The sequence below is a fragment of the Aegilops tauschii genome, chromosome 4, assembly GCF_002575655.3.
Source record: "Aegilops tauschii subsp. strangulata cultivar AL8/78 chromosome 4, Aet v6.0, whole genome shotgun sequence".
Classification (NCBI taxonomy): domain Eukaryota; kingdom Viridiplantae; phylum Streptophyta; class Magnoliopsida; order Poales; family Poaceae; genus Aegilops; species Aegilops tauschii.
In genome coordinates this window covers 487,028,349-487,100,437 of record NC_053038.3, presented here as the reverse complement: position 1 = coordinate 487,100,437, position 72,089 = coordinate 487,028,349, and positions in this window count along the sequence as shown.

Here is a 72,089-nt window from a genome sequence, read left to right as displayed (position 1 = left end):
TGAGTTCGGGCATTTTCCGGAGTACCAGGGGGTTACCGGAACCCCCCGGGGGCTTAATGGGCCTACATGGGCTTTAGTGGAAGAGAGAGGAGGCGACCAAGAGGTGCGGCGCCCCCCAAGCCCAATCCGAATTGGGAGGGGGACCAGCCCCCCTTTCCTTCTTCTCCTCTTCCCCTTCCTTCCCCCTCCTATTAGGATTAGGAAAGGGGGGACCTACTCCTAGTAGGAGTAGGATTCCCCCCCTTGGGGCTTACCATGAGGCCATCCGGCCCCCTCCACCCCTCCTTTATATACGGGGGATGGGGGCACCCCATAGACACACAAGTTGACTGTTTAGCCATGTGCGGTGCCCCCCTCCACAGATTTCCACCTCGGTCATATCGTTGTAGTGCTTAGGCGAAGCCCTGTGTCGGTAACTTCATCATCACCGTCATCACGCCGTCGTGCTGACGAAACTCTCCCTCGACCTCAGCTGGATCAAGAGTTCGAGGGACATCACCGAGCTGAACGTGTGCAGATCGCGGAGGTGCCGTGCGTTGATGCGTCTCCTTCGTATCTATAATTTTTGATTGTTCCATGCCAAAATTCTACAACTTTCATATACTTTTGGCAACTTTTTATACTATTTTTGGGACTAACATATTGATCCAGTGCCCAGTGCCAGTTCCTGTTTGTTGCATGTTTTTTGTTTCGCAGAAAATCCATATCAAACGGAGTCCAAACAGGGTAAAAACTGACGCATATTTTTTGGGAATATATCTGATTTTTGGGAAGTGGAATCAACGCGAGACGATGCCCGAGGGGGCCACGAGGCAGGGGGCGCGCCCCTGACCCTCGTGGACACCCTGTAAGGCGGTAGGAGCCCTTCTTTCGCCGCAAGAAAGCTAATATCCGGATAAAAATCGTGTTCAAATTTCAATCCAATCGGAGTTACGGATCTCCGTGAATATAAAAAACGGTGAAAGGCCAGAATCTGGAGTGCAGAAACAGAAAGAGACAGAGAGACAGATCCAATCTCGGAGGTGCTCTTGCCCCTCCCACGCCATGGAGACCATGGACCAGATGGGAAACCCTTCTCCCATCTAGGGATAAGGTCAAGGAAGAAGAAGAAGGAGGGGGGATCTCTCCCCCTCGCTTCCGGTGGCACCGGAATGCCGCCGGGGCCATCATCGTCACCGCAATCTACACCAACAACTGTTGGGGATCGTAGCAGAATTTTAAAATTTCCTACGCATCACCAAGATCCATCTATGGAGTATACTAGCAAAGAGGGGAAAGGAGTGCATCTACATACCCTTGTAGATCGCGAGCGGAAGCGTTCAAGTGAACGGGGTTGATGGAGTCGTACTCGCCGTGATCCAAATCACCGATGACCGAGTGCCGAACGGATGGCACCTCCGCGTTCAACACACGTACGGAGCAGCGACGTCTCCTCCTTCTTGATCCAGCAAGGGGGAAGGAGAGGTTGATGGAGATCCAGCAGCACGACGGCGTGGTGGTGGAAGTAGCGGGGATCTCGGCAGGGCTTCACCAAGCATCTGCGAGAGGGAGAGGTGTTGCAGGGGGAGAGGGAGGCGCTAGGGGCTGTGGTACTGCTGCCCTCCCTCCCCCCACTATATATCGGCCCCCTGGGAGGGGGGGCGCCGGCCCTGGATCCCATCTACAAGGGGGGCGGCGGCCAGGGGGAAGCTTGCCCCCCAAGGCAAGTGGGCCCCCCCCACCCCTAGGGTTTCCAACCCTAGGCGCAGGGGGAGGCCCAAGGGGGGCGCCCCAGCCCACTAAGGGCTGGTTCCCTTCCCACTTCAGCCCATGGGGCCCTCCGGGATAGGTGGCCCCACCCGGTGGACCCCCGGGACCCTTCCGGTGGTCCCGGTACAATACCGATAACCCCCGAAACTTTCCCAGTGGGCAAAACTTGACTTCCTACATATAATTCTTCACCTCCGGACCATTCCGGAACTCCTCGTGACGTCCGGGATCTCATCCAGGACTCCGAACAACTTTCGGGTTTCCGCATACTCATATCTCTACAACCCTAGCATCACCGAACCTTAAGTGTGTAGACCCTACGGGTTCGGGAGACATGCAGACATGACCGAGACGCCTCTCCGGTCAATAACCAACAACGGGATCTGGATACCCATGTTGGCTCCCACATGTTCCACGATGATCTCATCGGATGAACCACGATGTCGAGGATTCAATCAATCCCGTATACAATTCCCTTTGTCAATCGGTATGTTACTTGCCCGAGATTCGATCGTCGATATCCCAATACCTTGTTCAATCTCGTTACCGGCAAGTCTCTTTACTCGTACCGTAATGCATGATCCCGTGGCTAACTCCTTAGTCACATTGAGCTCATTATGATGATGCATTACTGAGTGGGCCCAGAGATACCTCTCCGTCATATGGAGTGACAAATCCCAGTCTCGATCTGTGCCAACCCAACAGATACTTTCGGAGATACCCGTAGTGCACCTTTATAGTCACCCAGTTACGTTGTGACGTTTGGCACACCCAAAGCACTCCTACGGCACCCGGGAGTTGCACGATCTCATGGTCTAAGGAAAAGACACTTGACATTGGAAAAAGCTCTAGCAAACGAACTACACGATCTTTTGTGCTATGCTTAGGATTGGGTCTTGTCCATCACATCATTCTCCTAATGATGTGATCCCGTTATCAATGACATCCAATGTCCATAGTTAGGAAACCATGACTATCTGTTGATCAACGAGCTAGTCAACTAGAGGCTTACTAGGGACACGTTATGCTCTATGTATTCACACATGTATTACGATTTCCGGATAATACAATTATAGCATGAACAATAGACAATTATCATGAACAAAGAAATATAATAATAACCATTTATTATTGCCTCTAGGGCATATTTCCAACAGTCTCCCACTTGCACTAGAGTCAATAATCTAGTTACATTGTGATGAATCGAACACCCATAGCATTCTGGTGTTGATCATGTTTTGCTCTAGGGAGAGGTTTAGTCAACGGATCTGCTACATTCAGGTCCGTATGTACTTTACAAATATCTATGTCTCCATTCTGAACACTTTCACGAATGGAGTTGAAGTGACGCTTGATATGCCTGGTCTTCCTTTGAAACCTGGGCTCCTTGGCAAGGGCAATAGCTCCAGTGTTGTCACATAAGAGAGTCATCGGGCCCGACGCATTGGGAATCACCCCTAGGTCCGTAATGAACTCCTTTATCCAGACTGCTTCCTGTGCTGCCTCTGAGGCCGCCATGTACTCCGCTTCACATGTAGATCCCGCCACGACGCTTTGCTTGCAACTGCACCAGCTTACTGCCCCTCCATTCAAAATATACACGTATCCGGTTTGTGACTTCGAGTCATCCAGATCTGTGTCGAAGCTAGCGTCGACGTAACCCTTTACGACGAGCTCTTCGTCACCTCCATAAACGAGAAACATATCCTTAGTCCTCTTCAGGTACTTCAGGATATTCTTGACCGCTGTCCAGTGTTCCATGCCGGGATTACTTTGGTACCTTTCTACCAAACCTACGGCAAGGTTTACATCAGGTCTGGTACACAGCATGGCATACATAATAGACCCTATGGCCGAGGCATAAGGGATGACACTCATCTTTTCTCTATCTTCTGCCGTGGTCGGGCATTGAGCCGTGCTCAATTGCACACCTTGCAATACAGGCAAGAACCCCTTCTTGGACTGATCCATATTGAACTTCTTCAATATCTTGTCAAGGTACGTACTCTGTGAAAGACCAATGAGGCGTCTTGATCTATCTCTATAGATCTTGATGCCTAATATATAAGCAGCTTCTCCAAGGTCCTTCATTGAAAAACACTTATTCAAATAGGCCTTTATACTTTGCAAGAATTCTATATCATTTCCCATCAATAGTATGTCATCCACATATAATATGAGAAATGCTATAGAGCTCCCACTCACTTTCTTGTAAACACAGGCTTCTCCATAAGTCTGTGTAAACCCAAACGCGTTGATCATCTCATCAAAGCAAATGTTCCAACTCCGAGATGCTTGCACCAGCCCATAGATTGAGCGCTGGAGCTTGCATACTTTGTTAGCATTCTTAGGATCGACAAAACCTTCCGGCTGCATCATATACAATTCTTCCTTAAGGAAGCCGTTAAGGAATGCCGTTTTGACGTCCATTTGCCATATCTCATAATCATAGAATGCGGCAATTTCTAACATGATTCGGACGGACTTCAGCTTCGCTACGGGTGAGAAAGTCTCATCGTAGTCAACCCCTTGAACTTGTCGATAACCCTTAGCGACAATTCGAGCCTTATAGATGGTTACATTACCATCCGCGTCTGTCTTCTTCTTAAAGATCCATTTATTTTCTATGGCTCGCCGATCATCGGGCAAGTCAGTCAAAGTCCATACTTCGTTTTCATACATGGATCCTATCTCGGATTTCATGGCTTCTTGCCATTTGTCGGAATCCGGGCCCGCCATCGCTTCTTCATAGTTCGAAGGTTCACCGTTGTCTAACAACATGATTTCCAAGACAGGGTTGCCGTACCACTCTGGTGCGGAACGTGTCCTTGTGGACCTTTGAAGTTCAGCAGTAACTTGATCCGAAGCTTCATGATCATCATCATTAACTTCCTCCCCAGTCGGTGTAGGCACCACATGAATATCTTCCTGCACTGCGCTACTTTCCGGTTCGGAAGGGGTGACTATCACCTCATCAAGTTCCACTTTCCTCCCACTTACTTCCTTCGAGAGAAACTCTTTCTCCAGAAAGGACCCGTTCTTGGCAACGAAGATCTTGCCTTCGGATCTGAGGTAGAAGGTATACCCAATAGTTTCCTTAGGGTATCCTATGAAGACGCATTTCTCTGACTTGGGTTCGAGCTTTTCAGGTTGAAGTTTCTTGACATAAGCATCGCATCCCCAAACTTTTAGAAATGACAGCTTAGGTTTCTTCCCAAACCATAATTCATACGGTGTCGTCTCAACGGATTTCGATGGAGCCCTATTTAAAGTGAATGCGGCAGTCTCTAAAGCATAGCCCCAAAATGAGAGCGGTAGATCGGTAAGAGACATCATAGATCGCACCATATCCAATAGAGTGCGATTACGACGTTCGGACACACCATTTCGCTGAGGTGTTCCAGGCGGCGTGAGTTGTGAAACGATTCCACATTTCTTTAAGTGCGTACCAAATTCGTGACTTAAATATTCTCCACCACGATCTGATCGTAAGAACTTTATTTTCCTGTCACGTTGATTCTCAACCTCACTCTGAAATTCCTTGAACTTTTCAAAGGTTTCAGACTTGTGTTTCATTAGGTAGACATACCCATATCTACTTAAGTCATCAGTGAGAGTGAGAACATAACGATATCCTCCGCGAGCCTCAACACTCATTGGACCGCACACATCGGTATGTATGATTTCCAATAAATTGGTTGCTCGCTCCATTGTTCCGGAGAACGGAGTCTTGGTCATCTTACCCATGAGGCATGGTTCGCACGTGTCAAATGATTCGTAATCAAGAGACTCCAAAAGTCCATCTGCATGGAGCTTCTTCATGCGCTTGACACCAATGTGACCAAGGCGGCAGTGCCACAAGTATGCGGGACTATCGTTATCAACTTTACATCTTTTGGTATTCACACTATGAATATGTGTAACATCACGTTCGAGATTCATCAAGAATAAACCATTGACCAGCGGGGCATGACCATAAAACATATCTCTCATATAAATAGAACAACCATTATTCTTGGATTTAAATGAGTAGCCATCTCGAATTAAACGAGATCCAGATACAATGTTCATGCTCAAAGCTGGCACTAAATAACAATTATTGAGGTTTAAAACTAATCCCGTAGGTAAATGCAGAGGCAGCGTGCCGACGGCGATCACATCGACCTTGGAACCATTCCCGACGCGCATCGTCACCTCGTCCTTCGCCAGTCTCCGCTTATTCCGCAGCTCCTGTTTTGAGTTACAAATATGAGCAACCGCACCGATATCAAATACCCAGGAGCTACTACGAGTACTGGTAAGGTACACATCAATTACATGTATATCACATATACCTTTGGTGTTGCCGACCTTCTTGTCCGCTAAGTATTTGGGGCAGTTCCGCTTCCAGTGACCACTTCCCTTGCAATAAAAGCACTCAGTCTCAGGCTTGGGTCCATTCCTCGGCTTCTTCCCGGCAACTGGCTTACCAGGCGCGGCAACTCCCTTGCCGTCCTTCTTGAAGTTCTTCTTGCCCTTGCGTTTCTTGAACTTAGTGGTTTTATTCACCATCAACACTTGATGTTCCTTTTTGATCTCCACCTCCGCTGATTTCAGCATTGAATATACCTCAGGAATGGTCTTTTCCATCCCTTGCATATTGAAGTTCATCACAAAGCTCTTGTAGCTCGGTGGAAGCGACTGAAGGATTCTGTCAATGACCGCGTCATCCGGGAGATTAACTCCCAGCTGAGACAAGCGGTTGTGTAACCCAGACATTCTGAGTATGTGCTCACTAACAGAACTATTTTCCTCCATTTTACAGCTGAAGAACTTGTCGGAGACTTCATATCTCTCGACCCGGGCATGAGCTTGGAAAACCATTTTCAGCTCTTCGAACATCTCATATGCTCCATGTTTCTCAAAACGCTTTTGGAGCCCCGGTTCTAAGCTGTAAAGCATGCCGCATTGAACGAGGGAGTAATCATCAGCACGTGATTGCCAAGCGTTCATAACGTCTTGGTTCTCTGGGATGGGTGCTTCACCTAGCGGTGCTTCTAGGACATAATCTTTCTTGGCAGCTATGAGGATGATCCTCAGGTTCCGGACCCAGTCCGTATAGTTGCTGCCATCATCTTTCAGCTTGGTTTTCTCTAGGAACGCGTTGAAGTTGAGGAAAACATGGGCCATTTGATCTACAAGACATATTGTAAAGATTTTAGACTAAGTTCATGATAATTAAGTTCATCTAATCAAATTATTCAATGAACTCCCACTCAGATAGACATCCCTCTAGTCATCTAAGTGAAACATGATCCGAGTTAACTAGGCCGTGTCCGATCATCACGTGAGACGGACTAGTCAAGATCGGTGAACATCTCCATGTTGATCGTATCTTCTATACGACTCATGCTCGACCTTTCGGTCTTCCGTGTTCCGAGGCCATGTCTGTACATGCTAGGCTCGTCAAGTCAACCTAAGTGTATTGCGTGTGTTCCAAGGCCATGTCTGTACATGCTAGGCTCGTCAACACCCGTTGTATGCGAACGTTAGAATCTATCACACCCGATCATCACGTGGTGCTTCGAAACAACGAACCTTTGCAACGGTGCACAGTTAGGGGGAACACTTTCTTGAAATTATTATAAGGGATCATCTTACTTACTACCGTCGTTCTAAGCAAATAAGATGCAAAACATGATAAACATCACATGCAATCAAATAGTGACATGATATGGCCAATATCATTTTGCTCCTTTGATCTCCATCTTCGGGGCGCCATGATCATCTTCGTCACCGGCATGACACCATGATCTCCATCATCGTGTCTTCATGAAGTTGTCACGCCAACGATTACTTCTACTTCTATGGCTAACGCGTTTAGCAATAAAGTAAAGTAATTTACATGGCGTTATTCAATAACACGCAGGTCATACAAAATAATAAAGACAACTCCTATGGCTCCTGCCGGTAGTCATACTCATCGACATGCAAGTCGTGATTCCTATTACAAGAATATGACCAATCTCATACATCACATCTTCTGGCCATATCACATCACAAGGCACATGCTGCAAAAACAAGTTAGACGTCCTCTAATTGTTGTTGCAAGTTTTTTTTACGTGGCTTCTATAGGTTTCTAGCAAGAACGTTTCTTACCTACGTAAAACCACAACGTGATATGCCAATTTCTATTTACCCTTCATAAGGACCCTTTTCATCGAATCCGTTCCGACTAAAGTGGGAGAGACAGACACCCGCTAGCCACCTTATGCAACTAGTGCATGTCAGTCGGTGGAACCTGTCTCACGTAAGCGTACGTGTAAGGTCGGTCCGGGCCGCTTCATCCCACAATACCGCCGAAACAAGGTAAGACTAGTAGTGGCAAGAAAAATTGACAACATCTACGCCCACAACTGCTTTGTGTTCTACTCGTGCATAGTAACTACGCATAAACCTGGCTCTGATACCACTGTTGGGGATCGTAGCAGAATTTTAAAATTTCCTACGCATCACCAAGATCCATCTATGGAGTATACTAGCAACGAGGGGAAAGGAGTGCATCTACATACCCTTGTAGATCGCGAGCGGAAGCGTTCAAGTGAACGGGGTTGATGGAGTCGTACTCGCCGTGATCCAAATCACCGATGACCGAGTGCCGAACGGACGGCACCTCCGCGTTCAACACACGTACGGAGCAGCGAAGTCTCCTCCTTCTTGATCCAGCAAGGGGGAAGGAGAGGTTGATGGAGATCTAGCAGCACGACGGCGTGGTGGTGGAAGTAGCGGGGATCTCGGCAGGGCTTCGCCAAGCTTCTGCGAGAGGGAGAGGTGTTGCAGGGGGAGAGGGAGGCGCCAGGGGCTGTGGTACTGCTGCCCTCCCTCCCCCCCACTATATATAGGCCCCCTGGGAGGGGGGCGCCGGCCCTGGATCCCATCTACAAGGGGGGGCGGCGGCCAGGGGGGAAGCTTGCCCCCCAAGGCAAGTGGGGCGCCCCCCACCCCTAGGGTTTCCAACCCTAGGCGCAGGGGGAGGCCCAAGGGGGGCGCCCCAGCCCACTAAGGGCTGGTTCCCTTCCCACTTCAGCCCATGGGGCCCTCCGGGATAGGTGGCCCCACCCGGTGGACCCCCGGGACCCTTCCGGTGGTCCCGGTACAATACCGATAACCCCCCAAACTTTCCCGGTGGCCAAAACTGGACTTCCTACATATAATTCTTCACCTCCGGACCATTCCGGAACTCCTCGTGACGTCCGGGATCTCATCCGGGACTCTGAACAACTTTCGGGTTTCCGCATACTCATATCTCTACAACCCTAGCGTCACCGAACCTTAAGTGTGTAGACCCGACTGGTTCGGGAGACATGCAGACATGACCGAGACGCCTCTCCGGTCAATAACCAATAGCGGGATCTGGTTACCCATGTTGGCTCCCACATGTTCCACGATGATCTCATCGGATGAACCACGATGTCGAGGATTCAATCAATCTCGTATACAATTCCCTTTGTCAATCGGTATGTTACTTGCCCGAGATTCGATCGTCGGTATCCCAATACCTTGTTCAATCTCGTTACCAGCAAGTCTCTTTACTCGTACCGTAATGCATGATCCCGTGGCTAACTCCTTAGTCACATTGAGCTCATTATGATGATGCATTACCGAGTGGGCCCAGAGATACCTCTCCGTCATACGGAGTGACAAATCCCAGTCTCGATCCGTGCCAACCCAACAGATACTTTCGGAGATACCCGTAGTGCACCTTTATAGTCACCCAGTTACGTTGTGACGTTTGGCACACCCAAAGCACTCCTACGGCACCCGGGAGTTGCACGATCTCATGGTCTAAGGAAAAGATACTTGACATTGGAAAAAGCTCTAGCAAACGAACTACACGATCTTTTGTGCTATGCTTAGGATTGGGTCTTGTCCATCACATCATTCTCCTAATGATGTGATCCCGTTATCAATGACATCCAATGTCCATAGTCAGGAAACCATGACTATCTGTTGATCAACGAGCTAGTCAACTAGAGGCTTACTAGGGACACGTTATGGTCTATGTATTCACACATGTATTACGATTTCCGGATAATACAATTATAGCATGAACAATAGACAATTATCATGAACAAAGAAATATAATAATAACCATTTATTATTGCCTCTAGGGCATATTTCCAACAACAACTTCACCGCCGTCATCACCAACTCTTCCCCCCTCTATTCAGCGGTGTAACCCCTCTTTTACCCATTGTAATATGTACTTAAACATGGTGCTCAACGCTATATATGATTTCCCAATGATGTATGGCTATCCTATGATGTTTGAGTAGATCTGTTTTGTCTTATGGGTTAATTGATGATCGTGATTGGTTTGAGTTGCATGTTTTATTATTGGTGCTGTCCTATGGTGCTCTCCGTGTCGCGCAAGCGTGAGGGATCCCCGTTGTAGGGTTTGCAATATGTTCATGGTTTACTTATTGTCTGCGTTGTGTGAGTGACTGAAACACAAACATGGATAAGTAGGTCATGGCGTATGGGAATAAAGAGGACTTGATACTTTAATGCTATGGTTGGGTTTTACCTTAATGATCTTTAGTAGTTGCGGATGCTTGCTAGAGTTCCAATCATAAGTGCATATGATCCAAGAAGAGAAAGTACTGCGGATGCTTGCTAGAGTTCCAATCATAAGTGCATATGATCCAAGAAGAGAAAGTACTGCAATAGTGATTACCTGTCTAGTTATCGATTGCGTAGGGACAAATAACTTTCTCATGACAAAAAGATCTTTACTAAAACTAATTTAGTTGTGTCTTTATCTAAACAGCCCCTAGATTTTATTTACGTGCTCTTTATTATCTTGCAAACCTATCTAAAAACACCTACAAAGTACTTCTAGTTTCATGTTCTAGGTAAAGCGAACGTTAAGCGTGCGTAGAGTTGTATTGGTGCTCGATAGAACTTGAGGGAATATTTGTTATACCTTTAGCTCCTCGTTGGGTTCGACACTCTTACTTATCGAAAGAGGCTACAATTGATCCCTTATACTTGTGGGTTATCAAGACCTTTTTCTGGCGCCGTTGCCGGGGAGTTATAGCGTGGGGTGAATATTCTCGTGTGTGCTTGTTTTCTTTATCACTAAGTAATTTTATTTGCTGTTCTAAGTTGTTCTCTATCTTTAGTTATGGATATGGAACACGAAATACCAAAAAAATAGGTGTACTTGCTAGTCATGGAGATGGGGAACCTCCTAAAACCCTCGATGTTGGTTATGTGAAAAATATTATGCACTACTTTAATAATCCCGAGAAAACCCCATTCAATTATGTAATGGGAGACACGTTGGATCAACGTGAATACTTTAGGGATTATCGCTTGACTCAAAAAGGGAAACTATTATGGGATCAAATTCATATGTTGCATTGGTATGATTGGGAACTATGCTTGAGATATGATTATACTTGTTGCTCTAGGATAAAGGCTCCACACCTTCCCTTTTCATGCAAATTTAATGATGATAAAACCTTGGGTTCTTATGCGAATGGTATATATGATTACTATGATGTGGAACAAATAGAAGAATTCGTTGCTTTTATGGGTGCTTATGAAATTGAATCTTTGTTTAAAGGGTGTGAAAATCTTGATGATGTTGTTTACAGACCTGAAATTTTTTCTATACTTAAATATTGCTATGAGAATTATGAATTCAATTCCGATATTGATGATTTTGTTGAGAGAGTCTCCGCTGTCCAAGAAGAGACTAATATTTTGCAGGAGTCTATGGAAGAAGAAATTGATGAAACTGTGAGCTCATTGGATGAAAAAGATGAGGAGGAGAGCGAAGAACAAAAGAAGGAAGAGCGGATTAGCTACCCATTCCCACCTTCTAATGAGAGTAACTCTTCAACTCATACATTGTTTAATTTCCCTTCGTGCTTACCGAAGGATGATTGCTATAATAATTGCTGATCCCGTTGATTCATTTGAAATATCCCTTTTTGATGATGCTTGCTATGCTTGTGGCCAAGATGCCAATACGAATTATGCTCATGGAGATGAACTTGCTATAGTTCCTTATGTTAAACATGAAATTGTTGCTATTGCACCCACGCATGATAGTCCTATTATCTTTTTGAATTCTCCCGACTACACTATATCGGAGAAGTTTGCACTCATTAAGGATTATATTGATGGGTTGACTTTTACCATTGCACATGATGATTTTGATGAATATAATATGCATGTGCTTGCTGCTCCTACTTGCAATTATTATGAGAGAGGAACTACATCTCCTCCTCTCCATGTTTCCAATATGATAAAATTGCAAGAAACTGTTTATACTATGCATTGGCCTTTACTATGTGTGCATGAATTGTTCTTTTATGACATGCCGATGCATAGAAAGAGAGTTAGACTTCGTCATTGCTTGATATATGTTGCTTTGTGCTCACTACTAAATGCCAAATCATTGCTAATTCAAATTGGCTTTGATACACCTTGGGATCTGGGTGGATCCATTACTTGAGCACTATATGCCTAGCTTAATGGCTTTCAAGAAAGCGCTGCCAGGGAGACAAATCGGAAGTTTCAGAGAGTCATTTATTTCTGTTGTGTGCTTTTATAAAGTTTAAAAATAAAAATAATGTGCCAAGTTTCGCCTTTAGGATGTTTACATTGCTTGTTGGTTTGTGCGGTGCAAAACAGAAACTTCGGCTGTAGTGCGTGATTTTACATTTTTTACTGGAACGTCAAACGGTTCTGAAACTTTTTGCACTGTCTTTCTATACAAATTCTTTATTTTTCCTAATTTTGGAAGAATTTGTTGATTACCAGAGGTATGGTGAATGTTCAGATTACTACAGACTGTCCTGTTTAAGACAGATTCTGTTTTTGATGCATAGTTTGCTTGTTTTGATGGAACTATCAATTCCTATCAGTGGATTAAGCCATGGAAAATTTATATTACAGTAGCTACAGTGAAAAAACAAAATATGAATTGGTTTGCGACAGTACTTAGAGTAGTGATTTGCTTTATTATACTAACGGATCTTACTGAACTTTCTGTTGAGTTTTGTGTGGATGAAGTGTTCGAAGATCGAGGAGGTCTCGATGTGAGGAGAAGGAGGAGAGGCAAGAGCTCAAGCTTGGGGATGCCCAAGGCACCCCAAGTAAATATTCAAGAAGACTCAAGCGTCTAAGCTTGGGGATGCCCCGGAAGGCATCCCATCTTTCTTCAACAAGTATCAGTACGTTTTCGGATTCGTTTCGTTCATGTGATATGTGCAAATCTTGGAGCGTCTTTTGCATTTAGTTTTCACTTTTCTTTGATGCACCATGCTGGTATGAGATAGTCCTTGGTTGTTTATAGAATGCTCATTGCACTTCACTTATATCTTTTGAGTATGGCTTTATAGAATGCTTCATGTTCTTCACTTATATCATTTGAAGTTTGGATTGCCTGTTTCTCTTCACATAGAAAACCGCCATTTGTAGACTGCTCTTTTGCTTCACTTATATTTGTTAGAGCGTGGGCATATCTTTTGTAGAAAGAATTAAACTCTCTTTCTTCACTTATATCTATTTAGAGAGATGACAGGAATTGGTCATTCACATGGTTAGTCATAAAATCCTACATAAAACTTGTAGATCACTGAATACGATATGTTTGATTTCTTGCAATAGTTTTGCGATATAAAGATGGTGATATTAGAGTCATGCTAGTGGGTAGTTGTGGATTGTCTAAATACTTGTGTTGAAGTTTGTGATTCCCGTAGCATGCACGTATGGTGAACCGTTATGTAACGAAGTTGGAGCATGAGGTATTTATTGATTGTCTTCCTTATGAGTGGCGGTCGGCGACGAGCGATGGTATTTTCCTACCAATATATCCCCCTAGGAGCATGCGTGTAGTACTTTGTTTCAATGACTACTAGATTTTTGCAATAAGTATGTGAGTTCTTTATGACTAATGTTGAGTCCATGGATTATACGCACTCTCACCCTTCAATCATTGCTAGCCTCTTCGGTACCGTGCATTTCCCTTTCTCACCTCAAGAGTCGGTGCAAACTTCGCCGGTGCACCCAAACCTCGTGATACGATACACTCTATCACACATAAGCCTCCTTATATCTTCCTCAAAACAGCCACCATACCTACATATCATGGCATTTCCATAACCATTCCGAGATATATTGCCATGCAACTTCCATCATCATCATATACATGACTTGAGCATTTATTGTCATATTGCTTTGCATGATCGTAAGATAGCTAGCATGATGTTTTCATGGCTTGTCCGTTTTTTTATGTCATTGCTACTCTAGATCATTGCACATCCCGGTACACCACCGGAGGCATTCATATAGAGTCATATCTTTGTTCTAGTATTGAGTTGTAAGTAAATAAAAGTGTGATGATCATCATCATTAGAACATTCTCCCATGTGACGTTATCAAAATAAAAGTGGCCAAAGAAGCCCCCCAAAAAAGAGAGAGGCCAAAGAAGCCTAAAGAAAGAAAAAGAAAAAAAAGAAGAAAAAAAGAAAAAAAATGAGAGAAAAGAGAGAAGGGACAATGTTACTATTCTTTTACCACACTTGTGCTTCAGAGTAGCACCATGTTCTTCATATAGAGAGTCTCTTGAGTTATCACTTTCATATACTAGTGGGAATTTTCATTATTGAACTTGGCTTGTATATTCCAACGATGGGCTTCCTCAAATGCCCTAGGTCTTCATGAGCAAGCAAGTTGGATGCACACCCACTTAGTTTCAGTTTGAGCTTTCATACACTTATAGCTCTAGTGCATCCGTTGCATGGCAATCCCTACTCCTCACATTGACATCAATTGATGGGCATCTCCATAGCCCGTTGATTAGCCGCGTCGATGTGATACTTTCTCCTTTTTGTCTTCTCCACACAACCTCCACTATCATATTCTATTCCACCTATAGTGCTATGTCCATGGCTGACGCTCATGTATTGCGTGAAAGTTGAAAAGGTTTGGGAACGTCAAAAGTATGAAACAATTGCTTGGCTTGTCATCGGGGTTGTGCATGATTTGAATATTTTGTGTGGTGAAGATGGAGCATAGTCAGACTATATGATTTTGTAGGGATAACTTTCTTTGGCCATGTTATTTTGAAAAGACATGATTGCTTTATTAGTATGCTTGAAGTATTATTATCTTAATGTCAAACGATAGACTATTGCTTTGAATCACTCGTGTCTTAATATTCATGCCATGATTAGATTATATGATCAAGATTATGCTAGGTAGCATTCCATATAAAAAATTATCTTTTTTATCATTTACCTACTCGAGGACGAGCAGCAATTAAGCTTGGGGATGTTGATACGTCTCCATCGTATCTATAATTTTTGATTGTTTCATGCCAATATTCTACAACTTTCATATACTTTTGGCAACTTTTTATACTATTTTTGGGACTAACATATTGATCCAGTGCCCAGTGCTAGTTCCTGTTTGTTGCATGTTTTTTGTTTCGCAGAAAATCCATATCAAACGGAGTCCAAACCGGATAAAAACTGACGGAGATTTTTTTTGGAATATATCTGATTTTTGGGACGTGGAATCAACGTGAGACGATGCCCGAGGGGGAAGGCAGGGGGCGCGCCCCAGGGGGGCAGGCGCATCCCTACCCTCGTGGAGACCCCATAAGGCGGTTGGAGCCCTTCTTTCGCCACAAGAAATCGAATATCCGAATAAAAATCGTGTTCAAATTTCAATCCAATCAGAGTTACGGATCTCCGGGAATATAAGAAACGGTGAAAGGCCAGAATCTAGAGTGCAGAAACAGAGAGAGACAGAGAGACAGATCCAATCTCGGAGGGGCTCTTGCCCCTCCCACGCCATGGAGACCATGGACCAGAGGGGAAACCCTTCTCCCATCTAGGGAGAAGGTCAAGGAAGAAGAAGAAGGAGGAGGGCTCTCTCCCCCTCGCTTCCGGTGGCACCGGAGTGCCGCCGGGGCCATCATCGTCACCGCAATCTACACCAACAACTTCACCGCCGTCATCACCAACTCTTCCCCCCTCTATGCAGTGGTGTAACCCCTCTTTTACCCGCTGTAATCTCTACTTAAACATGGTGCTCAACGCTATATATTATTTCCCAATGATGTATGGCTATCCTATGATGTTTGAGTAGATCCGTTTTGTCCTATGGGTTAATTGATGATCGTGATTGGTTTGAGTTGCATGTTTTATTATTGGTGCTGTCCTATGGTGCTCTCCGTGTCGCGCAAGCGTGAGGGATCCCCGCTGTAGGGTTTGCAATATGTTCATGGTTTACTTATTGTCCGCATTGCGTGAGTGACCGAAACACAAACATGGATAAGTGGGTCATGGCGTATGGGAATAAAGAGGACTGATACTTTAATGCTATGGTTGGGTTTTACCTTAATGATCTTTAGTAGTTGCGGATGCTTGCTAGAGTTCCAATCATAAGTGCAGATGATCCAAGAAGAGAAAGTATGTTAGCTTATGTCTCTCCCTCAAATAAAATTGCAATAGTGATTACCGGTCTAGTTATCGATTGCCTAGGGACAAATAACTTTCTCTTGACAAAAAGCTCTTTACTAAAACTAATTTAGTTGTGTCTTTATCTAAACAGCCCCTAGATTTTATTTACGCGCTCTTTATTATCTTGCAAACCTATCTAAAAACACCTACAAAGTACTTCTAGTTTCATACTTGTTCTAGGTAAAGCGAACGTTAAGCGTGCGTAGAGTTGTATCGGTGGTCGATAGAACTTGAGGGAATATTTGTTCTACCTTTAGCTCCTCGTTGGGTTCGACACTCTTACTTATCGAAAGAGGCTACTATTGATCCCCTATACTTGTGGGTTATCATGCGTTCGGTACTTGATCGGTTGGATTGCGAAGACGTTCGACTACATCAACCGTGTTACTTAACGCTTCCGCTTTCGGTCTACGAGGGTACGTGGACACACTCTTCCCACTCGTTGCTATGCATCTCCTAGATAGATCTTGCTGTTGGGGAACATAGTAATTTCAAAAAAATTCTTACGCACACACAGGGTCATGGTGATGCATATCAACGAGAGGGGAAAGTGTGTCCACGTACCCTCGTAGACCGAAAGCGGAAGCGTTAGCACAATGCGGTTGATGTAGTCGTACGTCTTCATGATCCGACCGATCCAAGTACCGAACGTACGGCACCTCCGAGTTCAGCACATGTTCAGCTTGATGACGTCCCGCGAACTCCGATCCAGCAGAGCTTCACGGGAGAGTTCCGTCAGCACGACGGCGTGATGACGATGATGATGTTGCTACCGACGCAGGGCTTCGCCTAAGCACCGCTACGATATGATCATGGTGGAATATGGCGGAGCGGGGCACCGCACACGGCTAAGAGATCAAGAGATCAATTGTTGTCTAGAGGTGCCCCCTGCCCCCGTATATAAAGGATCAGGGGGAGGAGGCCGCCAGCCAGGAGGAGGGCGCGCCAGGGAGGAGTCCTACTCCCACCGGGAGTAGGACTCCCTCTTTTCCTAGTTGGAGTAGGAGGGGGAAAGGAAGGGAAGGAGAGAGGAAGAAGGAAAGGGGGCGCCGCCCTCCCTCCTTGTCCAATTCGGACTAGAGGGGGAGGGGGCGCGCGGCCAGCCCTAGCTGCCCCTCCTCTTCTCCACTAAGGCCCATCTTGGCCCATTAAACTCCCCGGGGGGTTCCAGTAACCCCCCGGTACTCCGGTATATGTCCGAAACTCTCCGAAACCATTCCGGTGTCCGAACATAGTCATCCAATATATCGATCTTTACGTCTCGACCATTTCGAGACTCCTCGTCATGTCTGTGATCACATCCGAGACTCCGAACTACCTTCGGTACATCAAAACACAAAAACTCATAATACAATCGTCATCAAACTTTAAGCGTGCGGACCCTACGGGTTCGAGAACTATGTAGACATGACCGAGACACGTCTCCGGTCAATAGCCAATAGCGGAACCTGGATGCTCATATTGGCTCCCACATATTCTATGAAGATCTTTATTAGTCAAACCGCATAACAACATACGTTGTTCCCTTTGTCATCAGTATCTTACTTGCCCGAGATTCGATCGTCAGTATCTCAATACCTAGTTCAATCTTGTTACCGGCAAGTCTCTTTACTCGTTCCGTAACGCATCATCCTGTAACTAACTCATTAGTTACTATGCTTGCAAGGCTTATAGTGATGTGCATTACCGAGTGGGCCCAGAGATACCTCTCCGACAATCGGAGTGACAAATCCTAATCTCGAAATACGCCAACCCAACAAGTACCTTCGGAGACACCCGTAGAGCACCTTTATAATCACCCAGTTATGTTGTGACGTTTGGTAGCACACAAAGTGTTCCTCCAGTAAACGGGAGTTGCATAATCTCATAGTCATAGGAACATGTATAAGTCATGAAGAAAGCAATAGCAACATACTAAATGATCAAGTGCTAAGCTAACGGAATGGGTCAACTCAATCACATCATTCTCTAATGATGTGATCCCGTTAATCAAATGACAACTCATGTCTATGGCTAGGAAACTTAACCATCTTTGATTCAACGAGCTAGTCAAGTAGAGGCATACTAGTGACACTCTGTTTGTCTATGTATCCACACATGTACTAAGTTTCCGGTTAATACAATTCTAGCATGAATAATAAACATTTATCATGAAATAAGGAAATAAATAATAACTTTATTATTGCCTCTAGGGCATATTTCCTTCAGTCTCCCACTTGCACTAGAGTCAATTATCTAGTTCACATCGCCATGTGATTTAACACCAATAGTTCACATCACCATGTGATTAACACCCATAGTTCACATCGCCATGTGACCAACACTCAAAAGGTTTACTGGAGTCAGTAATCTAGTTCACATCGCCATGTGATTAACACCCAAAGAGTACTAAGGTGTGATCATGTTTTGCTTGTGAGAGAAGTTTAGTCAACGGGTCTGTCAAATTCAGATCCGTATGTATTTTGCAAATTTCTATGTCTACAATGCTCTGCACGGAGCTACATTAGCTAATTGCTCCCACTTTCAATATGTATCCAGATTGAAACTTAGAGTCATCTGGATCAGTGTCAAAACTTGCATCGACGTAACCCTTTACGACGAACTTTTGTCACCTCCATAATCGAGAAACATATCCTTATTCCACTAAGGATAATTTTGACCAATGTCCGGTGATCTACTCCTAGATCACTATTGTACTCCTTGCCCAACTCAGGGCAGGGTATACAATAGGTCTGGTATACAGCATGGCATACTTTATAGAACCTATGGCTGAGGCATAGGGAATGACTTTCATTCTCTTTCTATCTTCTGCCGTGGTTGGGTTTTGAGTCTTACTCAACTTCACACCTTGCAACACAGGCAAGAACTCTTTCTTTGACTGTTCCACTTTGAACTACTTCAAAAACTTGTCAAGGTATGTACTCATTGAAAAACTTATCAAGCGTCTTGATCTATCTCTATAGATCTTGATGCTCAATATGTAAGCAGCTTCACCGAGGTCTTTCTTTGAAAAACTCCTTTCAAATACTCCTTTATGCTTTCCAGAAAATCTACATTATTTCCGATCAATATTATGTCATTCACATATACTTATCAGAAAATGCTGTAGTGCTCCCACTCACTTTCTTGTAAATACAGGCTTCACCGCAAGTCTGTATAAAACTATATGCTTTGATCAACTCATCAAAGCGTATATTCCAACTCCGAGAAGCTTGCACCAGTCCATAGATGGATCGCTAGAGCTTGCACTTTTTGTTAACACCTTTAGGATCGAAAAACCTTCTGGTTGCATCATATACAACTCTTCTTTAAGAAATCCATTAAGGATTGTAGTTTTGACATCCATTTGCTAGATTTCATAAAATGTGGCAATTTGCTAACATGATTCGGACAGACTTTAAGCATCGCTACGAGTGAGAAAATCTCATCATTAGTCAACACCTTGAACTTTGTCAAAACCTTTTTCAACAAGTCTAGCTTTGTAGATAGTAACACTACTGTCCGTCTTCCTCTTGAAGATCCAATTATTTTCTATGGCTTGCCGATCATCGGGCAAGTCAACCAAAGTCCACACTTTGTTCTCATGGATCCCATCTCAGATTTCATGGCCTTAAACCATTTTGCGGAATCTGGGCTCATCATCGCTTCCTCATAGTTCGTAGGTTCGTCATGGTCAAGTAACATGACCTCCAGAACAGGATTACCGTACCACTCTGGTGCGGATCTTACTCTAGTTGACCTACGAGGTTCGGTAGTAACTTGATCTGAAGTTACATGATCATCATCATTAGCTTCCTCAATAATTGGTGTAGGAGTCACAGGAACAGATTTCTTTGATGAACTACTTTCCAATAAGAGAGCAGGTACAACTACCTCATCAAGTTCTACTTTCCTCCCATTAGGGATGAAAATGGAGTGAAAAGTTTCCGCTTTTCCGGATGAAAAATGGAAACGGAGAGGAAATATGAAAATGGAAATGGAAATTTGCAAAACGGAAATGGAAATGGAATTTTTTATGCGAAAACGGAAACAAAAACGGAATGGTGTTTTCCGGTGGAATACACGTGGAAACGGAACTTTTCGTTTATGTTAATATGGAATTTTTGTTTCTACTATAGGCCCATGGCTGCTTTGTAGCCCAACTACCAAACAACACGCAATGACAAAATGTATAATTTGAGTTCCAACTTTTACTACCACACACATACTCAACTAGACCCTATACAGAATTGTCATGTACTACTACAATACTACCCTATGTTACCAACACAACCATATTATTTTGTAGCCATGTTAACAATTCCATCAATTTGTTTGTTTTTTGTCTGTATTTCTCCATGATTCAAGGGGTCTTTAAGTTCCGGTCAACACACAGTTTTGTTTCCGTGTCTGCTCCGTATTCGCTTCGTGTTTGTTTACGGTAGTATCTATTTCCGTATTCATTTCCGGGGTTTCTGTATTCGTTTCCGCTTCTGCAAGAAAATATGAAAACAAATATGGTAGTACCTAGTTCCGTCCGTTTCCGCGCCGTTTTCATCCCTACCTCCCACTCACTTCTTTCGAGAGAAAACTCCTTCTCTAGAAAGGATCCATTCTTAGCAATGAATATCTTGCCTTTGGATCTGTGATAGAAGGTGTACCCAACAGTTTCCTTTGGGTATCCAATGAAGATACATTTCCCCGATTTGAGTTTGAGCTTATCAGGTTGAAACTTTTTCATATAAGCATCGCAACCCCAAACTTTAAGAAACGACAACTTTGGTTTCTTGCCAAACCACAGTTCATATGGTGTCGTCTCAACGGATTTAGATGGTGCCCTATTTAACGTGAATGCAGCTGTCTCTAATGCATAACCCCAAAACGATAGTGGTAAATCGGTAAGAGACATCATAGATTGCACCATATCTAATAAAGTACGGTTACGATGTTCGGACACGCCATTACGCTGTGGTGTTCCAGGTGGCGTGAGTTGCGAAACTATTCCGCATTGTTTCAAATGAAGACCAAACTCGTAACTCAAATATTCTCTTCCACGATCAGATCGTAGAAACTTTATTTTCTTGTTACGATGATTTTCCACTTCACTCTGAAATTATATGAACTTTTCAAATGTTTCACACTTATGTTTAATCAAGTAGATATACTCATATCTGCTCAAATCATCTGTGAAGGTCAGAAAATAACGATACCCGCCACGAGCCTCAACACTCATCGGATCACATACATCAGTATGTATTATTTCCAATAAATTAGTTGCTCGCTCCATTGTTCCGGAGAACGGAGTCTTAGTCATCTTGCCCATAAGGCATGGTTCGCAAGCATCAAGTGATTCATAATCAAGTGATTCCAAAATCCCATCAACATGGAATTTCTTCATGCGCTTTACACCAATATGACCTAAACGGCAGTGCCATAAATAAGTTGCACTATCATTATTAACTTTGCATCTTTTGGCTTCAATATTATGAATATGTGTATCACTACGATCGAGATCCAACAAACCATTTTCATTGGGTGTATGACCATAGAAGGTTTTATTCATGTAAACAGAACAACAATTATTCTCTTTAACTTAAATGAATAACCGTATTGCAATAAACATGATCAAATCATATTCATGCTCAACGGAAACACCAAATAACACTTATTTAGGTTCAACACTAATCCCGAAAGTATAGGGAGTGTGCGATGATGATCATATCAATCTTGGAACTACTTCCAACACACATCGTCACCTTGCCCTTAACTAGTTTCTGTTCATTCTGCAACTCCCGTTTCGAGTTACTATTCTTAGCAACTGAACCAGTATCAAATGCCGAGGGGTTGCTATAAACACTAGTAAAGTACACATCAATAACATGTATATCAAATATACCTTTGTTTACTTTGCCATCCTTCTTATCCACCAAATACTTGGGGCAGTTCCGCTTCCAGTGACCAGTCCCTTTGCAGTAGAAGCACTCAGTCTCAGGCTTAGGTCCAGACTTGGGTTTCTTCACTTGAGTAGCAACTTGCTTGCCGTTCTTCTTGAAGTTCCCCTTCTTCCCTTTGCCCTTTTCTTGAAACTGGTGGTCTTGTCAACCATCAACACTTGATGCTCTTTCTTGATTTCTACGTTCGTCGATTTCAGCATCGCGAAGAGCTCGGGAATTACTTTCGTCATCCCTTGCATATTATAGTTCATCCCGAAGTTCTAGTAACTTGGTGATAGTGACTAGAGAACTTTGTCAATTACTATCTTATCTAGAAGATTAACTCCCACTTGATTCAAGCAATTGTAGTACTCACACAATCTGAGCACATGCTCACTGGTTGAGCTATTCTCCTCCATCTTATAGGCAAAGTACTGTCAGAGGTCTCATACCTCTCGACACGGACATGAGTATGAAATACCAATTTCAACTCTTGGAACATCTGATATGCTCCGTGGTGTTCAAAGCATTTTTGAAGTCCCGGTTCTAAGCCGTAAAGCATGGTGCACTAAACTATGAAGTAGTCATCATACCGAGCTTTTGTCAAAACGTTCATTACGTCTGCATCTGCTCCTGCAATAGTTCTGTCACCTAGCGGTGCATCAATGACATAATACTTCTGTGCAGCAATGAGGATAATTCCTCAGATCACGGATCCAGTCCGCATCATTGCTACCAACATCTTTCAACTTAATTTTCTCTAGGAATATATCAAAAATAAAACAGGGGAGCTAAACGCGAGCTATTGATCTACAACATAGATATGCTAATACTACCAGGTACTAAGTTCATGATAAATTTAAGTTCAATTAATCATATTACTTAAGAACTCCCACTTAGATAGACACCCCTCTAATCATCTAAGTGATCACGTGATCAAAATCAACTAAACCATGTCCGATCATCACATGAGATGGAGTAGTTTTCAATGGTGAACATCACTATGTTGATCATATCTACTATATGATTCACGCTCGGCCTTTCGGTCTCAGTGTTCCGAGGCCATATCTGCATATGCTAGGCTCGTCAAGTTTAACCTGAGTATTCCGCGTGTGCAACTGTTTTGCACCTGTTGTATTTGAACGTAGAGCTTATCACACCCGATCATCACGTGGTGTCTCAGCACGAAGAACTTTCGCAACGGTGCATACTCAGGGAGAACACTTTTATCTTGAAATTTAGTGAGAGATCATCTTATAATGCTACCGTCAATCAAAGCAAGATAAGATGCATAAAAGATAAACATCACATGTAATCAATATAAGTGATATGATATGGCCATCATCATCTTGTGCTTGTGATCTCCATCTCCGAAGCACCGTCATGATCACCATCGTCACCGGCGCGACACCTTGATCTCCATCGTAGCATCGTTGTCGTCTCGCCAACTTATGCTTCTACGACTATCGCTACCGCTTAGTGATAAAGTAAAGCATTACAGGGCGATTGCATTGCATACAATAAATCGACAACAATATGGCTCCTGCCAGTTGCCGATAACTCGGTTACAAAACATGATCATCTCATACAATAAAATATAGCATCATGTCTTGACCATATCACATCACAACACGCCCTGCAAAAACAAGTTAGACGTCCTCTATTTTGTTGTTGCAAGTTTTACGTGGCTGCTACGGGCTTGAGCAAGAACCGTTCTTACCTACGCATCAAAACCACAACGATAATTCGTCAAGTTAGTGTTGTTTTAACTTTCTCAAGGACCGGGCGTAGCCACACTCGGTTCAACTAAAGATGGAGAAACTGACACCCGCCAGCCACCTGTGTGCAAAGCACGTCGGTAGAACCAGTCTCGCGTAAGCGTACGCGTAATGTCGGTCCGGGCCGCTTCATCCAACAATACCGCCGAACCAAAGTATGACATGCTGGTAAGCAGTATGACTTGTATCGCCCACAACTCACTTGTGTTCTACTCGTGCATATAACATCTACTCATAAACCTGGCTCGGATGCTACTGTTGGGGAAAGTAGTAATTTCATAAAATTTCTTACGCACACACAGGGTCATGGGGATGCATAGCAACGAGAGGGGAGAGTGTGTCCACGTACCCTCGTAGACCGAAAGCGGAAGCGTTAGCACAACGCGGTTGATGTAGTCGTACGTCCTCACGATCCGACCGATCCAAGTACCGAACGTATGGCACCTCCGAGTTCAGCACACGTTCAGCTCGATGACGTCTCGCGAACTCCGATCCAGCAGAGCTTCACGGGAGAGTTCCGTCAGCACGACGGCGTGATGACGGTGATGATGTTGCTACCGACTTAGGCCTTCGCCTAAGCACCGCTACGATATGATCGAGGTGGAATATGGTGGAGGGGGGCACCGCACACGGCTAAGAGATCAAGAGATCAATTGTTGTCTAGAGGTGCCCCCTTGCCCCCGTATATAAAGGATCAGGGGGAGGAGGTCGCCGCCAGGAGGAGGGTGCGCCAGGGAGGAGTCCTACTCCCACCGGGAGTAGGACTCCCTCTTTTCCTAGTTGGAGTAGGAGGGGGAAAGGAAGGGAAGGAGAGAGGAGGAAGGAAAGGGGGCGCCGCCCCCTCCTTGTCCAATTCGGACTAGAGGGGGAGGGGGCGCGCGGCCAGCCCTAGCCGCCCCTCCTCTTCTCCACTAAGGCCCATCTTGGCCCATTAAACTCCCCCGGGGGGGGTCCGGTAACCCCCTGGTACTCCGGTATATGTCCGAAACTCTCCAAAACCATTCCGGTGTTCGAACATAGTCATCCAATATATCGATCTTTACGTCTCGACCATTTCGAGACTCCTCGTCATGTCCGTGATCACATCCGGGAGTCTGAACTACCTTCGGTACATCAAAACACAAAAACTCATAATACAATCGTCATCGAACTTTAAGCGTGCGGACCCTACGGGTTCGAGAACTATGTAGACATGACCGAGACATGTCTCCGGTCAATAACCAATAGCGGAACCTGGATGCTCATATTGGCTCCCACATATTCTACGAAGATCTTTATTGGTCAAACCGCATAACAACATACGTTGTTCCCTTTGTCATCAGTATGTTACTTACCAGAGATTCGATCGTCGGTATCTCAATACCTAGTTCAATCTCGTTACCGGCAAGTCTCTTTACTCGTTCCGTAACGCATCATCCTGCAACTAACTCATTAGTTACTATGCTTGCAAGGCTTATAGTGATGTGCATTACAGAGTGGGCCCAGAGATACCTCTCCGACAATCGGAGTGACAAATCCTAATCTCGAAATACGCCAACCCAACAAATACCTTCGGAGACACCTGTAGAGCACCTTTATAATCACCCAGTTACATTGTGACGTTTGGTAGCACACAAAGTGTTCCTCCGGTAAACGGGAGTTGCATAATCTCATAGTCATAGGAACATGTATAAGTCATGAAGAAAGCAATAGCAACATACTAAACGATCAAGTGCTAAGCTAACGGAATGGGTCAAGTCAATCACATCATTCTCTAATGATGTGATCCCGTTAATCAAATGACAACTCATGTCTATGGCTAGGAAACTTAACCATCTTTGATTCAACGAGCTAGTCAAGTAGAGGCATACTAGTGACACTCTGTTTGTCTATGTATCCACACATGTACTAAGTTTCCGGTTAATACAATTCTAGCATGAATAATAAACATTTATCATGAAATAAGGAAATAAATAATAACTTTATTATTGCCTCTAGGGTAGATTTCCTTCACTTGCGTGATCGTAGGAATTTTTTTGAAATACTGCGTTCACCAACAGTTGAACCATTTGATGTTTGGGTTTTGATTACATGGGACCTTTTCCTTCCTCTAACGGGTATACACATATTTTGGTTGCTGTTGATTATGTTACTAAGTGGGTAGAAGCTATTACAACTAGTAGTGCTGATCACAACACCTCTATTAAAATGCTTAAGGAAGTTATTTTCCCAAGGTTTGGAGTCCCTAGATATTTAATGACTGATGGTGGTTCACACTATATTCATGGTTCTTTCCGAAAAATGCTTGCCAAGTATGATGTTAACCATAGAATTGCATCACCTTATCATCCTCAGTCTAGTGGCCAAGTTGAACTTAGCAAGAGAGAAATAAAATTAATTTTGCAAAAGACTATCAATAGGTCCCGGAAGAATTGGTCTAAGAAATTAGATGATGCACTTTGGGCTTATAGAACAGCATATAAAAATCCTATGGGTATGTCTCCTTATAAAATGGTTTATGGAAAAGCTTGTCATTTGCCTCTTGAGTTAGAACATAAAGCTTATTGGGCAGTCAAAGAACTCAACTATGATTTCAAACTTGCTGGTGAGAAGAGGTTATTTGATATTAGCTCATTAGATGAATGGAAAACCCAAGCTTATGAAAATGCCAAGTTATTTAAAGAAAAAGTTAAAAGATGGCATGATAAAAGAACCCAAAAGTGTGAGTTCAAAGTTGGAGAATATGTTCTTTTGTACAACTCTCGTTTCAGATTCTTTGCATGAAAACTCCTCTCCAAATGGGAAGGACCCTATGTTATCGAGGAGGTTTATCAGTGTGGAGCTATCGAAATAAATAATGCCGAAGGTACTAACCCGAAGGTTGTTAATGGGCAACGAATAAAACATTATATCTCAGGTACGCCCATTAATGTTGAAAGTAATATTATCCAAACTATGACACCGGAAGAACACATAAAAGAGACCTTCCAGAACACTCCAGAATCGTAAAAAAGAGGAGGTACGTGATACGGTAAGTAAATGGACTCCGAAAAATCTGCAAAAATATTTTCTATCCATTTTGGAAAATAACAAAAATTAGGAAAATAAGAAACAACCAGGAAGGTACCTGGTGGGCACAAGACACCAGGGCGCGCCTGGCAGCCAGGCGCGCCCAGGTGGGTTGTGCCCACGTCGAGCACCTTCCGGACTCCGTTTTCTTCCGTTTGCTTATTTCCCAAGATAAAAACCCCTTATATACCCCCCGAACCTATTGACCACTGTATCACGGAGAAATCTTCTGTTTTATTTTCTTGCTGTTTTCCTGGTAGATCCGAAAATATGTCATCCCAAGACTCTGAGGGTGAGAGCTATGTTGCTGATTTTATCGCAAACCCCAAGTCTTATGGGGATGTATAGCATTATGGCTGGACTTCGGAGGAAGAGGAAGACTATTATCCTAGGGAGAAGGAGGTGACGAGCTCAGACGAGGATGAAGCCCCATTGCCTCAACCTGGGGACAGGCATGTGGAATTCAAGAAGTCAAGCCTCCCAAACAAAGAAAAGAGGCCTAAGGTTCAGTTTATACCCTTCCACTTTTGCAGGAAAATAAGCAAGATTTATGCAAAAAGGTACTGGAGCTTGAGCAGGAGGTCGGTGAATTGAAGGAGGAAAATTCCATCCACAAGCGTAAGATGAGGAAGAAGGACAAACCCTCTACTACTTCATCACCAAAAGAAAATTGAGTATCGGGTATGGGCACTCCCCTTGGCTTCCGCTAAGCTTGGGAGAGGTGCCCCGGTATCGTATCACCCCACTATCTTTTGCCTTTACTTATCTTAGTTCGATCCATAGTTATCTTTAGCTTTAGATGAATAAAAGTTTAGTTCGATCCTTTCTTTTTGAGAGTTTGCTTTGTGATCTATTATCCTTGTAATCGTGTGCGAGATATATAATAAAGTTTAGTTTGAGTTTTTGCTTTCTTTACATTCATGTTCCAATAAAAAGAAAGGAAATAAATGAAAAAGATCATATGCTAATCTTATGGTAGGTAATCACACCACATAAGGAAAAGTATAAGTAGAAAATTTTATTAGAGATTGACAAACATAGCATTGGTCAATGATGCAACTCATGAAAGAATTAATAAGGGAAGAAAAGATTCACATGCAAATACACTATCCTGGAAATCTTTTGTGATTGTGAGCCCCCATCAAAATATTATATGCCAAAATTGTTGACGTTGGACAAGGAAGACAACGTAATGGTTTATGTTTGTTCATATTCACATAGAAGTTATATTGTCATAGATCCTTCAACATGTGGTGTTTGCCCCCCATCTTTGCTAGCCAAAAATTCCGCACCAAGTAGAGATACTACTTGCGCATCCAAAAACCCTTAAACCCAAATCTTATTTTCAAGAGTCCACCATACCTACCTAAGGATTGAGTAAGATCCTTCAATTAAGTTGTCACCAGTGCAATAAGGCAATAAAAAATGCTTCTAAAAGTGTTAGATCATTTAGTTAAGAGAAATTGAGCGTTGTACGAACTTGTGATAACAAAGAATAAAAGTGACAGACTGCATAATAAAGGCTGCTATCATAAGGGGCAATATAACGTGATGTTCTTTTGCACTAAGGGGTTGAGCATACAAACAAATAAGCCCATGGCAACCTCTGCTTCCCTCTGCGAAGGGCCTATCTTTTACTTTTATGTATTTATTTTTATGCAAGAGTCAAAGCTTTTCTTTCTATTCCTTCTTATTTTTCTCCTTTGGCAAGCATCATGTGGTGAGGAAAGATCTAGGCACATATGTCCAGTTGAATATGGGTGGCATGAGTTATTATTGTTGACATCACCGTTGAGGTGAACACGTTGGGAGGCGAAATTATAAGCCCCTATCTTTCTATGTGTCCGGTTGAAACGTTTTGCTCATTGATATGTCTCCAACGTATCTATAATTTTTGATTGTTCCATGCTATATTATATTCTGTTTTGGATGTTTAATGGACTTTATTATACACTTTTATATTATTTTTGGGACTAACCTATTAACCGGAGGCCCAGCCCAAATTGCTGTTTTTTGCCTATTTCAGTGTTTCGCAGAAAAAGAATATCAAACGGAGTCCAAACGGAATGAAACCTTCGGGAACGTGATTTTCAGAACAAACGTGATCCAGAGGACTTGGAATCCACGTCAAGAAATCAACCAGGAGAGCACGAGGCAGGGGGGCGCGCCTACCCCCCCCAGGCGCGCCCTCCACCCTTGTGGGGCCCACGTCGCTCCACCGACGTACTTCTTCCTCCTATATATACCTACGTACCCCCAAACCATCAGAGGCATCCACGAAAACCTAATTCCACCGCCGCAACCTTCTGTACCCGTGAGATCCCATCTTGGGGCCTTTTCTGGCGTCCTGCCGGAGGGGGCATTGATCACGGAGGGCTTCTACATCAACACCATAGCCTCTCCAATGATGTGTGAGTAGTTTACCTCAGACCTTCGGGTCCATAGTTATTAGCTAGATGGCTTCTTCTCTCTCTTTGGATCTCAATACAAAGTTATCCACGATTCTCGTGGTGATCTATTTGATGTAACTCTTCTTTTGCGGTGTGTTTGTTGAGACCAATGAATTGTGGGTTTATGATCAAGATTATCTATGAACAATATTTGAATCTCCTCTGAATTCTTTTATGTATGATTGATTATCTTTGCAAGTCTCTTCGAATTATCAGTTTGGTTTGGCCTACTAGATTGATCTTTCTTGCAATGGGAGAAGTGCTTAGCTTTGGGTTCAATCTTGCGGTGTCCTTTCCCAGTGACAGCAGGGGCAGCAAGGCACGTATTGTATTGTTGCCATCGAGGATAACAAGATGGGGTTTATATCATATTGCATGAGTTTATCCCTCTACATCATGCCATCTTACTTAAAGCATTACTCTATTCTTTTGAACTTAATACTCTAGATGCATGCTGGATAGCGGTCGATGTGTGGAGTAATAGTAGTAGATGCAGAATCGTTTCGGTCTACTTGTCGCGGACGTGATGCCTATATACATGATCATACCTAGATATTCTCATAACTATGCTTAATTCTATCAATTGCTCAACAGTAATTTGTTCACCCACCGTAATACTTATGCTTTTGAGAGAAGCCACTAGTGAAACCTATGGCCCCCGGGTCTATTTTCCATCATATTAATCTTCCAACACTTAGCAATTTTTGTTGCCTTTTATTTTACTTTGCATCTTTATCATAAAAATACAAAAAATATTATCTTATCATGTCTATCAGATCTCACTTTCGTAAGTGACTGTGAAGGGATTTGCAACCCCTTTATTGTGTTGGTTGCGAGGTTCTTATTTGTTTGTGTAGGTGCGAGGGACTTGAGCGTGGCCTCCTACTGGATTGATACCTTGGTTCTCAAAACTGAGGGAAATACTTAGGCTACTTTGCTGCATGCTACCTCTTGAGCACTGCGTTGGTTTTCCTTGAAGAGGAAAGGGTGATGCAGGAAAGTAGCGTAAGTATTTCCCTCAGTTTTTGAGAACCAAGGTATCAATCCAGTAGGAGGCCACGCACAAGTCCCTCGCACCTACACAAACAAATAAATCCTCGCAACCACCGCAATAAAGGGGTTGTCAATCCCTTCACGGTCACTTACGAGAGTGAGATCTGATAGATATGATAAGATAATATTTTTGGTATTTTTATGATAAAGATGCAAAGTAAAGAAAGCAAAATAAAAACGGCGCCAGAAATAACTTGTTGTCGGGAGATTAAATATGATGGAAAACAGACCCCGGGGCCATAGGTTTCACTAGTGGCTTCTCTCAAGAGCATAAGTATTACGGTGGGTGAACAAATTACTGTTGAGCAATTGACAGAATTGAGCATAGTTATGAGAATATCTAGGTATGATCATGTATATAGGCATCACGTCTGAGACAAGTAGACCGACTCCTGCCTGCATCTACTACTATTACTCCACACATCGACCGCTATCCAGCATGCATCTAGAGTATTAAGTTCATAAGAACAGAGTAACGCTTTAAGCAAGATGACATGATGTAGAGGGATAAACTCATGCAATATGATATAAACCCCATCTTGTTATCCTCGATGGAAACAATACAATACGTGCCTTGCTGCCCCTACTATCACTGGGAAAGGACACCGCAAGATTGAACCCAAAGCTAAGCACTTCTCCCATTGCAAGAAAGATCATTCTAGTAGGCCAAGCCAAACTGATAATTCGAAGAGACTTGCAAAGATAACCAATCATACATAAAATAATTCAGAAGATTCAAATATTGTTCATAGATAAACTTGATCATAAACCCACAATTCATCGATCTCAACAAACACACCGCAAAAGAAGATTACATCGAATAGATCTCCACAAGAGAGGGGGAGAACATTGTATTGAGATCCAAAAAGAAAGAGGAAGCCATCTAGCTAATAACTATGGACCCGAAGGTCTGAGGTAAACTGTTCACACATCATCGGAGAGGCTATGGTGTTGATGTAGAAGCCCTCCGTGATCGATGCCCCCTCTGGCGGAGGTCCGGAAAAGGCCCCAAGATGGGATCTCACGGGTACAGAAGGATGCGGCGGTGGAATTAGGTTTTTGGCTCCGTATCTGGTAGTTTGGGGGTACGTAGGTATATATAGGAGGAAGGAGTACGTCGGTGGAGCAACATGGGGCCCATGACGATGGAGGGCACGCCCAGGGAGGGTAAGCGCGCCCCCCTACCTCGTGCCCTCCTGGTTGATGTCTTGACGTAGGGTCCAAGTCCTCTGGATCACATTCCCGAAGGTTTCATTCCGTTTGGACTCCGTTTGATATTCTTTTTCCGCGAAACTCTGAAATAGGCAAAAAACAGCAATTCTGAGCTGGGCCTCCGGTTAATAGGTTAGTCCCAAAAATAATATAAAAGTGTATAATAAAGCCCAATAATGTCCAAAACAGAATATAATATAGCATGGAATAGTAAAAAATTATAGATACGTTGGAGACGTATCAAGCATCCCCAAGCTTAATTCCTGCTCGTCCTCGAGTAGGTAAATGATAAAAACAGAATTTTTGATGTGGAATGCTACTTGGCATAATTTCAATGTAATTCTTCTTAATTGTGGTATGAATATTCAGATCCAAAAGATTCAAGATAAAAGTTTAATACTGACATAAAAATAATAATACTTCAAGCATACTAACTAAGCAATTATGTCCTCTGAAAATAACATGGCCAAAGAAAGTTCATCCCTACAGAATCATATAGTTTAGTCATGCTCCATTTTCGTCACATAAGAATGCTCTCATCATGCACAACCCCGATGACAAGCCAAGCAATTGTTTCATACTTTAGTAATCTAAAACTTTTTCAACCTTCACGCAATACATGAGCGTGAGCCATGGAGATAGCACTATGGTGGAATAGAATATAATGACGGGGGTTATGTGGAGAAGACAAAAAGGGAGAAAGTCTCACACCAACGTGGCTAATAATTGAGCTATGGATATTCCCATCGATTGATGTTAATGCAAGGAGTAGGGATTGCCATGCAACGGATGCACTAGACCTATAAATATATGAAAGCTCAACAAAAGAAACTAAGTGGGTGTGCATCCAACTTGGTTGCTCACGAAGACCTAGGGCATTTGAGGAAGCCCATTGTTGGAATATACAAGCCAAGTTCTATAATGAAAAGTTCCCACTAGTATATGAAAGTGACAAAACAAGAGACTCTCTATCATGAAGATTATGGTGCTACTTTGAAGCACAAGTGTAGTAAAAAGGATAGTAACATTGTCCCTTCTCTCTTTTTCTCTCATTTTTTTGGGCCTTCTTATTTTTTATGGCCTTTCTCTTTTTTTTTCCTCACTTGGGACAATGCTCTAGAAAATGATGATCATCACACTTCTATTTATTTACAACTCAATGATTACAACTCGATACTAGAACAAAGTATGACTCTATATGAATGCCTCCGGCAGTGTACCGGGATATGCAATGAATCAAGAGTGACATGTATGAAAGAATTATGAATGGTGGCCTTGCCACAAATACTATGTCAACTACATGATCATGCAAAGCAATATGACAATGATGAACGTGTCATGATAAACGGAACGGTGGAAAGTTGCATGGCAATATATCTCGGAATGGCTATGGAAATGCCATAATAGGTAGGTATGGTGGCTGTTTTGAGGAAGATATAAGGAGGTTTATGTGTGAAAGAGCGTATCATATCACGATGTTTGGATGCACCGGCGAAGTTTGCACCAACTCTCAATGTGAGAAAGGGCAATGCACGGTACCGAAGAGTCTAGCAATGATGGAAAGGTGAGAGTGCGTATAATCCATGGACTCAACATTAGTCATAAAGAACTCACATACTTATTGCAAAAATCTACAAGTCATCAAAAACCAAGCACTACGCGCATGCTCCTAGGGGGATAGATTGGTAGGAAAAGACCATCGCTCGTCCCCGACCGCCACTCATAAGGAGGACAATCAAAGAACACCTCATGTTTGAAATTTGTTACATAACGTTTACCATACGTGGATGCTACGGGACTTGCAAACTTCAACACAAGTATTTCTCAAATTCACAACTACAAACTAGCACAACTTTAATATCACTACCTCCATATCTCAAAACAATCATCAAGCATCAAACTTCTCTTAGTATTCAACACACTCATAAGAAAGTTTTTACTAGTCTTGAATACCTAGCATATTAGGATTAAGCAAATTACCATGCTGTTTAAGACTCTAAAAATAATATAAGTGAATTATGAGAGAACAATAGTTTCTATAAAACAAAACCACCACCGTGCTCTAAAAGATATAAGTGAAGTACTAGAGCAAAAACTATATAACTCAAAAGATATAAGTGAAGCACATAGAGTATTCTAATAATTTTCGAATCATGTGTGTCTCTCTCAAAAGGTGTGTCCAGCAAAGATGATTGTGGTAAACTAAAAAGCAAAGACTCAAATCATACAAGACGCTCCAAGCAAAACACATATCATGTGGTGAATAAAAATATAGCTCCAAGTAAGTTACCGATGGAACTAGAAGAAAGAGGGGATGCCTTCCGGGGCATCCCCAAGCTTTGGCTTTTTGGTGTCCTTAGATTATCTTGGGGTGCCTTGGGCATCCCCAAGATTAGGCTCTTGCCACTCCTTGTTCCATAATCCATCAAATCTTTTACCCAAAATTTGAAAACTTCACAACACAAAACTTAACAGAAAATCTCGTGAGCTCCGTTAGCGAAAGAAAGCAAAACACCACTTCAAGGTACTGTAATGAACTAATTCTTTATTTATATTGGTGTTAAACCTACTGTATTCCAACTTCTGTATGGTTTATAAACTATTTTACTAGCCATAGAATCATCAAAATAAGCAAACAACACACGAAAAACAGAATCTGTCAAAAACAGAACAGTCTGTAGTAATCTGTAACTAACGCAAATTTCTGGAACTCCAAAACTTCATCCAAAATAGGACGACCTAGATAATTTGTTTATTGATCAGCAACAATTGGAATCAATATTTTATCACGTTCTGGTGATTTTTAACAATTATTTTTGTGAATAGAAAGTTTCTGAAATTTTCAGCAAGATCAAATAACTATCATCCAAGAAGATCCTATAGGTTTAACTTGGCACAAACACTAATTAAAACATAAAAACACATCTAACAAGAGGCTAGATCAAATATTTATTCCTAAACAGAAGCAAAAGCAAAAAAAACTAAAACTAAAATTGGGTTGCCTCCCAACAAGCGCTATCCTTTAACGCCCCTAGCTAGGCATAAAAGCAAGGATAGATCTAGGTATTGCCATCTTTGGTTGGCAATCCGTAAGTGGCTCTCATGATAGATTCATATGGTAATATTATTTTCTTTCTAGGGAAGTGTTCCATGCCTTTCCTTAACAGAAATTGGAATCTAATATTTCCTTTCTTCATATCAATAATTGCACCAATAGTTCTAAGGAAAGGTCTACCAAGAATAATAGGGCATGAAGGATTGCAATCTATATCAAGAACAATAAAATCTACAGGCACATAATTCCTATTTGCAACAATAAGAACATCATTAATTCTTCCCATAGGTTTCTTAATAGTGGAATCGGCAAGGTGCAAGTTTAGAGAGCAATCATCAAAATCACGGAAACCTAGCAAATCACACAAAGTCTTTGGAATCGTGGAAACACTAGCACCCAAATCACATAAAGCATAACATTCATGATCTCTAATTTTTATTTTAATAGTAGGTTCCCACTCATCATAAAGTTTTCTAGGGATAGAAACTTCCAACTCAGGTTTTTCTTCATAAGATTGCATCAAAGCATCAACGATATGTTTAGTAAAAGCCTTATGTTGACTATAAGCATGAGGAGAATTTAGCACGGATTGCAACAAGGAAATACAATCTATCAAAGAGCACTTATCATAATTAAATTCCTTGAAATCCAAAATAGTGGGTGCATTGAGATCTAAAGTTTTAACTTCTTCAATCTTACTTTTATCAATTTTAGCATCAAGATTTAAAAACTCAGAATTTTTGGAACGCCTTCTAGGTAAAGGTGGAGCATATTCAGTCCCATCATTATCAAGATTCATATTGCAAAACAAAAATTTAATAGGGGACACATCAATAACTTTTAGATCTTCATCTTTATTTTCATAGAAATTAGAAGAACACGCTTTCACAAAGCAATCTTTCTTAGCACGCATCCTAGCGGTTCTTTCTTTGCACTCATCAATGGAAATTCTCATGGCTTTGAGAGACTCATTGATATCATGCTTAGGAGGAATAGATCTAAGTTTCAAAGAATCAACATCAAGAGAAATTCTATCAACGTTCCTAGCCAATTCATCGACTTTAAGCAATTTTTCTTCAAGCAAAGCATTGAAATTCTTTTGCGAATTCATAAATTCTTTAACACTAGTCTCAAATTCAGAAGGCATCTTATTAAAATTTCCATAAGAATTGTTGTAGGAATTACCATAATTATTAGAGGAATTACTAGGGTAAGGCCTAGGGTTAAAGTTTCCTCTATACGCGTTGTTACCAAAATTATTCCTACCAACAAAATTCACATCCATAGATTCATTATTATTCTCAATCAAAGTAGACAAAGGCATATCATTAGGATCAGAAGAAACACTCTTAGTAGCAAATAATTTCATAAGTTCATCCATCTTTCCACTCAAAACATTAATTTCTTCTATTGCATGCACCTTTTTACTAGTAGATCTTTCAGTGTGCCATTGAGAATAATTAACCATAATATTATCTAGGAGTTTAGTGGCTTCTCCTAAAGTGATTTCCATAAAAGTGCCTCCCGCGGCCGAATCTAAGAGATTTCTAGAAGCAAAATTCAATCCGGCATAAAAAAATTGTATGATCATCCATAAATTCAAACCATGTGTAGGACAATTACGTATCATTAATTTCATCCTCTCCCAAGCTTGTGCAACATGTTCATGATCAAGTTGCTTAAAATTCATAATATCGTTTCTAAGATAGATGATCCTAGCGGGAGGAAAATACTTAGAGATAAAAGCATCTTTGCACTTATTCCAAGAATCAATACTATTTTTAGGCAAAGATGAAAACCAAGCTTTAGCACGATCTCTAAGCGAAAAAGGAAATAGCTTCAATTTAACAATATCATTGTCCACATCTTTCTTCTTTTGCATATCACACAAATCAACGAAGCTAATTAGATGGGTAGCGGCATCTTCACTAAGAAGGCCGGCGAATTGATCTTTCATGACAAGGTTCAACAAAGCAGCATTGATTTCACAAGATTCAGTATCGGTAAGAGGAGAAATCGGAGTGCTAAGAAAATCATTGTTGTTGGTATTGGTGAAATCACACAATTTGGTATTATCTTGAGCCATCGTGACAAGCAAGCAATCCAACACACGAGCAAAGAAGCAAGCGAAAAAGAGGCGAATGGAAAAGAGAGGGCGAATAAAACGGCAAGGGTGAAGTGGGGGAGAGGAAAACGAGAGGCAAATGGCAAATAATGTAATGCGGGAGATAAGGGTTTGTGATGGGTACTTGGTATGTTGACTTTTGCGTAGACTCCCCGGCAACGGCGCCAGAAATCCTTCTTGCTACCTCTTGAGCACTGCGTTGGTTTTCCCTTGAAGAGGAAAGGGTGATGCAGCAAAGTAGCATAAGTATTTCCCTCAGTTTTTGAGAACCAAGGTATCAATCCAGTAGGAGGCCACGCACAAGTCCCTCGCACCAACACAAACAAATAAATCCTCGCAACCAACGCAATAAAGGGGTTGTCAATCCCTTCACGGTCACTTACGAGAGTGAGATCTGATAGATATGATAAGATAATATTTTTGGTATTTTTATGATAAAGATGCAAAGTAAAGAAAGAAAAATAAAAACGGCGCCAGAAATAACTTGTTGTCGGGAGATTAAATATGATGGAAAACAGACCCCGGGGCCATAGGTTTCACTAGTGGCTTCTCTCAAGAGCATAAGTATTACGGTGGGTGAACAAATTACTGTTGAGCAATTGACAGAATTGAGCATAGTTATGAGAATATCTAGGTATGATCATGTATATAGGCATCACGTCTGAGACAAGTAGACCGACTCCTGCCTGCATCTACTACTATTACTCCACACATCGACCGCTATCCAGCATGCATCTAGAGTATTAAGTTCATAAGAACAGAGTAACGCTTTAAGCAAGATGACATGATGTAGAGGGATAAACTCATGCAATATGATATAAACCCCATCTTGTTATCCTTGATGGCAACAATACAATACGTGCCTTGCTGCCCCTACTGTCACTGGGAAAGGACACCGCAAGATTGAAACCAAAGCTAAGCACTTCTCCCATTGCAAGAAAGATCAATCTAGTAGGCCAAACCAAACTGATAATTCGAAGAGACTTGCAAAGATAACCAATCATACGTAAAAGAATTCAGAGAAGATTCAAATATTGTTCATAGATAAGCTTGATCATAAACCCACAATTCATCGGTCTCAACAAACACACCGCAAAAGAAGATTACATCGAATAGATCTCCACAAGAGAGGGGGAGAACATTGTATTGAGATCCAAAAAGAGAGAAGAAGCCACCTAGCTAATAACTATGGACCTGAAGGTCTGAGGTAAACTACTCACACATCATCGGAGAGGCTATGGTGTTGATGTAGAAGCCCTCCGTGATCGATGCCCCCTCCGGCGGAGGTCCGGAAAAGGCCCCAAGATGGGATCTCACGGGTACAGAAGGTTGCGGTGGTGGAATTAGGTTTTTGGCTCCGTATCTGGTAGTTTGGGGGTACATAGGTATATATAGGAGGAAGAAGTACGTTGGTGGAGCAATGTGGGGCCCATGAGGGTGGAGGGCGCGCCCAGGGGGGTAGGCGCGCCCCCTACCTCGTGCCCTCCTGGTTAATGTCTTGACGTAGGGCCCAAGTCCTCTGGATCACGTTCGTTCCGAAAATCACGTTCCCGAAGGTTTCCTTCCGTTTGGACTCCGTTTGATATTCTTTTTCTGCGAAACTCTGAAATAGGCAAAAAACAACAATTCTGGGCTGGGCCTCCGGTTAATAGGTTAGTCCCAAAAATAATATAAAAGTGTATAATAAAGCCTAATAATGTCCAAAACAGAATATAATATAGCATGGAACAGTCAAAAATTATAGATACGTTGGAGACGTATCACTGCATCACCCTTTCCTCTTCAAGGGAAAAACCAACGCAGTGCTCAAGAGGTAGCACTCATGTGCATCCGGTGAGTGTTAGCAATCATAGAAGAATATATGATGGTTCGGTATGTGGACTTGCCTAAAGGCTCCGATACGTGACCCTTCCTAAAAAGATGATGAATTGTAGTTGCAAAGTTGACCGAGAATATAGTTTGTTGGTTTCCAATAGAGTTTATGCTTTATACTTCGATAGTGTGATGAATGTTACTTATTCATGAGAAGTCTATGATAAAATTTTTATATTAAAGTTTGTTGCTGTTATAATAATTCACATGATGCTTCTATGTTCATATATTGTTTTATCGACACCTCTCTCTCTAAGCATGCGGACATGTTTTTTTTGGTTTTCGCTTGAGGACAAGCGAGGTCCAAGCTTGGGGGAGTTGATACGTCCATTTTGCATCATGTTTACCTACTGTTATTTATAATGTTTTTATTCATAATACTGCTTTCTGGAGTAATTCTAATGCCTTTTCTCTCATAATATGCAAGATACACACAAAGAGGGAGAATTCCGGCAGCTGGAAATTTGGACCTGAAAAAGCTACGCCAGGCTACCTATTCTGCACAATTCCAAATGGGCTGAACCTTCACGAGGATTTTTTATGGAATAAATAAGAAATACTGGAGCAAATAACCACCGGAGGGGGGCCACCTGGTGGGTTGTGCTTAGCCCGGCCCACCTCTGGTGCCCATCTTCTGGTATATAAGTCATTTTGACCTAGAAAAAATAGGGAGAGGACTTTTGGGATGGAGCGCCGCCGTTTCAAGGCGGAACTTGGGCAGGAGCACTTTTGCCCTCCGGTGGAGCGATTCCGCCGGGGGAACTTCGCTCCTGGAGGGGGAAATCATCATCATCATCATCATCATCACCAACAACTCTCCCATCTTGGGGAGGGCAATCTCCATCAACATATTCAACAACACCATCTCCTCTCAAACCCTAGTTCATCTCTTGTGTTCAATCTTTGTACCAGAACTATAGATTGCTGCTTGTGGGTGACTAGTAGTGTTGATTACATCTTGTAGTTGATTACTATATGGTTTATTTGGTGGAAGATTATATGTTCAGATCCAATATGCTATTTAATACCCCTTTGAGGTCACGGGAGAAATCTTGTTGCAAGTAATCATGTGAACTTGATATGTGTTCGATATTTTGATAGTGTGTATGTTGTGATTCCCTTAGTGGTGTCATGTGAACGTCAACTACATGACACTTCACCATATTTGGGCCTAAGGGAATGCATTGTGGAGTAGTTATTAGATGATGGGTTGTGAGAGTGACAGAAGCTTAAACCCTAGTTTATGCGCTATTTCGTAAGGGACCGATTGGATCCAAAAGTTTAATGCTATGGTTAGAATTCATTCTTAATACTTTTCTCATAGTTGCGGATGCTTGCGAGGGGGTTAATCATAAGTAGGAGGTTTGTTCAAGTAAGAACAACACCTAAGCATCGGTCCACCCACATATCAAATTATCAAAGTAGCGAACACGAATTGAATCAACATGATGAAAGTGACTAGATGAAATTTCCGTGTACCCTCAAGAACACTTTGCTTATTATAAGAGACTGTTTTGGCCTATCCTTTGCCTCAAAAGGATTGGGCTACCTTGCTGCACTTTTATTACTACTATCATTACTTGCTCGTTACAAATTATCTTGCTATCAAACTACTCTGTTACTTACAATTTTAGCACTTGCAGACATTACCTTGCTGAAAACCACTTGTCATTTCCTTCTGCTCCTTGTTGGGTTCTACACTCTTACTTATCGAAAAGGCTACAATTGATCCCATATACTTGTGGGTCATCAAATACCCAAATAATTTACTAGAGTCAACAATCTAGTTCACATCGCCATGTGATTAACACGCATAGTTCACATCGCCATGTGATTAATACCCGAAGAGTTTACTAGAGTCAATAATCTAGTTCACATCACCATGTGATTAACACTCCAGGAGTTCTAAGGTATGATCATGTTTTGCTTGTGAGAGAGGTTTTAGTCAACGGGTCTGTCACATTCAGATCCGTATGTATTTTGCAAATTTCTTTGTCTACAATGCTCTACATGGAGCTACTCTAGCTAATTGCTCCCACTTTCAATACGTATCTAGATTGAGACTTAGAGTCATCGGGATCAGTGTCAAAGCTTGCATCGACGTAACCCTTTACGACGAACTCTTTATCACCTCCATCACTGAGAAACATTTCCTTAGTCCTAAGGATAATTTTGATCGCTGTCCAGTGATCTACTCCTGGATCACCATTGTACCCCCTTGCCAAACTCATGGCAAGGTACACAATAGGTATGGTACACAGCATGGCATACTTTATAGAACCTATGGTTGAGGCATAGGGAATGACTTTCATTCTCTTTATCTTCTGCTCTGGTCGTTCTTTGAGTCTTACTCAACTTCACACCTTACAATACAGGAAAGAACTCCTTCTTTGACTAATCCATTTTGAACTCCTTAAAAATCTTGTCAAGGTATGTATTCATTGAAAGTCTTATCAAGCGTCTTGATCTATCTCTATAGATATTGATGCCCAATATGTAAGCAGCTTCTTCGAGGTCTTTCATTGAAAAATTCTTATTCAAGTATCCTTTTATGCTATCCAGAATTTCTATATCATTTCCAATCGGCAATATGTCATCCACCTATAATATTAGAAATGCTACAGAGCTCCCACTCACTTTCTTGTAAATACAGGATTCACCATAAGTCTGTATAAAACCATATGCTTTGATCACCTCATCAAAGCATATATTCCAACTCTGAGATGCTTGCACCAGTCCATATATGGATCGCTAGAGTTTGCACACTTTGTTAGCACCTTTAGGATCGACAAAACCTTCTGGTTGCATCATATACAACTCTTATTTAAGAAACCCATTAAGGAATGCAGTTTTGATGTCCATTTACCAGATTTCATAATCATAAAATGCGGCAATTGCTAACATATTCAGACTAACTTAAGCATCGCTACGAGTGAGAAAGTCTCATCGTAGTCAACCCCTTGAACTTGTCGAAAACCTTTCGCGACAAGTCGAGCTTTGTAGATGGTGACATTACACCATTAGCGTCTGTCTTCTTCTCGAAGATCCATATATTCTTAATGGCTTGTCGATCATCGGGCAAGTCCACCAAAGTCCACACTTTGTTCTCATACATGGATGCTATCTTAGATTTCATGGCCTCAAGCCATTTATCAAAATCTGGGCTCACCATAGCTTCTTGATAGTTCGTAGGTTCGTCATGGTCTAGTAACATGACTTCCAGAACGGGATTACCGTACCACTCTGGTGCGGATCGTGCTCTGGTTGACCTACGAGGTTCTGTAGCAACTTGATCTAAAGTTTCATGATCATTATCATTTGCTTCCTCTCTAGTTGGTGTAGGCATCACTGGAATGGTTTTCTATGATGTGCTACTTTCCAATCCGAGAGAAGGTAAGTTACCTCATCAAGTTCTACTTTTCTCCCACTCACTTCTTTTGAGAGAAACTCCTTCTCTAGAAAGGTTCCATTCTTGGCAACAAAGATCTTGCCTTCGGATCTGTGGTAGAAGGTGTACCCAATTGTTTCTTTTAGGGTATCCTATGAAGACGCACTTCTCCGATTTAGGTTCGAGCTTATCTGGCTAAAGCCTTTTAACATAAGCATTGCATCCCTAAACTTTAAGAAATGACACCTTAGGTTTCTTGCCAAACCATAGATCATATGGTGTCATCTCAATGGATTTAGACTGTGCCCTATTTAACGTGAATGCAGCTGTCTCTAATGCATAACCCCAAAACGATAGTGGTAATCAGTAAGAGACATCATAGATCGCACCATACGTAATAAAGTACGATTACGACATTCGGACACACCATTACGCTGTGGTGTTCCAGGTGGCGTGAGTTGTGAAACTATTCCACATTGTTTTTAAATGAAGGCCAAACTCGTAACTCAAATATTCACCTCCACTATCAGGTCGTAGAAACTTTATTTTCTTGTTATGATGATTCTCCACTTCACTCTAAAGTTCTTTGAACTTTTTAAATGTTTCAGACTTGTGTTTCATCAAGTAGGTATACCCATACCTACTCAAATCATCTGTGAAGGTCAGAAAATAATTATACCCGCCGCGTGTTTCAACACTCATCGGACCACATACATCGGTATGTATTATTTCCAATAAGTCATTGGCTCGCTCCATTGTTCCGGGGAACAGAGTTTTAGTCATCTTGCCCATGAGGCATGGTTCGCAAGTATCAAATAATTCATAATAAAGTGATTCCAAAAGTCCATCCGCATGGAGTTTCTTCATGCGCTTTACACCAATATGACCTAAACGACAGTGCACTATCATTATCAACTTTGCATCTTTTGGCATCAATATTATGAATATGTGTATCACTACGATCAATATTCAATAAACCATTTACATTGGGTGTATGACCATAGAAGGTTTTATTCATGTAAACAGAACAACAATTATTCTCTGACTTAAATGAATAACCGTATTGCAATAGATATGATCTAATCATATTCATGCTCAACGCAAACACCAAATAACATTTATTTAGGTTCAACACTAATCCCGAAGGTAGAGTGAGTGTGCGATGGTGATCGTATCAACCTTGGAATTAATTCCAACACACATCGTCACCTTGCCCTTAACTAGTCTCTGTTTATTCTACAACTCCTGTTTCGAGTTACTAATCTTAGCAACTGAACCGGTATCAAATACCCAAATGCTACTACGAACACTAGTAAGGTACACATCACTAATCTGTATATCAAATATACCTTTGTTCACTTTGCCGTCCTTCTTATCCGCCCAAAGTTTGGGGCAGTTCCGCTTCCAGTGACCATTTCCTTTGCAGTCGAAGCACCCAGTTTCAGGCTTGGGTCCAACTTTGGGCTTCTTCACGGGAGTGGCAACTTGCTTGCCATTCTTCTTGAAGTTCCCTTTCTTTCCCTTTGCCCTTTTTCTTGAAACTAGTGGTCTTGTTAACCATCAACACTTGATGCTCTTTCTTGATTTCTACCTTCGCCGATTTCAGCATCGCGAAGAGCTTGGGAATCATTTTCGTCATCCCTTGCATATTATAGTTCATCACGAAGTTCTAGTAGCTTGGTGATAGTGACTAGAGAACTCTGTCAATCACTATCTTATCTAGAAGATTAACTCCCACTTGATTCAAGTGATTGTAGTACCCAGATATTCTGAGCACGTGCTCACTGGCTGAGCTATTCTCCTCCATCTTGTAGGCAAAGTACTTGTCAGAGGTCTCATACCTCTTAACACGGGCATGAGTCTGAAATACCAATTTCAGCTCTTGGAACATCTGATATGCTCCATGGCGTTCATAACTTTTTTGAAGTCCCGGTTCTAAGCCGTAAAGCATGGCACACTTGAACTATTAAGTAGTCATCATATCGAGCTTGCCAAACATTCATAACGTCTGCATCTGCTCCTGCAATAGGTCTATCACCTCGCGATGCATCAAGGACATAATTTTCTGTGCAGCAATGAGGATAATCCTCAGATCAGGGACCCAGTCCGCATCATTGCTACTATCATCTTTCAACTTATTTTTCTCAAGGAACATATCAAAAAATAGTGGAGCTACATCGCGAGCTATTGATCTATAACATAATTTGCAAATACTATCAGGACTAAGTTCATGATAAATTAAGTTCAATTTAATCAAATTACAAATGAACTCCCACTTAAATAAACATCCCTCAAGTTATCTAAGTGATACGTGATCCAAATCAACTAACCCATGCCCGATCATCACGTGAGATGGGGTAGTGATCAATGGTGAACATCGCTATGTTGATCATATCTACTATATAACTCATGTTTGACCTTTCGGTCTCCAGTTTTCCGAGACCATGCATGTACATGCTAGGCTCATCAAGTTTAACCCAAGTATTTTGCATGTGCAAAACTGTCTTACACCCATTGTATGTGAACGTAGAGTCTATCACACCCGATCATCATGTGGTGTCTCGAAATGATGAACTTTCACAACGGTGCATACTCGGGGAGAACACTTATATCTTGAAATTTAGTGAAGGGATAATCTTATAATGCTACCATCGTTCTAAGAAAAATAAGATGCATAAAAGATAAACATCACATACAATCAAAATATGTGACATGATATGGCCATCATCATCTCGTGCTTTTGATCTCCATCTCCAAAGCATGGTCATGATCTCCATCGTCACCGGCTCGACACCTTGATCTCCATCGTTGCGTCGTGGTCGTCTCACTAACTATTGCTTCTACAACTATTGCTAACGCATAGCGATAAAGTAAAGCAATTACATGGCGTTTGCATTTCATACAATAAAGACACAACCATAAGGCTCCTGCCGGTTGCCGATAAATTACAAAACATGATCATCTCATACAATAACGTATATCACTGATACGTCTCCAACGTATCTATAATTTTTTATTGTTCCATGCTATTATATTATCTGTTTTGGATGTTTAATGGGCTTTAATATGCTCTTTTATATTACTTTTGGGACTAACCTATTAACCGAAGGCCCATTGCAAATTGCTGTTTTTTTGCCTATTTCAGTGTTTCGCAGAAAAGGAATATCAAACGGAATCCAAACAGAATGAAACCTTCGCGAGGATCTTTCTTGGGACAAACGCAACCCAGGAGACTTGGAGTGGAAGTCTGGAACTCCGCGAGAAAGCCACGAGGCAGGAGGGCGCGCCCCCACCCTCGTGGACCCCTCGCAGCTCCACCGACCTACTTCTTTCGCCTATATATACTCTTATGCCCTGAAAACATCCAGGGGAGCCATGAAACCACTTTTCCACCGCCTCAACCTTCTGTACCCGTGAGATCCCATCTTGGGGCCTTTTCCGGCGATCTGCCGGAGGGGGATTCGATCACGGAGGGCTTCTACATCAACACCATAGCCTCTCCGATGATGTGTGAGTAGTTTACCACAGACCTTCGGGTCCATAGTTATTAGCTAGATGGCTTCTTCTCTCTCTTTGGTTCTCAATACAAAGTTCTCCTCGATGTTCTTGGAGATCTATTCGATGTAATAATTTTTGCGGTGTGTTTGTTGAGATCCGATGAATTGTGGGTTTATGATCAAGATTATCTATGAACAATATTTGATTCTTCTCTGGGTTCTTATATGCATGATTTTATATCTTTGCAAGTCTCTTCGAATTATCAGTTCGGTTTGGCCTACTAGATTGATCTTTCTTGCAATGGGAGAAGTGCTTAGCTTTGGGTTCAATCTTGCGGTGTCCTTTCCCAATGACTGTAGGGGCAGCAAGGCATGTATTGTATTTTTGCCATCGAGGATAAAAAGATGGGGTTTATATCATATTGCTTGAGTTTATCCCTCTACATCATGTCATCTTGCTTAATGCGTTACTCTGTTCTTATGAACTTAATACTCTAGATGCATGCTGAATAGCGGTCGATGTGTGGAGTAATAGTAGTAGATGCAGAATCATTTCGGTCTACTTGACACGGACATGATGCCTATGTTCATGATCATGCCTAGATATTCTCATAACTATGCGCTTTTCTATCAATTGCTCGGCAGTAATTTGTTCACCCACCGTAATATATGCTATCTTGAGAGAAGCCACTAGTGAAACCTATGGCCCCCGGGTCTACTTTACATCATATTAGTTTCCTGTCAACTAGCTATTTCTGTCGCCATTTATTTTGCAATCTTTATTTTCCAATCTACACAACAAAAGTACCAAAAATATTTATCTTATTATCTTTATCAGATCTTACTTTTGCAAGTGGCCGTGAAGGGATTGACAACCCCTTTATCGCGTTGGTTGCAAGGTTCTTAATTGTTTGTGCAGGTACTAGGCGATTTGAGTGTAGTCTCCTACTGGATTGATACCTTGGTTCTCAAAAACTGAGGGAAATACTTACGCTACTTTGCTGCATCACCCTTTCCTCTTCAAGGGAAAACCAACGCATGCTCAAGAGGTAGCAAGAAGGATTTCTGGCGCCGTTGCCGGGGAGATCTACGCACAAGTCAAGACATACCAAGTACCCTTCACAAACTCTTCTCCCTCGCATTACATTATTTGCCATTTGCCTCTCATTTTCCTCTCCCCCACTTCACCTTTGCCGTTTTATTCGCCCTCTTCCATTCGGTTCCTTTTGCTTATCTTTTGTGTGTTCGCTTTTTGTGCGATTTGTTGCCATCATGTCTGAAACTGGGGAGGTTATCATTGATAAGGATAATAGTAATAACGGGGGAAACTTTGATGCTTTTTATGATCCTCATGAAGAACCTACTATTTTACACACTAAAAAGTTTCGGATTGGTAGTGGTAATATTATTGGAAAAGGAGTTATTCAAGATTTCTTTACTTGTGCCGGTGCCCTGCCCACTATGGGTGGGTCTATTCTTCATAGAACTAGTAGTCTTGCGGATGCTATATCTTTGCTCGTAGTTGAACTTGAGAGACAGTTTATTCATATGCATCCTTGCATACAAAGGATTTTTCTAGAATTTTCCAATATTGAGCATTCTTCTGTTAAGCGTGCGGCTACTATCTTTTTAGCACATGAGTTCAGATTATTAATGAAAGAGGCCAATGAAATTTTTGCGCATTGTAGGGTGGACGCTAGTCATCCTCCCATAGAAGCTATCCTTTTTAATCAAGAAGATGTAATGCGTTTACGATCTTTAGATCATGTTGCTTATAATGAAAATCTTAGAAAGAAGGTTCCTACCAATGTTCTAGTTGATAGAATCTCTGAACTTAATGATGATTTTGCTATACAGAATAATGGGTTAGGATTTCCTCTTGAACATAGGCTCATAACTTTTTGCCAAAAGAACGCTTATAATGATGAATTAGTTGTGCAATATTAGGGGCCAAAGGAGGAAGCACTACCTCCCGAGCTTGATCTTGGGGACTTTTGCCCCATTAAATTTAGCCCTTTTGATTACTTTTGCCTGCCGCAAAGAAAGCTTGCTGCTGAACGTAGGGAGTATGAGATGAGTTTTCGTGATTTGCCTTATCATTATGACAATACCTAGATCTATTCTTGTTTTTGTGCCTAGCTAGGGGCGTTAAACGATAGCGCTTGTTGGGAGGCAACCCAATTTTATTTTTGTTTCTTACTTTTGTTCCTGTTTAGTAATAAATAATTCATCTAGCCTCTGGTTATATGTGGTTTTATGTTTTAATTAGTGTTTGTGCCAAGTAAAACCTATAGGATCTTCTTGGATGATAATTATTTGATCTTGCTGAAAAAGACATAAACTTTCTACTCACGAAAACAATTGTTAAAAATCACCAGAAAGTGATAAATACTGATTCCAATTGAAGTAGATCAATAAAGAAATTATCTAGGTCTTCCTATTTTTGCAGAATTTTTGGAGTTACAGAAGTATGTGTTTGATACAGATTACTACAGACTGTTCTATTTTTGGCAGATTCTGTTTTTCGTGTGTTGTTTGCTTATTTTAATGAATCTATGGCTAGTGTCGGGGGGTATGAACCATAGAGAAGTTGGAATACAGTAGGTTTAACACCAATATAAATAAACAATGAGTTCATTACAGTACCTTAAAGTGGTGATTTGTTTTCTTATACTAATGGAGCTCATGAGATTTTCTGTTGAGTTTTGTGTTGTGAAGTTTTCAAGTTTTTGGGTAAAGATTTGATGGATTTTGGAATAAGGAGTGGCAAGAGCCTAAGCTTGGGGATGCCCAAGGCACCCCAAGGTAAAATTCAAGGACAACCAAAAGCCTAAGCTTGGGGATGCCCCAGAAGGCATCCCCTCCTTCGTCTATGTCTATCGGTAACTTTACTTGAGGCTATATTTTTATTCAACACATGATATGTGTTTTGCTTGGAGCGTCTTGTATGATTTGAGTCTTTTGTTTTTAGTTTACCACAATCATCCTTGCTGTACATACCTTTTGGAGAGACACACATGAATCGGAATTTATTAGAATACTCTATGTGCTTCACTTATATCTTTTGAGCTATATAATTTTGCTCTAGTGCTTCACTTATATCTTTTAGAGCACGGTGGTGGTTTTATTTTATAGAAATTATTGATCTCTCATGCTTCACTTATATTATTTTGAGAGTCTTTTAGAACAACATGGTAATTTGCTTTGGCTATAAAATTAGTCCTAATATGATGGGTATCCAAGATGGGTATAATAAAAACTTCCATATATAGTGCATTGAATACCATGAGAAGTTCGATACTTGATGATTGTTTTGAGATAGGAAGATGGTAATATTAGAGTCGTGCTAGTTGAGTAATTGTGAATTTGAGAAATTCTTGTGTTGAAGTTTGCAAGTCCCGTAGCATGCACGTATGGTAACCGTTGTGTGACAAAATTGAAGCATGAGGTGTTTCTTTGATTGTCCTCCTTATGAGTGGCGGTCGGGGACAAGCGATGGTCTTTTCCTACCAATCTATCCCCATAGGAGCATGCGCGTAGTGCTTGGTTTTTGATGACTTGTAGATTTTTGCAATAAGTATGTGAGTTCTTTATGACTAATGTTGAGTCCATGGATTACACGCACTCTCACCTTCCATCATTGCTAGCCTCTTCGGTACCGTGCATTGCCCTTTCTCACCTTGAGAGTTGGTGCAAACTTCGCCGGTACATCCAAACCCCGTGATATGATATGCTCTATCACACATAAACCTCCTTATATCTTCCTCAAAACAGCCAGCATACCTACCTATTATGGCATTTCCATAGCCATTCCGAGGTATATTGCCATGCAACTTTCCACCGTTCCGTTTATTATGACACGCTTCATCATTGTCATATTGCCTTGCATGATCATGTAGTTGACATCGTATTTGTGGCAAGGCCACCATGCATAATTTTTCATACATGTCACTCTTGATTCATTGCCCATCCCGGTACACCGCCGGAGGCACTCATATAGAGTCATATTTTGTTCTTGTATTGAGTTGTAAATAAATAGAAGTGTGATGATCATCATTATTAGAGCATTGTCCCGTGTGAAAAAAAGAGAAAGGCCAAAAAAAGGGAAGGCCCAAAAAAAGGGACAATGATACTATCCTTTTTCCACATTTGTGCTTCAAAGTAGCACCATGATCTTTATGATAGAGAGTCTCTTATTTTGTCACTTTCATATACTAGTGGGAATTTTTAATTATAGAACTTGGCTTGTATATTCCAACAATGGGCTTCCTCAAATGCCCTAGGTCTTCGTGAGCAAGCAAGTTGGATGCACACCCACTTAGTTTCTTTTTGTTGAGCTTTCATACATTTATAGGTCTAGTGCGTCCATTGCATGGCAATCCCTACTCCTCGCATTGACATCAATTGATAGGCATCTCCATAGCCCGTCGATGTGAGACTTTCTCCTTTTTTGTCTTATCCACACAACCTCCATCATCATATTCTATTCCACCCATAGTGCTATGTCCATGGCTCACGCTCATATATTACGTGAAAGTTGAAAAAAGTTTGAGAATACTAAAGTATGAAACAATTGCTTGGCTTGTCATCGGGGTTGTGCAAGATGAGAGCATTTTGTGTGACGAAAATGAAACATGGCTTAATTATATGATTTTGTAGGGATGAGCTTTCTTTGGCCATGTTATTTTGAGAAGACATAATTGCTTAGTTAGTATGCTTGAAGTATTATTATTTTTATGTCAATATTAAACTTTTGTCTTGAATCTTTCGGATCTGAACATTCATGCCACAATAAAGAAAATTACATTGAAAATTATGCTAGGTAGCATTCCACATCAAAAATTCTGTTTTTATCATTTACCTACTTGAGGACGAGCAGGAATTAAGCTTGGGGATGCTTGATAAGTCTCCAACGTATCTATAATTTTTGATTGTTCCATGATATTATATTAACTATTTTGGATGTTTAATGGGCTTTAATATGCTCTTTTATATTATTTTTGGGACTAACCTATTAACCGAAGGCCCAGTGCAAATTGCTGACTTTTGCATATTTCAGTGTTTCGCAGAAAAGGAATATCCAACGGAATCCAAACGGAATGAAACCTTCGCGAGGATCTTTCTTGGAACAAACGCAACCCAGGAAACTTGGAGTGGAAGTCTGGAACTCCGCGAGGAAGCCACAAAGCAGGAGGGTGCGCCCAGGGGGGTAGGCGCGCCCCCACCCTCGTGGGCCCCTCGCAACTCCACCGACCTACTTCTTTCGCCTATATATACTCTTATTCCCTGGAAACATCCAGGGAGCCACGAAACCACTTTTCCACCGCTGTGATACGTCTCCAACGTATCTATAATTTTTGATTGCTCCATGCTATATTATCTTCTGTTTTGGACATTATTGGGCTTTATTATACAGTTTTATATTATTTTTGAGGCTAACCTATTAACCGGAGGCCTAGCCCAGAATTGCTGTTTTTTGCGTATTTCAGAGTTTCGCAGAAAAAGAATATCAAACGGAGTCCAAACGGAATGAAACCTTCGGGAACGTGATTTTCGGAATGAACATGATCCAGAGGACTTGGACCCTACGTCAAGAAAGCTACCAGGAAGCCACGAGGTAGGGGGCGCGCCTACCCCACTAGGCGCGCCCTCCACCCTTGTGGGCCCCACGTTGCTCCACCGACGTACTCCTTCCTCCTATATATACCTACGTACCCCCAAACTACCAGATACGGAGCCAAAAACCTAATTCCACCGCCGCAACCTTCTGTACCCGTGAGATCCCATCTTGGGGCCTGTTCTGGAGCTCCGCCGGAGGGGGCATCGATCACGGAGGGCTTCTACATCAACACCATAGCCTCTCTGATGATGTGTGAGTAGTTTACTCAGACCTTCGGGTCCATAGTTATTACCTAGATGGCTTCCTCTCTCTTTTTGGATCTCAATACAATGTTGTCCCCCTCTCTTGTGGAGATCTATTCGATGTAATCTTCTTTTGCGGTGTGTTTGTTGAGACCGATGAATTGTGGGTTTATGATCAAGTTTATCTATGAACAATATTTGAATCTTCTGAATTCTTTTATGTATGATTGGTTATCTTTGCAAGTCTCTTCGAATTATCAGTTTGGTTTGTCCTACTAGATTGATCTTTCTTGCAATGGGAGAAGTGCTTAGCTTTGGGTTCAATCTTGCGGTGTCCTTTCCCAGTGACAGTAAGGGCAGCAAGGCACGTATTGTATTGTTGCCATCAAGGATAACAAGATGGGGTTTATATCATATTGCATGAGTTTATCCCTCTACATCATGTCATCTTGCTTAAAGCGTTACTCTGTTCTTATGAACTTAATACTCTAGATGCATGCTGGATAGCGGTCGATGTGTGGAGTAATAGTAGTAGATGCAGGCAGGCGTCAGTCTACTTGTCTCCGACGTGATGCCTATATACATGATCATACCTAGATATTCTCATAACTACGCTCAATTCTGTCAATTGCTCAACAGTAATTTGTTCACCCACCGTAAAATACTTATGCTCTTGAGAGAAGCCACTAGTGAAATCTATGGCCCCCGGGTCTATTTTCCATCATATTAATCTCCCGACAACAAGCTATTTCTGTCGTCGTTTTTATTACTTTCTTTACTTTGCATCTTTATCATAAAAATACCAAAATATTATCCTATCATATCTATCAGTTATCACTCTCGTAAGTGACCGTGTAGGGATTGACAACCCCTTATCGCGTTGGTTGCGAGGATTTATTTGTTTGTGTAGATGCGAAGGACTCGTGTGTGGCCTCCTACTGGATTGATACCTTGGTTCTCAAAAACTAAGGGAAATACTTACGCTACTTTGCTGCCTCACCCTTTCCTCTTCAAGGGAAAACCAAGGCAGTGCTCAAGAGGTAGCAAGAAGGATTTCTGGCGCCGTTGTCGGGGAGGTCTACGCAAAAGTCAACATACCAAGTACCCATCACAAACCCTTATCTCCCGCATTACATTATTTGCCATTTTCCTCTCGTTTTCCTCTCCCCCACTTCACCCTTGCCGTTTTATTCGCCCTCTCTTTTCCGTTCGCCTCCTTTTCATTCGTTTGCTTGTCATTATGGCTAGTCCTCTATCTTCTCCGTTGTCTCCCGAGAATGAAGTTCTAAATTTTAAGCAAAGGGAGGGAGAAAATCTAAAAGACGCTTGGTATAGAATTTGCAATGCTCAAAATAGATCTACCAGGAAGCAATCTACTTCCGTTCTTCTTCGCAATTTTTATGTAGGCGCTACTCCTTGGTACAGATATATCCTTGATACCATTACCGGAGGGAATTTCTTGGGTAGCCATACTTTTGATTCTTATAATGCTATCATAGATTTGTTTGGCTCACCACCTCTTTTGGTTAATGGAACTATGTTAACTTTGGAGCATGTAATGCAAAGACTTGAAATTATTGAAAATTAAGTTGCTATCATAGAGTTAATTGAAAATCTGGATAAAAAGATCCACAACCAAATTACCCAATATGGATCTAAAGTAGGAGTCACTTTGAAAAATATTAAGGAGAAGGAACCCATAGTTAATGAAAGAATAAATCAAGATTCCACTAGAATCGATAAACTTGAGGGTATCATTACCAACTTGGGAACCGCTTTTTCTTCCGTAAAGAATAATCCAAGTCCTACAACTAAAATTGCCAAGCTTATGTATGTTCCTAAAAACAAGGGAGAATCCTCTAGTAAGGAAACTGCGGATCTCAAGTCTATAAGTATTCATCCCAATCTTTTTGCTATCATTAAGGAACCATTTGCTACAAATGAGTTTTTCGATTTTGTGCCTAGGAATTTGATAATTAATAAAAAGAAAGAATCTCCTAAGGGTGATAGATGTCTTATTAAAGAGTTGCTTACCAAAGATGGCAATACCTAGATCTATCCTTGTTATTATGCCTAGCTAGGGCGTTAAACGATAGCGCTTATTGGGAGGCAACCCAATTTTATTTTTAGTTTTTTTTTGCTTTTTGCTTCTGTTTAGGAATAAATATTTGTTCTAGCCTCTGGTTAGATGTGTTTTTATATTTTAATTAGTGTTTGTGCCAAGTTTAACCTATAGGATCTTCTTGGATGATAGTTATTTGATCTTGCAGAAAATTCCAGAAACTTTCTGTTCACGAAAATAATTGTTAAAAATCACCAGAACGTGATAAAATATTGATTCCAATTGCTGCTGATCAATACACAAATTTTCTAGGTCGTCCTATTTTGGCTGATTTTTTGGAGTTCCAGAAGTTTGCGTTAGTTACAGATTACTACAGACTGTTCTGTTTTTGACAGATTCTGTTTTTCGTGTCTTGTTTGCTTATTTTGATGAATCTATGGCTAGTAAAATTATTTATAAACCATAGAGAAGTTGGAATACATTAGGTTTAATACCAATATAAATAAAGAATGAGTTAATTACAGTACCTTGAAGTGGTCTTTTGTTTTCTTTCGCTAACGGAGCTCACGAGATTCTCTGCTGAGTTTTGTGTTGTGAAGTTTTCAAGTTTTGGGTGAAAGATTTGATGGATTATGGAACAAGGAGTGGCAAGAGCCTAAGCTTGGGGATGCCCATCTCACCCCCAAGATAATCTAAGGACACCAAAAAGCCAAAGCTTGGGGATGCCCCGGAAGGCATCCCCTCTTTCATCTACTTCCATCGGTAACTTTACTTGGAGCTATATTTTTATTCACCACATGATATGTGTTTTGCTTGGAGCGTCTTGTATGATTTGAGTCTATGATTTTTAGTTTACCAAAATCATCTTTGATGTACACACCTTTTGAGAGAGATACACATGATTCGGAAATTATTAGAATACTCTATGTGCTTCACTTATATCTTTTGAGTTATATAGTTTTTGCTCTAGTACTTCACTTATATCTTTTAGAGTACGGTGGTGGATTTGTTTTATAGAAACTATTGATCTCTCATGCTTCACTTAGATTATTTTGAGAGTCTTAAATAGCATGGTAATTTGCTTAAATAATCATAATATGCTAGGTATTCAAGATTAGTAAAAACTTTCTTATGAGTGTTTTGAATACTAAGAGAAGTTTGATGCTTGATGATTGTTTTCAGACATGGAGGTAGTGATATTAAAGTTGTGCTAGTTGAGTAGTTGTGAATTTGAGAAATACTTGTGTTGAAGTTTTCAAGTCCCGTAGCATGCACGTATGGTAAACGTTATGTAACAAATTTGAAACATGAGGTGTTCTTTGATTGTCCTCCTTATGAGTGGCGGTCGGGGACGAGCGATGGTCTTTTCCTACCAATCTATCCCCCTAGGAGCATGCGCGTAGTGCTTGGTTTTTGATGACTTGTAGATTTTTGCAATAAGTATGTGAGTTCTTTATGACTAATGTTGAGTCCATGGATTATACGCACTCTCACCTTTCCATCATTGCTAGCCTCTTCGGTACCGTGCATTGCCCTTTCTCACATTGAGAGTTGGTGCAAACTTCGCCGGTGCATCCAAACCCCGTGATATGATACGCTCTTTCACACATAAACCTCCTTATATCTTCCTCAAAACAGCCACCATACCTACCTATTATGGCATTTCCATAGCCATTCCGAATTATATTGTCATTCAACTTTCCACCGTTCCGTTTATCATGACACGTTCATCCTTGTCATATTGCTTTGCATGATCATGTAGTTCACATAGTATTTGTGGCAAAGCCACCGTTCATAATTCTTTCATACATGTCACTCTTGGTTCATTGCATATCCTGGTACACCGCCGGAGGCATTCATATAGAGTCATACTCTGTTCTAGTATCGAGTTGTAATCATTGAGTTGTAAATAAATAGAAGTGTGATGATCACCATTTTCTAGAGCATTGTCCCAAGTGAGGAATATAAAAAAAGAGAAAGGCCATAAAAAAAGAGAAGGTCCAAAAAAATGAGAGAAAAAGAGAGAAGGGACAATGTTACTATCCTTTTACCACATTTGTGCTTCAAAATAGCACCATAATCTTCATGATAGAGAGTCTCTTATTTTGTCACTTTCATATACTAGTGGGAATTTTTCATTATAGAACTTGGCTTGTATATTCCAACAATGGGCCTCCTCAAGTGCCCTAGGTCTTCGTGAGCAAGCAAGTTGGATGCACACCCACTTAGTTTCTTTTGTTGAGCTTTCATATATTTATAGCTCTAGTGCATCCGTTGCATGGAAATCCCTACTCCTTGCATTAACATCAATCGATGGGCATCTCCATAGCTCATTGATTAGCCTCGTTGATGTGAGACTTTCTCCTTTTTGCCTTCTCCACATAACCCCCATCATCATATTTTATCCACCCATAGTGCTATATCCATGGCTCACGCTCATGTATTGCGTGAAGGTTGAAAAAGTTTGAGATTACTAAAGTATGAAACAATTGCTTGGCTTGTCATCGGGGTTGTGCATGATGAGAGCATTCTTGTGTGACGAAAATGGAGCATGACTAAACTATATGATTTTGTAGGGATGAACTTTCTTTTGGCCATGTTATTTTGAGAGGACATAATTGCTTAGTTAGTATGCTTGAAGTATTATTATTTCTATGTCAATATTGAACTTTTATCTTGAATCTTTCGGATCTGAATATTCATACCACAATTAAGAAGAATTACATTGAAATTATGCCAAGTAGCATTCCACATCAAAAATTCTGTTTTTATCATTTACCTACCCGAGGACGGGCAGGAATTAAGCTTGGGGATGCTTGATACGTCTCGAACGTATCTATAATTTTTGATTGCTCCATGCTATATTATCTTCTGTTTTGGACATTATTGGGCTTTATTATACACTTTTATATTATTTTTGTGACTAACCTATTAACCGGAGGCCCAGCCCAGAATTGTTGTTTTTTGCCTATTTCAGAGTTTCGCGGAAAAAGAATATCAAACGGAGTCCAAACGGAAGGAAACCTTCGGGAACGTGATTTTCGGAACGAACATGATCCAGAGGACTTGGACCCTACGTCAAGAAAGCTACCAGGAAGCCACGAGGTAGGGGGCGCGCCTACCCCCTGGGCGCGCCCTCCACCGTCGTGGGCCCCACGTTGCTCCACCGACATACTCCTTCCTCCTATATATACCTACGTACCCCCAAACTACCAGATACGGAGCCAAAAACCTAATTCCACCGCCGCAACCTTCTGTACCCGTGAGATCCCATCTTGGGGCCTGTTCCGGAGCTCCGCCGAATGGGGCATCGATCACGGAGGGCTTCTACATCAAAACCATAGCCTCTCCGATGATGTGTGAGTAGTTTACCTCAGACCTTCGGGTCCATAGTTATTAGCTAGATGGCTTCCTCTCTCTTTTTGGATCTCAATACAATGTTCTCCCCTCTCTTGTGGAGATCAATTCGATGTAATCTTCTTTTGCGGTGTGTTTGTTGAGACTGATGAATTTTGGGTTTATGATCAAGTTTATCTATGAACAATATTTGAATCTTCTGAATTCTTTTATGTATGATTGGTTATCTTTGCAAGTCTCTTCGAATTATCAGTTTGGTTTGGCCTACTAGATTGATCTTTCTTGCAATGGACGAAGTGCTTAGCTTTGGGTTCAATCTTGCGGTGTCCTTTCCCAGTGACAGTAGGGGCAACAAGGCACGTATTGTATTGTTGCCATCGAGGATAACAAGATGGGGTTTATATCATATTGCATGAGTTTATCCCTCTACATCATGTCATCTTGCTTAAAGCGTTACTCTGTTCTTATGAACTTAATACTCTAGATGCATGCTGGATAGCGGTCGATGTGTGGAGTAATAGTAGTAGATGCAAGCAGGAGTCGGTCTGCTTGTCTCGGACGTGATGCCTATATGCATGATCATACCTAGATATTCTCATAACTATGCTCAATTCTGTCAATTGCTCAACAGTAATTTGTTCACCCATCGTAAAATACTTATGCTCTTGAGAGAATCCACTAGTGAAATCTATGGCCCCTGGTCTATTTTCCATCATATTAATCTCCCGACAACAAGCTATTTCTGGCGCCGTTTTTATTACTTTCTTTACTTTGCATCTTTATCATAAAAATACCAAAAATATTATCTTATCATATCTATCAGATCTCACTCTCGTAAGTGACCGTGTAGGGATTGATAACCCCTTATCGCGTTGGTTGCGAGGATTTATTTGTTTGTGTAGGTGCGAGGGACTCGTGCGTGGCCTCCTACTGGATTGATACCTTGGTTCTCAAAAACTGAGGGAAATACTTACGCTACTTTGCTGCATCACCCTTTCCTCTTCAAGGGAAAACCAACTCAGTGCTCAAGAGGTACCACGCCGCAACCTTCTCTACCCATGAGATCCCATCTTGGGGCCTTTTCCGGCGATCTACCGGAGGGGGATTCGATCACGGAGGGCTTCTACATCAACACCATAGCCTCTCCGATGATGTGTGATTAGTTTACCACAGACCTTCGAGTCCATAGTTGTTAGCTAGATGGCTTCTTCTCTCTCTTTGGTTCTCAATACAAAGTTCTCCTCGATGTTCTTGGAGATCTATTCGATGTAATACTTTTTGCGGTGTTTTTGTCGAGATCCGATGAATTGTGGGTTTATGATCAAGATTATCTATGAACAATATTTGATTCTTCTCTGAATTCTTATATGCATGATTTGATATCTTTGCAAGTCTCTTCGAATTATCAGTTCGGTTTGGTCTACTAGATTGATCTTTCTTGCAATGGGAGAAGTGCTTAGCTTTTGGTTCAATCTTGCGGTGTCCTTTCCCAGTGATAGTAGGGGCAGCAAGGCACGTATTGTATTGTTGCCATCGAGGATAAAAAGATGGGGTTTATATCATATTGCTTGAGTTTATCCCTGTGACGCCCCCGATTCAATCGTACACTAATCATACACGCAAACGTGTACGATCAAGATCAGGGACTCACGGGAAGATATCACAACAGAACTCTAAAAATAAAATAAGTCATACAAGCATCATAATACAAGCCAGGGGCCTCGAGTGCTCGAATACAAGTGCTCGATCATAGATGAGTCAGCGGAAGCAACAATATCTGAGTACAGACATAAGTTAAACAAGTTTGCCTTAAGAAGGCTAGCACAACCTGGGATACAGATCGAAAGAGGCGCAGGCCTCCTGCCTGGGATCCTCCTAAACTACTCCTGCTCGTCGTCTGCGGCCTGCATGTAGTAGTAGGCACCTCTGGTGTAGTAGGAGTTGTCATCGACGGTGGCGTCTGGCTCCTGGGCTCCAACCTCTGGTTGCGACAAGCAGGTAAAAAGGAAAGGGGGAAAGAGGGAGAAAAGCAACCGTGAGTACTCATCCAAAGTACTCGCAAGCAAGGATCTACACTACTTATGCATGGGTATCTCTATAAAGGGGCAATATCAGTGGACTGAACTGCAGAAAGCCAGAATAAGAGGGGGATAACTAATCCTATCGAAGACTACGCTTCTGGCAGCCTCCATCTTGCAGCATGTAGAAGAGAATAGATGATAAGTTCACCAAGTATCATCGCATAGCATAATCCTACCCGGCGATCCTCTCCTTGTCGACCTGTGAGAGAGCGATCACCGGGTTGTATCTGGCACTTGGAAGGGTGTGTTTTATTAAGTATCCGGTTCTAGTTGTCATAAGGTCAAGGTACAACTCCAAGTCATCCTGTTACCGAAGATCACGACTATTCGAATAGATAAACCTCCCTGCAGGGGTGCACCACATAACCCAACACGCTTGATCCCATTTGGCCGGACACACTTTCCTGGGTCATGCCCGGCCTCGGAAGATCAACACGTCGCAGCCCTACCTAGGCACAACAACGAGGTCAGCACGCCGGTCTAAATCCTATGACGCAGGGGTCTGGGCCCATCGCCCATTGCACACCTGCATGTTGCGAGGGCAGCCGGAAGCAGACCTAGCAACCTCCATTACAAAGGAAGTCACGTTACGCGGTCCAATCTGGCGCGTGCCGCTCAGTCGCTGACGTCACGAAGGCTTCGGGTGATACCACGACGTCGAGTGCCCATATCTTTCCCACGTAGTTGGTTAGTGCGTATAGACCAAATGGCCAAACTCAGATCAAATACCAAGATCTCGTTAAGCGTGTTATTATGAAGTAACCGCGGACGCCGACCAGGGCCAGGCCCACCTCTCTCCTAGGTGGGCTCAACCTGCCCTGCCGCTCCGCCACAAAGTAACAGTCGGGGGCCGTCGGGAACCCAGGCCCACCTCTACCGGGATGGAGCCACCTGTCCCTTCAGCCCCCATCTCCGAACAGTATCATAAGTAATGTAACAGTATAAAGTATATAGCATATGCCCGTGATCACCTCCCGAAGTGATCACGGCCCAGTAGTATAGCATGGCAGACGGACAAGAGTGTAGGGCCACTGATGGAACACTAGCATCCTATACTAAGCATTAGGATAGCAGGTAAGGGTAACAACAGTAGTAGGAAGGACAGGCTATACATCAGGATTGGATTAACGGAAAGTAGTAACATGCTACACTACTCTAATGCAAGCAGTAGAGAGAAGAATAGGCGACATATGGTGATCAAGGGGGGCATGCCTGGTTGCTCTGGCAAGAGAAGGGTTCGTCGTCGATGTAGTCGATCACAAGGGTACCAGCAGCGGTCTCGGAGTCTACCGGAAAGAAGTAACAGAGGAGGGACACAATAAATAACAGAGCAATCAAAGCATCACAAAGCATAACATGGCAATACGTGGTGCTAGGGGTGACCTAACGCAGTACTAGGCGATACTGGCGAAGAGGGGAAACATCCGGGAAAGTATCCCCGGTGTTTCGCGTTTTCAGACAGACGATCCGGAGGGGGAAAGTTGCAGGTTCGCTATGCTAGGGACGCGTGGCAGACGAACGGTCTGCGTATTCAGATTCGTCTCGTCGCTCTGAGCAACTTTCATGTACAAAGTATTTTCATCCGAGTTACGGATTATTTTATATTAATTTATAAAGATTTAATCATTTTCTAGATTTCCTGGATTTAATTCAATTCGAAATTCGTTTAAATAATAAATGCTATGGGTACACAGAAGTGTACCCAAAGAGGTGCTAGTGAGGCTGACAGGTGGGGCTAGTTGACTGGGTCAACTGCCCAGTCAGGAGAGGTTGATAGTGGGGTCCAGGGGCTGAGTCAGCAGTCCAGTTAGCGGTCAACATATTGACTGTTGACTGGTCAAACTGGCTGGTGGGACCCAGCTGTCATAGAGACAGTGTAAATTAATTGTTTAATTAATTTTAACAAATTAGGTGGGGGCCACATGTCATTGACTTAGATAATTTTAAACAGGCTTTTAAAAGAAAAGGGTCCACATGTCATTTCTAGTTATTCAACTAACAGTTTTATTAGGTTCTATCTAATTACGTGGTTAGGGGATTGGTTAAACCGGGCGGGCCCACACGTCAGTGGGTCAACCCACTATTAGAACGTGCGTGTGTGCGTGCGCGTGTGCCCGTGGGTGAGTTCAGAGGACGGCGGCGCGCGCGGAGTCGGCTGCTCCGGCGACCAAAAGGGGCAGCCCGGGTGCCAAACGGATAAGCGCGAGGCGCCGCGTCGAGCTGGCTTCGTCTGTAGCTAGGAGCGGCTGAAACAGCGCCGGGGGCGACGACTATGGCGGAGCTAGCGGCAAACGGCGCTGGAGGGCACGGGGAGGAGGGGAAAAAGGCCGTGGAGGGCCGGAGGCTCACAGCGGAAGCAGCAGGGTGTTCGATGGAGCCGGTGGAGGTCGGGGTCGAGCGGATCGACGACGAGGTTAGCGGCGGCGTCCGACGGTGTCGGAGCAGGGGGCGCCTGTCGATGAGGGGACTCCGGCGAGGGGAGCATGGCAAGGGAGGCCGGATCCGCGACGAGGCCTCCGGGATCCGTCCCTCTCCGGCGAGGAGGCGGCTTGGCGTGGCACGGACACGGAGGACCAGGCGGGTGCGGCCATGGCAGGAGCTTTTGCGTAACGGTGGCACGAGGACGACAATAGGCGGCGGATCCCCGGGCACGGGCGCGGGGACGGCGGCGGCGGTGGGGCTCCGGCGCGGTAGGGGATGAGGCGCAGGGGCCTGGTGCTGGAGAACGAGAGGGAGTGGGGTATCGGTCGGGGCAGTTGGGGTCAACCCCGATCTAGATCGGATCGGGGGAAGAGTGTAGTGGGGGGGTGCGACGGGCTAGGGTTTCTTTTGGGGGGGAGGAAGGCCAAGTAGGCTAGGAGCGTGCGGGGGTGGGCCGGCAAGCCGCTCGGCCGCTCGGCCAACTGGGCCAAGGCCCAATCGGGGGGGGTGTTTTTTTGTGTGTGTGTGTTTTTCTATTTTGTCCTTTTTAACTTAGTTTCTATTTATTTTAGTTTTAATAAAATACGAAAATTGTACCTAATTTAGTAGAGGTAATTATGCCACTGCCACAAACATTTTGACACATTTAATACAGTAGTTTGTATTTGTTTATCATTATTTTTAAGAGCATTTAAATAATAGTTTTGCCGCTGATTTACTTATTATAGTGCAATTGAATATTCTACGGAAGTGTGGTTTCTCCACCAATAATTAGTATGGATTATTTCCCACATGCCAAACATTTTAGTTTTAATGTTTGAAAACATTTACCGTTAGACTTAATCCAAATCTGAATTTGGATCGGTTCTGAACTAACGCGAGATTAGCAACAGTAATCGAGGTGACATCGCATCATTAGCAGAGATTACTGTAGCTTAATTATCCGGGTGTCACAATCCCTCTACATCATGTCATCTTGCTTAATGTGTTACTCTGTTCTTATGAACGTAATACTCTAGATGCATGCTGGATAGCGGTCGATGTGTGGAGTAATAGTAGTAGATGCAGAATCGTTTCGGTCTACTTGGCACGGACGTGATGCCTATGTTCATGATCATGCCTAGATATTCTCATAACTATGCGCTTTTCTATCAATTGCTCGGCAGTAATTTGTTCACCCACCGTAATATATGCTATCTTGAGAGAAGCCACTAGTGAAACCTATGGCCCCCGGGTCTACTTTACATCATATTAGTTTCCCATCAACTAGCTATTTCTGTCGCCGTTTATTTTGCAATCTTTATTTTCCAATCTATATAACAAAAATACCAAAAATATTTATCTTATTATCTTTATCAGATCTCACTTTTGCAAGTGGCCGTGAAGGGATTGACAACCCCTTTATCGCGTTGGTTGCAAGGTTCTTGATTGTTTGTGCAGGTACTAGGCGATTTGCGTGTAGTCTCCTACTGGATTGATACCTCGGTTCTCAAAAACTGAGGGAAATACTTATGCTACTTTGCTGCATCACCCTTTCCTCTTCAAGGGAAAACCAACGCATGCTCAAGAGGTAGTAATCACATCATTTCTTGACCATATCACATCACAACATACCCTCCAAAAACATTAGACATCCTCTACTTTGTTGTTGCAAGTTTACGTGGCTGCTACGGGCTTCTAGCAAGAACCATTCTTACCTACGGCAAAAACCACAACGGTGATTTATCAAGTTTGCTGTTTTAACCTTCTTCAAGGACCGGCTGCAGTCAAATTTGATTCAACTAAAGTAGGAGAAACAGACACCCGCCAGCCACCTTTATCCAAAACTAGTTGCATGTCAGTCGATGGAACCAGTCTCATGTGCGTGGACATGTAAGGTTGGTCCGGTCCGCTTCATCCCACAATACCGCCGAATCAAAATAAGACGTTGGTGGTAAGCAGTATGACTATCACCGCCCACAACTCTTTGTGTTCTACTCGTGCATATCATCTACACATAGACCTGGCTCTGATGCCACTGTTGGGAATCGATGCATGGAAAACAAAAAAAATTCTACGCACACACAATAATCTATCCATGGAGATGCATAGCAAGGAGGGGGAGAGTGTGTCTACATACCCTCGTAGACCGTAAGCGGAAGCATTTGACAATGCCGTTGATGTAGTCGAACTTCTTCGTGCTTCAACCGATCAAGTACCGAATGCACGGCACCTCCGCGTTCTGCACACGTTCAGCTCGGTGACGTCCCTCGCCTTCTTGATCCAGCAAGACGTCGAGGTAGTAGATGAGTTTCATTAGCACGACGCCATGGTGACGGTGATGGTGAAGTTATCTCCGCAGGGCTTCGCCTAAGCACTATGAAAATATGACCAGGAGTGTAAACGGTGGAGGGGGGCGCCGCACACGGCTAACAATTGATTTCGTGTGTGCTAGGCGTACCCCTCCAACATATATATAGGTGGGAGGGAGGGAGGAGCATCCATAGGAGGCGCCCAAGTAGGAGGAATCCTACTTGGATTCCCTCCCAAGCCGCCCCCTGCCATATATACCTGAGGGGGAAGGAAAGAGGGGGGGGGAGGGAAGGAAGTGGGAATCCTAATCCACACTTTCCTTTCCCTTCTCCCCTTTCCTTCTCCTCCTTAGGCCGGACCATATGGTGGACGCACCAGCCCCTTGTGGCTGGTGCGTTTCCCCTCTTGGCCCATAAGGCCCATATCTTTTGCCGGGGGTGCCCGGAACCCCTTTCGGTGACCCGATAAGTACCCGGTATCCCCTGAAACACTTCTGGTATCCGAATACCATCGTCCTATATATCAATCTTTACCTCTAGACCATTTTGAGACTCCTCGTTATGTCCGTGATCTCATCCGGGACTCTGAACAACATTCGGTCACCAAATCACATAACTCATATAACACTATATCGTTAACGAACGTTAAGCGTGCGAACCCTACGGGTTCGAGAACTATGTAGACATGATCGAGACACCTCTCCGGTCAATAACAAATAGCGGAACCTAGATGCCCATATTGGATCCTACACATTCTACGAAGATCTTTATCGGTCGAACCGTTATGACAACATACGTAATTCCCTTTATCCATCGGTATGTTACTTGCCCGAGATTCGATCATCGGTATCTTCATACCTAGTTCAATCTTGTTACCTGCAAGTCTCTTTACTCGTTCCGTAATACATCACCTAGTGACCAACTCCTTAGTCGTTTGCTTGCAAGCTTATGATGTGTATTACCGAGAGGGCCCAGAGATACCTCTCCGATACTCAAAGTGACAAATCCTAATCTCAATCTATGCCAACTCAACAAACACCTTCGGAGATACCAGTAGAACATCTTTATGATCATCCAGTTACGTTGTGACGTTTGATAGAACATAAGGTATTCCTCCGGTATCCGGGAGTTGCATAATCTCATAATCGAAGGAATATGTATTTGACATGAAAAAAGCAATAGCAATAAAACTGAACGATCATTATGCTAAGTTAACGGATGGGTCTTGTCCATCACATAATTCTCCCAATGATGTGATACCGTTATCAAATGACAACACATGTCTATGGTTGGGAAACCTTAACCATCTTTGATCAATAAGCTAGTCTAGTAGAGGCTCACTAGGGACACGGTATTTGTTTATGTATTCACACATGTATTTAAGTTTTTGGTCAATACAATTCTAGCACGAATAATAAACCTTTATCATGAATAAGAAAATATAATAATAACCATTTTATTATTGCCTCTAGGACATATTTCCATCAATTCTACCTACATTAAATAAATATTTTATAACTTTACATAATCAAATATAACAAGTCATATGTATTTCAGTTTTGGTTAACGTGTTAAATCTAAATATTTATGATCCACATAATCAAATCTCATTGGAATATATTGCAATCGATTCCAGCCGCAGCACGCGGGGTATCATCTTGTTTTTTATTTTCATAGAAACATAAGCTTTGTTATTGATAATATGAACATATTATAATTATGTGAAGATTTCTCTATATTTTAAACAAGAAAATTTTTTGAAAATCACATGGACATATTTTTTAAATATGCGGATTCTTTACAAAATTACACAAATGGTTTTGAAATGTATGATTTTTTACAAATTATTTACTAATTTTCATGAATTTTAAATTGCATGTTTCTTAAACCATGGTTCAAAAATGAAAATTAGAAAAAAGGAAAAAACAAGGAAAAATAGAAAAAAGGAAAGGAAACAAACATAAACCAAAAAAGAACTTTTATTTTTAAAAATTTCTATGTGTTTAAGAAAAAAGGTGGATTTTTTAAAAGAAATAAAAAAGGAAAAGAGAAGTAATAAAAAAGAACAGAAATATAAAGATAAAGAAAAAATCCAAAAGATAATGACCTAAACTGGGGGAAAATGGGAAAAGAAAATTGGTTCGAAATGAACTAGTCCCCTCTATGCATGTCGTGTGCGTTAGGGTGCTAGGATTTGTTGGGTACGTTGGCCGACCGTCGAGCGATAGAGTTTTTAACTGGGTCGTTTGCTGGAGCGAGATCGACAGACACTTGGACCTGTGGGAAGTGATGGATGCGTTGGTGGCCTCTAGATCCCAGACCTAGCCATTGACCGTTCAGGGTGACTCGGGGGTTGGTCAGTGGTGTGGCACCGACGACGACGACACGAAGTGCGCTGCATCGGTAGCTAGAGTGGGTGGGTGGCCACGGTCTATGGCGACTGTAGGGTTGACTGAATTTATGCACCATTGTCATCGCCAGCCTCTCGCACGTTGGCTCTAGAGAACGTGTGCGCGATTGAAGTTGCCAATGGCTTGGATCTCTGGTTTTTGGCCAATTCTTTATTCACAAGCTTGGATTTGGGAGCATCGTGAGTCCACGCCTGGGATATGCATGCGATTGATTGCCTCTACATGCCACAAAAAGGTGCATATTTCAGTTTTTCTATGACGATGGTGTGTATGCCACTCCATGCAACATCCACTTTGGGTAAAGGAATGGCGAAGGGCAACGAGGGTGACTTCAGTTTGGTGTTGCTTTTCAAGCATAGAGTCTCAAGCTCTCTGGTGAAACCCCTAGGTCCGAACTTCGATTATTATACCTGACAATGACAATGTTATGCACCGTGTCCAGGGCCGTAGCTAGGGGGTGGATAGGGTGGTCCATGGACCACACTGAATTTCTCCATATATATAGTTTAGTTTTTTTTAAACATTATATGATTATTGGACCACCCTGGCCCAATGAGTTGGCTATGCTACGAACCATGTCGGTGTTGAAGGGATTGCTTTGGAGTGAACTCGAACGATACTCTCTGAGGTGAAACCCAAGATTTGACCCTTGTAGTTGGATTCAGCGACAGCGTGACCTGCGCACCATTATTTTTGAAGGTGTTGCTTTAGATTACCTTTCTCGTGGTTCTTGAGTTATCAAGGACAGAAAATGATGTTGATGCTTAGCGCATGGTTAATAGTATAGCCAGCTGTTGGCTATATGAAATTGTCATGTCACCTAAAGCCATCCTGTATACTCACTTGTACAATGAGGTTGCATATAAGCTTGACTATTAGACTAGTATACTTTTTCTTATCTTCTCTCTTTCTCTATCATCTTATTTATTATTTTTGCTAGGAGCCTACTCCCATCCTTTTTTAGTCTCTTTTCTCCACATAGACACAATTGCCATTAGGCAAGCTATAAGTCCATTATTGAACTTGATCTTATATTTGTTAAATACTAGTCAATGTGTACGTGCAATGCACGTTAATTTGAAAGTATATTAAGTGCATGCGGATATTAAGTAGGATATTATTTGCATGTTATTATGTGATTAGGACTATATTTGGCATGAAATTAACTGCACGCTAAACGTGTTGAGTGCTCGACATTGAAGCAGTCTAGGTCGTTGGATTGACATGATTTGATGGCCGAGATTATTTGGATCTGCTCCTTTGGGTCTTTTTATATTGATGATATAGATAAAACTTTGTTCGCTATTTGTTCTTTCTTTTTGTCTTAATTTTTTTGCATGGTAGTACGTGTTTCATTCATATCATAAAGAACAAAGTACAAGTCACGTAAAGACCGACATGACAAAACTAAGAAGATAGCAGAACATCTCTGAGCTTGACAGCAACGCCCGTCATCTGCCTCCGGCACCACCACAGCAGCCGCCGAAAAAAAGAATGACAAATCACCTCCTCACCCGAGCTCGACGCGGCTTCATCGCTGATATGCAGCTTTACGGACCTCCAAGGTGGCTCACCAAAAGTGAAGCCCTTGCCGTTGAACGAATCAGACCGGGGCAACACCCCGGACACGCCATCAAACTCCTGATCTGGCACCCCACCACGACTAAGACGCCGAAGGAGAAACCATACCTGCCATCCACGAACCACCGTCCCCGTTTGTGAACGCTCTCCTAGCAATCACCGCCCCCATTTGTTTTATTTCCATGATGGCCGGTATCCCGTGGTCTTTATGCCGGCCGTATGTATCTTACCGCTGCCGCCAGTTGCATAATTACGGAGCGAGCGGGCGACGTGCAACAGCGAGAGCGAAGATTCCGAGCTCATCCACCGTCCTGCAAGGCCGTCTCCTCCTGGCACCAGCGGCGGCAGCATGTCTCCCCGTGTTGTCCCTTGTGTCATCCAGACGGCGGCCGTCGCCTCGCGGGAGAGCCGACGGAGGGCGGAGACGACGGCCGCGTAGGCTGCCTGTTGCCGTCACCGTGGCCGTCGACGCTCTCACATGCGCCTCGCTGCCCCGCCTTCCCCTAGCCTCCCTCCGTCACTGTGATACTGCCGCCACTGTGGCCAGTGGCGGAGCTACATGCAATGCTGAGGGGGCCGCGCCCCCCCCCCCCAGCCGTAGCGTATTTTCCGAAGGAAAAAAAATGAGATCCGTAATTAAATTGATTGCAGTCATTTGGCACACCTAAACATGTATATTTTCTCTTTGCCCCCCCTTTGATTCTCCGCTAGCTCCGCCATTGACTGTGGCCATCCCTCTAAACCTCGGGCACCTTTTCTTCAACAAGCCCACACCCCCACCTGAACCGGTCAACATCCGGACTCCCCTTCACCCGCGACACAGCTGTCATGTCGTTGTCTGCTCCGCGTCGCTCTCGTCCAAGGCCTCGCCGGCGTCCCTGTGCCTCACCGTGCTGGCACCATACCATCTTGTTCCTGATTTGACTCACTCTAGTTTGAAATTAAGGCAACTTACCTGCTGCATTTAAATTTTGAGTATTTTATTTACCATTTCTGCATTGATAAAAAAATAGGCCGTAAAAAATCAGGCTTCTAGTTTTTTTTTAGATTTTACCATTTTCGTGGTGTTAATTTGTATCTCCCCTTTAGTGTGGGATGGTAGAAAGATCGGAACATAAGGTATTCATATTCTGAGTGAAATGGAACTCTCGAGTGCAAATTTCCAAGAGTTGAGGCTTTTGTGCGGGAGGCTAGGGGAAAATAGCAAATCGTACCCACTTTCGTATGTATGGTGGGTCGCTGCCGGAACGTTTACGTCGTACATTACACCCCCTTGCGTAGCGGGCTTGGCCCATTTTTTTAACTTCCAAAAAATAGTAACCAGCTGCGAAAGCTCATGTGTTGTGCTTTACTACCACTTCATGTTGTTGTTGTTGTGCGACAAAGTGCAACGCCTTCCATGGCCGGTTTCTCTTCTGTATTTTTTTATCATTTTTCTGTTTCTATTTATTTTTATTTCTTTTCCTTTTTAAATTCGCAAATCTTTTATAAAATTGTCAATTTATCTTAAATTCTTCACCTTTTCAGATTCGTGAAGATTTTTTCAAATCCATGAAGTTTTTTTAAATCCGTGAATATTTTTATAAATTCACAATCTTTTTTGAAATCCCTGAACTTTCCTCAAATGTATAAATGTTATTCAAATCCACAAACTCTTTCCCATTTATATGAAACTTTTTAGTGTTTGTGAACATTTTCTTTCTAATTTGTAAACAAAATTTTGAAAGCAAAGGAATTTTAAAAAAATGAAAAATATTTGGAAAAGAGAACATTTTTTTGGATTTGTGATTTGTTTTGGAAACGGGAACACCTTTTCAAACTCTGAACAAAATTTGACAACATGAGCATCTTTTTGAATTTATGGAACTTTTTATGAATTGTCGATTTTTTTAAAAAAAATTGAACATTTATTAATAAGTATGAACAAAAAAGTAAAACTGAGCGAAACATGGAAATATTCTGAACTCTTTTTTGAAAATATGACCAAGCTTTGGAAAACATGAAATATTTTGAAATTTTGGACACAATTTTGAAATTTATGAAAAAATAAACAAAAAATAGCAAAAGAAAAAGAATCAAGGAAAACCAAAAAGGAAAGAAAAAGAAACATAAACACGAAAATAGGAGAGAAGATAAAAAGAAAAACAAAAAGAAAAATAAAAGGAAAAAACGTTGTTCAGGAACCTCCTTGAAGGTCCCAAATAGCAACTTTTTTAGCGCACTTTTGTTTTTTGAAAATTTCGAATTTTTTCAAACCTGTGAACATTTTTTTTCAAAATCGATGAGTTTTTTCAAATGTGTGAGAGCTTGGGCTGGCCCAACAGGAGCGATCACATTAGTAGTGTACCGAATCATTAACATCTCCAAATGATCTGAGCCATCCAACGTCTCACACTGCTCAAATGATGTATCGATCACATCATTAATAATTTAAAACATGTAGTAATTGCATTAATTGTAATTTGAAAATAACATTAATTGTATTTAACACAATTAATCTTGGAATCAACATTAATTGTGATTAATATAGAAAATATATATTGCTGTCAAACTAGACGGGTGTGCATATACAATATTACTAGTTAAGGAGGTTGTGATTGTGATTCAGTAGTAGAGATAATAATAGATAATAAATGGTGTAGTGCACGCGATTAGCTATTTTTTATTGAGGAATAACAGATTTTGTTTTGGAGGGTTGTTGGAAAAAATCTTCAAACCGTCTTATAGGAAGGTGATCTCACATAGTATATGGTGTGATTTCTGAAGTCTGAATTACATAACATACGTGATTCAATTGAGTCGGCACCTGTCAAAGTAAGCAAAAAAATGAACAAGGAGGGGTGGACGAATCTATGCGGTTTTTAGTGGGAAGGGAGAAAAACCAGCATGGAGGGGGTGATGGGAGGTGTGGCGAAACTAAGCTAGAGGCGAGACTACCAACTCCTCTTTAATATAGTAGAGGTTTCATCGAACATCTAATGGGTGTTGAGGTGAATTCCGTTCTGTGTAGCTCACCTGGGTCGAGGTGGTCGCTGGTCCAGCTAGGAATGGCGTCGGGATCTTCCAAGGCAGGGGGATCCATGGGATATGGCCAAATCCGTCAGCACCATGCCGACTAAGTGTCGAGAGTCTGAAAGGAGTGGTGGTTCGACAGGTGGTCGTGGCAGCCGCTAATCGACGTCAATAGGCGACGGTGGTGTTCCGGCGACCATCTCGAGCAGCGGCGTTCTGACATTCGACAACGGCAGCAGGCGCGGAGGGCATCCCGAGCAGCGGGAATGAGCAGCGGGGCCAGGGTGGCTGAAGGAGTTATGGCAGCAGAAAAGTTTCGCCGTGGGGGTTGGGTTTCCCATGGAATCCAAATCGGTTTTGCAGCAACAACTAGTGGTGATGTATATTTGCATCGCTTGTTGCAAGATTTTGGGCATGTGATTTTTTTGCGACACCATATACCTATAGGGCATCTGTTTGGAGACCTTTTTTTCCTCTCACTAGCCAAATATACTCCCTTCGTTTTTATTTACTCTGTATATTAGAGTTGACTGAAATCAAACTTCATAAAGTTTGACCAAGTTTATAGAAAATAATATACCATAACAAATCTATATGATGTGAAAGTACATCTAATAATAAATCTAATGGTATTGATTTGTTATTCTATATGTTCATATTTTTGTTTATAAACTTTGTCAAAGTTTACAAAGCTTGACTTTGACCAAAGATAATACGCGGACTAAATAAAAACTGAGGGAGTAAGTGTTCTGGAGAGGCTAGATGCTATTAACATATATGACCATTCATGTTTTTCTTTTGAGAGAAATGACCATTCATGTTTTTCTTTTGAGAGAAATGACCATTCATGTGTACTAACTGTTGTTGGAGACCTCCTATTTAACGACATGCATGCGGGAGACGTGCACCCCCCCCCCCCCCCCACGCAGGCAGGATTTGGGCCGGCTCATGTGGTTGCACCCCAGTTTTTGTTCGATTGCTTCATAATGCTCAGGATTTCAACAACAACAAAAAAAATCAAATTTCATAAAACCTTCAAGAATTTTAAAAAGTATTAGATTTAACACATTTTTGCTAGATCAGAAAAATGTTCTCAAATTTAAAAAATCTTCATGCATTTGAAAAAGGCTCGTGAATTCAAATGTTTGCAAAATCAAAAAATTGAGAAATATGTTTGAGATTACGATTTTTTGTAATTTTTTCAAAAATATTCCACAAATTAGAAAAATGTTCACGATTTTCAATTTTTTTATGAGTCGAAAAATGTTCAATAATTTTAAAAAATATTGGCATGTTTAAAAAATGTTCAAGAATTCATAAAATTGAACACAAATTCAAAAAATGATT